This window comes from Prosopis cineraria, unplaced genomic scaffold (assembly GCF_029017545.1).
Source record: "Prosopis cineraria cultivar Desert tree isolate PC_DT_omini unplaced genomic scaffold, ASM2901754v1 PC11, whole genome shotgun sequence".
NCBI lineage: Eukaryota > Viridiplantae > Streptophyta > Magnoliopsida > Fabales > Fabaceae > Prosopis > Prosopis cineraria.
This window is the reverse complement of record NW_026555342.1, coordinates 27,946,075-28,018,163: the sequence shown is the minus strand read 5'-3', so window position 1 is coordinate 28,018,163 and position 72,089 is coordinate 27,946,075. Positions and strand designations below refer to the sequence as shown.

The window sequence follows — 72,089 nt, the reverse complement described above, 5'->3', positions numbered from 1 at the left end:
ATCATCAAACTCAACGCCTCCTGCAAGTTCCCTCTAGTCAATTTGGGTTACGCCACTTGCCTCCAAAAAAACCCGAAAGGACTTCATCGTCGCCACTGCAACATCATCTCTCATTGGCTGTGCCATAATAGGCATCTTCGCGAACTTGCCTTTGGCTTTCGCTCTAGCCATGGGTTTAATTTGCATATTATGTGGTAGGGTTTTCTTGCATGTGAGAGAAAGAAGGACGATTGAGGAAGGGTTGAGGAAAATGAAGTTCAAACACAAGGCAATTTTGACCTTCAACCCATTAAATTAATGCAGGATGGAGCTAGGATTTAACAGTAATGAGAGCCAAGCTTAAAAAACATATATACTACAAAGATTTTATAAATTTTAAGGGGTTGCAAATATACAACTTCTATAATACAAAAAAAATAAATTAAGAACTTGGAAAGCCATGGAGCCTGTCGGTCTCCCTTCCTCCGCCAAGCAACTATGGGGATATAGAAAAAAAAAAAAAAGTTTCTTCCAATGAAAAATAAAAGCACTAGCCTAACATCTATGCATATTAACATTTTCATTATGCACATGAATAAAAACGTTTGAACCCAAGAATGATTGGACCTGTTTGGCTAACTGTTTCTAGAACAGTTTTTTTGTTCTAAAAAACAAAAAAAAAAGTTAAAAGTTGTTATACAGAACGTTAAAACCAGAATATCTTTTAGATGTTTTGTCACCTTTTGTTCTGCAAAACCAGAGAAAAGATAGAAAATATCATGTTTTCAATCATGTTGATAAAATAAATTATTTTTTCACCTTTTATTTCACTAATTTAGATATGTTTTTCAAAATAATGATTCAAACAGATTTTTTTTCATTTCTTGTCTCCAAAACTTGTTCTGAAAAACTATTCTACATAATTGTTTTGAGAACATAAATACATAAAATAGAACCAAAAACAAGCCCTTTTTTTTTACTTGTTTTATGAATGTTGCTAACATATTGCAACATTGAATGTAAAAAAAGAAAAAAGCAATACAACATTCAGATATCATAAATCTCTTGTAGGTGAAGACTGGGGCATCCCGTGTATCCGAAGAAGAAGAAGAAGACAATGGCATTCCATGTTTTCCTGGTTCTCACCTAACGACAGACCCCAAGAAAAAAAGAAAAGAAAAAAGAAGCCAATAAAACATGCATGATAATAAAATATAAATTTAAAACACAAAACAGGACAACCACATTTAGTTCAGTATGCCAAAAGATTGAACACATGATTATCTTAGTTCACGAGATGGAGCAATATATGCTTCCAAATTTGTCCAAAGACAAAACAATTTCACCACAACTTCTAATTGTTATATATAAAGGCAAAAAAATAATTTAAGAAAATTGCAGCATAATGACATAATTTAAGTTTTTCCTGGGCATCATAATGCCCTCTTTTTTTTTTTTTTTAATAAACACGGCACATACATCATAACAAATTATTCAACCTAGTAATGAGTTTTGAAGAAAGGTAGAGTTTAGGCACAAATAAATTCTCAGTGAGGAGGGGATGAGTTTTGAAGAGAGAATAGAGGTTTTGAATGTTTCCGTGAAGTAATGACTTGTAATAATGGAGGCACTTGATCAGTTTTTTAAACGGTGCTGTATGGCGGTTGTTTATGAACAATCATTTCATATTTTTTTTATATTAATTTTTTTAAAAAAATTCTATATAACAATTTTTTAAAGTAATTGTTATATAGTCTCTAAAAAAATTTAAAAATAAAAGACTATATAACGATGATTCATCGTAACCACGATATGGACACAAAAACTATATAGTGATTATTTGAATAAACCACTATATAGTTTTTTAATCCAAATCCTGTTTCGTCGAGATAATAGTTTTTGAAATAATTGTTACATATAAACTCTTTTTAGTTGTGATCATTAGATGGAATCACATTAAAGAAGACAAGATCCCGCTGCACACTAAGTCCTGGCAGCTACATGAACAAGTTGAGCCAAGTCTTGGTATCATCACCGAAGAATCATCTCAAGAGAAGTGAAAGTGGCCATTGTGATTTGGTCTTAAGGTTTGGTCTCAAAGACTTGATTTTAGTTCCTATTGTGACACTCTGGATTTTAATCTCTAAGTTATAAATTAATTAAAGGAAATTTTGAGATATATCAGAATAATTTTAAGGCATAGGAAATTATTGAGCATTTGTGGAGAATTAGTAATTTAGCAATTAAATAAAATAATTTAAGAAAGAGAATTTACTCAAAAAAAGATAAAGTATACAAATTTAATTGGAACTAACAACAATAGCAGCAGTAGCAACAACAACAAAATAATCTTTACATACTGTTCGTAAAAATTATTCGTAAAAAACAATCAATTGGGCGATGTGTGGTGTCATGAAGTGTGCCAAAAATGTGGGGTCTCAAGAAGATGGAAGAACCTGACTTCTAATCAGGCAATTGTGGGTTCGAGTCCCACTAAGCGTGCCAATTGCCTCTCATTAGCTCATGCTTCACATTCTGCATGTGCAGCCACGTTTTTTGAATCGTAAGACTTAGGTCTATTTTTTTCAACATATTGATTCTTACATGTCTTAAGCATTTCTTTCACACGAGTCCCACTGGGTGTGCCAAAAATTATTCATAAAAATTGTTCGTAAAAAACAATCAATTAGGTGGGGCGTGGTGTCGCGAGTTGTGCTAGAGACGCGGGGTTTCAAGAGGATGGAAGAACCTAACTTCTAATCAAACGTGGCAAACCTGGGGTTCCTTACCACAGTTCACTCAGATGTGAGAATGCGAAGTGAAGAACACTAATAGAGATGTGAAAAAGTAGAGCACATTAATTAAAAAAAGAGGTGGCGGGCTATGCCCGCCATACAATAGAAAAATAAAGACTAAAACTACATGATAAAAAGAAAAATAAAATAAAGTAGCAGACACGGAGTCTGAGACTGATAGTTTGTTGATGCTGATGATGATCTTGTTGAGAGAGAGCTCCTCCATTTATAGATGATCCTAGCTTGGTGCCCAAGTCCCATGATGGCCAGTTTCTTTAAATTTAGAAAGCACTTCCTCTATCATGGCCACTCATCATCGGTGGAGTGCGGATAATTTTGACTTAGTGGCTAAGGCTCATAAATATTTTCTTTAATTATTTTAATTAAATCAAGTTGAGCATAGGCCTCCAAATTTACAATTTCCATGCAAACACATACATAGATATATAAAGTAGATTAAGGATTAAACTATATCTATATATCTATATAATATTTATATTTATGATATAATATACCATGTGAGTGCAAGATTTAGAGTTGGTAATTTGGGCTAAGCCTGACAGGCTAGCTCGAACTTACCTGAAAAAAGTAAGGGCCGAGCTTTGTTATATGAGCTTTTTTAAGATGATAGGATACTTTAAGCTCAATCTGAATAAGCTAGGCCCAAATTAAGCTTGACAACTAAAATTTTCAGCTTTATATGTATATGGAGTTGGCGATTTTGGCCAAGCGTAATGAGCTAGCCCGAACTTGGCTGAAAAAAGTTATAGCCGAACTTGATTATATGAGCTTTTTAAAGAGGATATGATACTTTAAGTTCAATTCGAATAAACCCAGCTCGAATTGACCCGACTTGAACAAGTTTAGCCCGCCTGAATTACTAGCTCGAGCAAGAGTAAAAGAAAACAAAACAGGTTTGGGGTGTGGGCCCAAGCCCACTGCCATCCCATTCAATAAACCAAAAGAAACATATGAACACACGGATACACTTTCACGTTTTCATTCAATGGGGCATAGAATGAGTGAGTGAGCGTTGCGCATGTGGAAGATAAAATTGATCATATCAGATATTTTAAGAGTAATTTTAGATTTTTTAAAAATCGTGTAAGTATTCTAAAATTTCTATTCTAGTTATTTATCTTCTTAGTTTTTAGATTTTTTTTTTTTGGTCGCCATGCTACTTGGCTAAGGTTATTTTTGGGTTGGAAAGGTTACGTGTTACAACTATCATCTTATTTTTGGCTACATGTATGTTCACTCCAAAAATCTAGTTACCTTATTTTCAGATTTAATTGTGATCTTTACTTACCTATTCTCCTTGTAATATTAATTTATATATACACACCACTAGCTGCTTGCAATCCCTAAATTCCCAATCCATTAAAACTTGAGAAAAGAAGAACGCATTATCTTCTATGTAAACATGTTGAAAATAGCAATGAGAGGGAGTCTGAATTCCCTCCAATTTTTTGGTGATAACTCATAGCCACAGCACTTTCCCCCTGTTCACAGAAATATTAGGACAGATACTCATTCAATGGTAGCAATGGAGCGGCAGTGGCAAATCTATGACCCGGGATCATGGGCCATAATTATTTTTGGTGAGACACGAATGATATAAACTCCACTGATAACAAAATTTATTTTTTCCCTTCTATTCGGTATGTGAATTGAATCATATGAACTAAGTTTCGTGCATGTGTAAGAGTTGATATTCAAACCCCAACTACTGGTTTACATTATAATAAGACCTATGCAACATATATCAACTCAAAAATTGAACAACAAATTGAATATATAAAGGTCAAAATTATTTAAAATTATATAAATGATTTTAGTCAAAATCTAGAAAAAAAATTAAAAAATGAAGTAAATGGTTCCAGAATTAAATAGTTTGAAATAAAAACCTCAATAAAAAAATAATCACTCAAAATACTTAAATTATTCTAAAATATCAATCCTCTCTTACTACATAATGTTACAAGTTTTAATGATCTTAGCATCAACTTCACTCCTTCCAATATCTTAAATCTAAAGTCCTAGATCCAATTAACATCAGATTATCTCTTACACCCCAATCTATCATCGAGACCAGGTGATTGTCATATTTCTCTCCCTCTTTCTTCCTCTTCCTCTTCCCTTTTGATTCTTTTTGTATTAGTGGGTTCAAAATCAACATATCAGTGAGGACAAATTTAAATCCAGTCCATATGTATATCGTATCACAAATTGTCCCCCTTCAAGTATATGTAGGTTCGTCGCTGAATGGAGGAAGACATTTATTGAGTAAATTGAGACAAAAAAGAAGAGGGCATTTAGGAATCTTCGAGAGACGTATTCCCCCTCCCCCCTCCCTTATCCTCTCAGATCCGTCTAGCTTGAATGAAAGTAGAGGAAGAATTTGTGTCTGGAAATTGGAAAGACAAAAAGGCTCATATTAAACAAATGAATTAATAAGAGGGATATGTATTTTAGTAATTAGAGAAGTATTAAAGAGGGAAAATTCATTTGTAGTACAATATTGAGGCTCAAACTTTAAATTTGATGGAAGAAATAATATAATTAAGATATATAAATGATGAATCAGACAAGGCTTTTACATATAAGTGACAGGGTTTCAGTCATCAAAGCAGAAATGGATTTGATTTTATACACGAATGCCCATAACTGAAAACATCTGTCCCTGAGTGATCTCTGCAAATAATTCCAATTGCTGCCATCACAATTTATTTTGAGTCTACCTATGGGAGGTGTATATGCATGCTACTTGTGAAACACGGTAGATATATCTTCTACCTGCACATTAGCCTCCCAGAATTCAGTCACAGCGTATCTAGCTTTGATAATCACATTGGTTGGGTTAGGATCAATCTGGCTGAAAATCTTGTCATTCCTTCTTCTTCATATAAGCTAGAATAGTATCCACCAAATATGTGCAATGTCAAAATTATTTTGGAAACTTATGTGTGGGCTTACATTAATTTTTTTTATTGGTTTTGTAAAACAGGTTAACAGGTAGTTCCTAAAATATTAAAGTCCAATTATGTTATGTGATCATATAGTTGATGGGCTAGACACGAGATCTGTAGAGTCTGATTAGTGACTAAAGTGTGAGCCATTAACCTCATTAAAACCTGTAGTGGCTGGGTCCAATAAAAATTTTTAATTAATGCTAACTCATTTTATGATCATATAACATAACTCATTTTCATTGTGTACTGCGCAAATTGCAAAACCCGTGCCTTTTAGAAGTTTTGATCTGCATGCTACCGAGTTATATGACTCAATTGGTTACATGGATTTGCTTTCTTGAACATTACTACATGTGTTTAATGTTTAATTGCTTTTCTTTAGTCACCCAATCTTCCATATCTATGGAACTCGTGTAGGATGTAATTTTAATTTATTGATTTGCTTCATCTGTGAATTTCAATCTAATTCGATGCACAGTGTTTTGCTTCCACGTGCGTAAATGAACATATTTAGTGTGTCTGATTTTGCATATATGAATTTTCAATCTAACTATATTGGCCAAACAAGGGGAAGATGAATCTTGGTTTTTTGATAACAAACTTTCTGCTCGTTTCTTTTTGAAATAAATGCCATGAACATGATAGAAATTCCCTCTTGATGATTAATATGCGTTTGACAAACACGGTTATTGACATTAGAAAATTATTAAAAAAAAAGGTTTAAGGTGAGTAATTTTATGAATGAAAAATTTTGTGTCAAGTTATACTCTCCATGAAACTATGTGATCACAAAGTTGAGGGGTTACTTTGATAAAACTAAAGCACTATAAGTATTTGCATAAGTTTTGAAGTTGAAATGAACTTTATTACGTTTCTTAGCATGAAATTTTGAAACATATTATCTGCCTACTATATTTTTATAAAGTTGTATTATTGGTATCTCATACAATGGGATGACATATCTATGTGAGTTTCTTGCAATTGAATTTAAGACACTTTATCAAATGAGGCAAATTGCAAATGTTTCCCTTTAAACGCCAAGTTTATTTATGTGTTATATATATTTAAGCATAAAAGTTTATCATGTAAGCCTTACATTTAAAAGTATATTATGATGAAATTAATTTGTATATTCCATCTATCACAACTTTGTGGATAAAGTATTTTAGAAAATATTATCAATTTATTATTTAGAGAGCAATTAGTACAGAAAATTTCTGTACTAATTGCTTATGAAATAACATTGGGCATCAGAGCCTTGGTTGTGAATATTAAATTTAAAGTATCTAGGGATATTATTAATACAATTTAGTTCAGTTGTCCATGAACTTTATAATAATTAATTTCCTTATAAGGGACCTAACTGTAATTCTCCTAGGTATCTATGTGAGTAATTGAATATAATTGCTTTTAATCTTGCATGCTCAATGTTCATGTATTCCATCAGTTCTCCTTTTCTTTTATTATTGAATTTGAGAATTGTTAACTGATTCCATTATCCTTTGCAAAGAATTTTATGCCTTTAAGTATTGCTGAAATCTCTCAAATTAGTTTAGGCATATGATTCTTTTTTTTTTTTTTAATGGACATATGTTGTTCTCCTCCTTTGTTACTGATCTCACCGTCATCTGAGTTCGCTGGAAACAAGTTCTGAATGGTCACCGTGAGTTATTGCCACAGCAAAATCCTCGCTCACCATGATTCAGGCTGTGATCTTTGTTGTCATCGGTGCTGACTGAGTCACCGTTGTCAATTATGTCGGAGGAGGTTGCTGCCATTGTATTGTCAGGAATTGGCGTCGTCAGATCACTGGAACTCTCTGCCAGAGGTTTTGATTCACAGTGTCTATCACTCAGTTGCATAGCATCATGTCTCCTGTTTCTTGTTGCTGTGTTCGCTATTCAGTCACCGGAAACATGATGTTGTTTCCCATCGAAAATGCTCCCTCCAAGCTGCTACAGACGCGTCTTCAAATGGAGGCCATTACTCCATCGTTGCCAGCGTCATCTCCCATGTTTCAGGTTCACTGCGCCGTCACAGTGACGTCCTCCCAAGGCCTCTGTTGTTTGCAAAAAGAAAAACAGTATAAATAATTTCTATTATTATCACACTTTTGCTAAAGGATATTTACCTTGCTCATTTTTCATTCCATTTGACAAACATTATTGCCCACTAGACATGAAACTAATTTGCTCTTGATACATGGCATGCCTTTTGGCTTAGAATTTACAATTTCAAAGAAGTTTTTGCTCATTTTAAGAGTTCAAGGTCATGATTCTATTCATTACTACAAAAAATATTTTTAGGAGCACCTATTTCAAAGCGCCTATGCAAAAAAGCGCTTCGAAACATGAGGGTGGCACATACAGGAGTGCTTTTCTAAAAAAGCGCTCCGATGAGTTAAACCTATAGGAGTGCTGCCTATTAGGTAACAAAACATAATAAAAATTAAAATAATAAAACCTATAGGAGTGCTTTATGTTAAAGCGCTCCTATAGGATTAGCAAAAAAATTGTCTTTTAATAAATATAACATATAGGAGCTCTTTATTAATAAGCGCTCCTATAAATTCCCAACAAAAAAAATTAAATATAAAAAAAATATAGGAGCACTTTATATTAAACCCTCCTATAACTTTAGACAAAATTAAATAATATTTTAAAAAAGGATAAGTTATAGGAGCACTTTTTAGAGAAGCGCTCTTATAAGTTTCTCAAAAAAAATTTATAAAATAAAACTTATAGGAGTGCTTTTTGTAAAAGCACTCTGCTAGGTTTATAAAAATAGAAAAATGAAACCTACGGGAGCACTTTTTATAGGTTACCAAAAACCAAAAAAAAAACATGAACATATACGGGAGCGCTTTCTATAAAAGCACTCCTATAGGTTTCAAAAGTTAACTTACCAGCGTGCTTTTTGTGAAAGCGATCCTGTATGATCCTTTAGTAGCACGTTTTTTACAAACACTCTTAAAGGCTGGCAATTTTTTTAAAAAAATCTGAAAAACTTAAATCTATTTTATAACTTACAAAAAGCAAGCCATATGTGCAAAACCTTTGATCTTTCAAAATCCTTTAAAACTCGTTCTCTCGCTTGGGCCATTTCTGTTGCCATTCTTCTGTCATCGATTGAGCATATTTCCCAGCATTCCAATCAAGTCAACCAAGTTGTTCCAGTCACGTTATCGAGCTGTACTTCTTGTTGTTCCAGTCGCGCTGAACCAGCAATTCTTCTGCCATTTCCAGTCACGTCGAACCAGCAATTCTTTCGCCATTCTAGTCATGCGACTGAGCAGTTCTTCCACCATTATAGTCACTATTTCAAGTTTTAGATCACCTGTTGTCGCTGATTCCAATTTCAATCTCGTTCCTGTCGCTAATTCTAGTTCTTTTGAGAAGTTTAATCGTTCCCTCCCTGTTTCAGATCACGTTCCGTCACAGTTTCAGATTGCGTTCTGTCCCTGTTCAACTGTCCTTGCCGCCATAGCTGTGTCGATTTTCACTGTCCTCATTCGGCCCCTATTTTGGGGTTAGTTTTAATTTTTTTTAAAATTATATAATTATATAGTAATTTTAATATTATTATATATATATATATATATATATTACTAATAATAATATATGTTTGATAATAATACTCTATGATTTTAGTTGTTATTTTGTTTTAGATGTTAGACTACTCTATTGTTAGTTAAAATTGAACTTGAAGTTGATTATAATTGTATATGATTGAGTTGTTATATAAATGAATTTTTTATGACTATAATTGTATTAAGTTAATAGTTAAACTTAAGATAAATAACAATGTTTTGATAGATTTTTGTTACATTATGCTACAATTTTGTTTTATGAATTGATATATTGAATTATTGGAGTTGATTATTTGGGATGTTCCACTTTTAGAGGGGACTCTGCTAAATTTTAAAAAAAAATATTCTAAAGCTTTATTTTTTATTTTTACGTGTATATTAGCGATATGGATTGTAAATAGATGTCGGCTAATCAATTGTCTAAAGAATATTGTGATGGGGTGGATGAGTTCATTGAGTTTGCATTTTCTCATGATCAAGATCCCCATGGAGTCATATGCCCTTGTTTAAAATGTTGCTATGGAGAATGAGTTAGACCAATAGAATTGAAAGATCATTTAGTATGTAATGGGATTGATCCAACTTACACCTATTGAATCATGCATGGAAAGACAAGGAATTATACTAGTGATTGGAGGGATAATGTGAGTTACGCTTCATTTGATCATGATAGTGGGATATATGACGTTGACCATCTTGACGAGATAATTGATATGGATGAAGAGGATCTTAAGGATTGTCTTAAGATGTTTGAGAGGTTGAAGAGTGATTCTAATAAACCATCATATCTCAGCTATAAAAAATTTCACAAAATTATCAGTTATTTTGAAATTGTACAACTTAAAAGCGGCTAATGGATGGAGCAATAAGAGTTTTATAGATTTGCTTGAACTTTTATATGAGATGTTGCCAGACCACAATGATCTTCCACCTAATACTTACAAAGCTAAAAAGGTGCTATGTTCTATTGGGATAAATTATGAGAAGATACATACATGTCCCAATGATTGTGTCCTCTTTTAAAATGTGTATTCAACTTTAGATAAGTGTCCAAAATGCGATGCACCATGATATAAGAGAAATAGGTGTAGTTTGGCGAATGCATTGTGGTATTTTCCAATTATACCAAGATTCAGACGCCTGTACAATATTACAGAAAATGCCAAGCACTTAACATGGCATTTTGATGAGAGAATTAAGGATGGCAAGCTATGACATCCTGCAGATTCTCCTTAATGGAAAAAGTTTGATCTTATGTATCCAAAGTTTGGACATGAAGATAGAAAGTTGTGTCTTGCATTAACCGCTGACGAAATGAACCCTCATGGCATACAAAGTAGTATTCATAGTACATGGCTGGTGATTTTTTGATGATCTATAACCTCTCTCCATGGTTGTGTATGAAATGCAAATTTATGATGTTATCATTGTTAATTTTTGGGCCTCAACAACTAAGAAATGATATAGATGTGTACCTACCTCTGTTAATTGAAGAATTGAAACTACTATAAGAGACAATTCATCCTATGAGCTACATTGTTTGGCACTATAAATGACTTTTCTGTCTATGAAAACCTATCAGGATATAGTATCAAAGGGCGAGATGCATGGCCTGTATGTGAAGAGCACACTTGTTTAGTGCAATTAGAACATTGTAGGAAGAACATCTTTATGAGTCATCATCAATTTTTGTCTCAAGCACATCATTATTGACTATTAAAAAAGCCTTCAATGGCTACTCAGAGCGAAGGGTAGAGTTCCTTTGCCTTTAACTGGTGAGCAGCTCTTTGAAAAGGTTATAGATTTAAATATTGAATTTAGAAAACCATTTGCAAGTAGGGTCGTTACAAATGACTGAAAAAAGAAGTCCATCTTTTTTGAACTGTCATACTGGAAGTCCCTAGATGTGAGGCGTTTCTTTAATGCAATGTATATTGAAAAGAATGTTTATGATAGTCTTATTGGCACATTGCTCCACATTTTAGGAAAAGCAAGGATGGATTTGGTTAGTATGGGATTAAGAGAAGAGTTGGCACTAGAGAGTAGGGGAAAATGTACTTTCCTACCTCTAGCAGTTCATACTCTATCTAGAAAGGAAAAATTGGCCTTCTGTGAATTCTTGCATGGAGTTAAAGTATCAGAAGGATATTCTTAAAATATTAGCAGCCTTGTATCTATGAAAGGCCTCAAAACATGTTTGTTATGTCTATAAAATGATTATTCAATTAATATTTTATATCTCTTATTCTGAATATGCTATTTTGGATTGGTGTAGAATTTTTGAAAAATTCTGAAACATCCACGTTATAGGGAAGGCGCTATCAGATTCTCTCGAAATTTGATCTGTAGATCATATCTTGATCTATAAAATGTTAATTAGCTCTATTTTGTCTCTAACATATTTGTATAATTACATCTTAATTTATTGTTTTAATAGGTACCTACACAAATAAAAAGCTAGGAGTATGGTTACTATGTGTTAAAGTTTACGAAAGAAATAATCACACAATATGAGTTGATCATTCCGTGAAATGTAAGTATTTCAAAATTACATTCATGTCTTACATATAACATAGAGAATTTACTATATGTTGATTTTTCTTGTAGTATTTTGTTGGAACAAGATCTTCACATTTCACTATGAAACAAATAGAAGATGTGATTAAAGAGTAGTCAGAATATATAATTAGTTGTTTGTGATAGGTAACATCTAATGTTAGAAAAATACTGAAATTTTTATTAGTTAATTAGCTAGAGATTAGATAAGTTAGAAATTTGATCTTAGTTTGTCTTAATTTCAAGTTCTTTAATTGTGTATAACTTTTAATGTTTAACTGCATTGTTATTGAATTCTTTTTTTTTTGATATTGTTATGGAATAGCTGTCATTTGCAATGAGCCGAACATGATAAAAAAACTATAAAAAAATAAAAAACATACGGGAGCGCTCATTAGGAGAGCGCTCTCGTAGAATATCATACAAGAGCGCTCTCTTAACACTCTTAAAAAGAGAGCTCTTGTAGGGCACAATATAGGAGCGCTCTCATAAAGAGCGCTCCTGTAAGGCACATATGAGAGAGCGCTCCTATATGATATTCTACGATACCACTCTTTCTGAGAGCGCTCCTGTATGATATTCTATGGGAGCACTCTCCTAATAAGCACTCTCATATGGTGTTATACGAGAGTGCTCATTCTTATTTTTTTCTTTCCTATCTACCAAATATATAGGAGCACTTTTAATTAGAGTGCTCCCATATGCTTGACCTATAAGAGCGTTGGATATGAGAGCGCTTTCTCCCATAAGGCAAAAATAAGTGTTCCCATAAAATATTTCTATAGTAGTGATTCGAGCAATAGTTTAGGGTCCAGAATGCTCATTAATCCCAAAATTTATATAGAATTTAAATTGAGGAAGTCTTATTGGACAAACTCTATAAGATAATTTTGTAGTTGAATGCCAATTTATTAACCATTATTTTCTACTTTTATATTTTATTCATTTTTTTTTGTAAATTTTTTGTGTAATATTATACATATATATACATATTTTTATTAATTGGGTTATTCATTTTGAACCTGCGTCATATAGTGAACATGCTTTCTTCTCTCATTATCGTTCCATGTATTATACAAATCCCCCACACATATATATGTTGCCTACATTCTCAATGATATTTTATCTTTTTCTTGACTCGCTTGTAATTTTCGTTTTTGTATTAATTTGTTATATTTGTTTTAAATGTATATGATCGATTTATATATTTATTTTAGCTTGTAGAAATTATTATTTTGTTATGAATGGGCATATTCCAGCAAAATTTTATTGCTGCAGCATCTTAAATTTCATTTAATTAAATATTCACAAGTAAAATATTACCTCAGAAATTAACCCTGACTAAAAATCTAAATCGGTATGATTGACATATGGCATGAAAGGATTGATTCTCATTACTTGGTTTTTACTTAAACTCAATCCCTTTAATATTATAAGTATTTCTTTTAAAGTATAACATTAAAAAAATATAAAACATTTTAAGATTTCAAATAAACAATTAATAATGTTTTTCCAAAAATACCCTTAATTAGTAGTTAATTGATGAGTTTTTTTAATTAGAACACCCTGTTAAATAATGATAAATATGAAAAGAATATGAAATTTTAAAAATAGTTAACTAAATCATTAGAGGTATAATTCAGTTAAAATTATAATAATAAAAAGAGTATCAAGTAACTACTAGCTAGAACTTAAAACTGCAGGCCCAACTCCATTTTTCAAAATATAAATTACATAAAACCTCTCCCATAAAACTTGATATAATTTAACAGGAAATTTATAAACTACTCATTCCGTTTAAAAGTATAAAGCATTTTTAATCTTTTGAGGTGTAATCATTGCCTTTTTTTTTTCAAAAGTGTCCCTATTGATAGTGACTTTATATTTATTATAGGGTGATTAATAGGGATAAATATAAAAGACAGAGTTAGTTCAAAAGTAGGTAACTACTTTATTGAGGGTGAGATTTGGTTGAAAATGACTTATATTTTTGAATGGAGGGAGTATATAATTAAATACCCTTGGATGTTCATGGCTCCCTTGGTGTGCATGCGCGTGTGCGAATCATATTGTCAATCTTGAGTGTCACTTTCAGGCTTAAAAACAATGAAAGTATTCACAAAATCACGTAATGGTGCTTCCAATGCGTTGCATTTACGTGAGGGAAGGGATATTGCAGCGGCTAAGGAAGACATGATAAGACAACCGAAAGAAAAATGTGTTCTAAATAAAATTTTCATAATCCAGTTTATAAGTTACTTTAAGTATATTATATTTTATCAAAACTAAATAAAATTTTATTGACTCTATCTCAAAATTTAATAAATTTTCACTTCTATCCCTAATCAAAAAAATCAAAATTATTTTTAATAATTTTTTCTAGTATTTAATAAGGACGTACAAAGTAAAGATGAATATATAAAAAATAAAAATAGTGAATTGCATTATAAATAAAACTTAAAATTAATATTTTCTCTCTCCTGTTATAAATAGGATAAGAGAGGTAGGTTACTTTTGGTATAAAGTTAATAACATTTATACAGAATTTAAACTGAATTGTTTTATAATTTTTCAAATACTAGGTTGTCTGATTGGACAAACTCTATGAGATAATTTTACAATGGAACGCCAATTTATTAATTATAGTTTTCTATTTTTATATTTTATTCATTTTTTTCTAATTTTTATTTATAATATTATACACACAAACACACATTTTTCTTTATTGGGTTATTCATTTTCGAACGTATACGATATGTGTCATAGTGAACGTGCCAAACTAACGTATAATTTGTATATGGACTAATTCCAGTTAAATTTTACCAAGACTTGAAGCAAAAATGGAAGATTGAGAGTGATAAGTTTACTTTCATATTTTCAATCGATAAGAGATGAGAAAAAAAATAAGAGAAGATATGAGAATAACAGAAGCACCAATAATAAAAACACAAAGAAAATGACAAAGTTGGAATATTTGAAATTATATTTCAAATAACTATAATATATAAGAAATTTTAAATTACAAAGAAGTTGTAATAACATATGGATTTGAATTTAGATTAAATCCATTTTTTTTTTATCTGCATAGGGATTTAGTTCAAATTCAAACTGCCCATGCATCCAAACGCATGACATTAGTACTCTAAGATTTCAATAAACAGAAGTCCTTATAGTGTCCAATAATTGTTGCTTTTGGCCAAAAGGGGGAAAATATTTCATTAAACCAGCAGCCATTAGTGTAGAAGAATTTAAATATTACATTTTTTCACATATATTAATGTCTTGTCATTCCAGCACCTTTGCAAAAGCTTAATCATCTTTTTTTTATTCTGAACGAGTAGTTAAGTGTGAGCTCACTAAACAATGGAACGAGCTCATGGAGAATGAGGTTTGAGGTGGAAATAACAACTTAATATGAATTTCACCTTTTTTGACTTTGTATCATCTGAATAACTTCCATTCAGCATAAAAATGTCATTTTGAGCCTATACTATTCGAAGATGCTTCTGAAGACTCATAATAAGAGTCAGTAAGCGATAGAGTTATTATCTTTGGGTTGCTTGTTAATTATCCGAGTTCTTGGACATATAATTCAATAGCTTAGACTTGTTTGGATCCAAATTATTACACCATGTTTCTGAAACTGTTTCAATCACGGAGCATATTTGTGCATCATAGTACACATATTATAATACAGCATCTTTGAGTCAATTACATATCCATGAAAAGTTTAAAATCAAAATAGAAGCCATCCACTTTGTTAACGTCATAGCTATTAACCTTTTCAGTTATGTAATTGTGGAATTTATTTAGTACCCCAAAGTACGTTGACATGAATCTTTCATCAATTTATTCAACGTGTTGACTTCTCATGGACTAAGATTTATATTTTCAAATAGTATTTTTAATATGCCCTTTTGATGAGCTTACACCATAGGAATTTTCCACCATGACATTAAAATATACTCTATTTATATTTGTTTTTTGGGAATGGAAAACAAAACTAAACCAAGCAATGTTGTGGGATCACGTGTTTTTTGCATTAGCAATTAAATAATAATATTATGCTGTGAGGAATTTTATTATTATTATTATTATTATTTTATAGGCTACGTGTAAATAGATTAACCTTTTAACCTTTAAGCAACGCTCAGAAGCTAATTGTTGCAAAGGTGTATAAGAGGCTACCTGGTTTTTAGTTGAATTTTTGTTTTATGGGTTAGTAGTTGAATTTTGACTACCTAATGGCTTACTAAGATCAAGATATGCCTCTGAGTTCAAACAGAGATATTTACATATCACCTACTAAAAAGGAATTTTGAATCCATGACCTTGTGAATTATGGTTTAAATCCTAACCAATTCATCCAACTTTTATTAACAACTAATATATTAATTAAATAGGGGCATGGTGTTATATTGAATAAATAGGCCATTTGTACCTTATTATTAAAAAATGAAAATTAATTAATTAATTAATTAAAAGTGGGTGGAATAGTGTGACGCAAGGGGACAGAAATGAAGATGAAGGGATATAGTGTGATGAAGGGAAGGGGTTGCTGATATTTGAGACGCTCATGCTTGTCAAGCTAGTGCCTCGCTCGCGGTGCTTTCATTCCTTCCCATGATGCATATATATAAAATAATCATATATATATATATTGTTGTGGCTGATCTTGACGAAGTGCTCTAAAATTTCCTCTCTGCTTCATTATGCTTTTTAAAGTTAAGGACCATGATCTCATTGTTATTTTGTTGTGTGTGCTGAAATTTGAGAAGCTAGGTTAATTCAAATATAGATATGGTAGAGTTGTTAGGATGAGATTTGAATAGAAGAGCTAAGTATTAAAATTATAATATTAGTGCCTACAAAATGTTCAATAAAATGTTTGTTAGGGGAAAGTCTTGTTTGTTTATGCATTTTATGAAATTTCAATAACTCTCATAAAACATATTTAGTTTGGATACTAATTATTTGTGAGTTTAATTTGAACATTACAAGCGATTTTGTCAATTATGGAGCTAGTGTGTTATTAGATGAATCCTTGAGAGTTGTGTGATTAGATAGAGAAGTGAGTATGTAAAGTATTGAAAGGATTGAAGAAATTGAGGTTTGGTTTTCTTTGAGCTTAAATTGGCTTTTAATAAGGAATTGAGTTATTGGGAAGCATGATAAATTCATATGTGGGTGCTTGGAAATATTTGAGCAAGAGATGACTTTTCAATCTATTGAGATAACCAAGTGCAATGAAGGTATCATAGATTACATGATAATATGACAGTTAATTATGTTATATGCTAAAGCTTGGAAAATCATCAAGGAGTTTGCCTAAAAGCTTATGGTAGGTTAGATGGAAAAATAAAAATGTAGATTTTAAATATGGTTGGTGGTTTAGGGACAAATCAAATTTTATCATGTCTTAGGTAAGAAATCGGGCTGCTGAATGATTGATGTAGATCTGTATGGTATAGTTATTGCTAAAGAAATTTATTTGTTATTCTTGTCTAGGTAATAGAATAGTTCAAGGATAATTGAGAGGTCTATAAGAACAAGCTATTATCTTGGGAGCTATCTGGTAAGTGGATAACGTCTCAATTAATTTATATATTTTCAAGTTTCCTCTTATCAAATATTATTTTCAACAGTTTACAATTATTAATATATGTTTCTCTAGTGCTGAATATTGTTGTTAATTAAACTTCTTTAGCCCTCGAAGTTGTCATGATATATACTTATAAGATTGACAAAAATAATTTTATAAATTCTAGTGCTCTTTTATTCAATAAAGACAATCATGAAAATTGGTGAAGAAGTTTATGAAACATTAGTTGTGAATTTTCATATTTCAAAGGATTGATGTTTTAAACAATTCATGTGAGTTTGATCTTGGTGAAGAGAAAATTTTATTTTGATAGTGATGATTTTCTCGCATGTTTAGAAATGAATTTGAAGGGACTTTATCAAAAACATTGGTTGCTAATAGTAGTTTTATTAGCCCTTGGCATGTCATAGTCAATGACTAGTTAGTTTGATTTTTGTGAGTTTTATTCTCACATTTGTTATTCGTGGGTCTTGTACTCACAATTGTTATTGTGGCTTCGAGCTACGTTTGGTTAGCATTACCCTCGTGGACTGTGTGACCATGTTTGTTTCATGACTTCAGTTGCCTTTGGTTACTTATCCTTGTGGACTGTATATCCATGTTTTCCTTCATGGCATGAGCCACATTTGGCTATGTGCCCTCGAAAACTGTGTGTTCACATTTGTTAATTATTTTGATAAGTCCCTATAATCATAAATTAGATTGTTTTGTGATTTTACATCTCATTGGTTTTTATTTAGTAATTTTTATATAATTATTTATTTTGTTTATTTGTTTTCTTGAAATCACGTGACAATCATATTTGATCAAATAATCTATTGGTTCAAAATTTTATTTAAAGTTATATAGTGCCATTTTATTATGAAATTTACTAAATTTTTATGAAAAATCATCATCTCTACCTTACATAATTGTTTCAAACTTTCTTTTTATTCATGTTTAAATGTTTATTTGTTGTAACATTATTTACTGAAAATATTTTTAGTCTCAGATAGCATAGCTAATGATCTACCTCCTGTTGATCTATGAGGGGCTCGTTGTTGAATTGATGAGGAAACCTTTTGAGGATGCCTTCCTTTTGATATAAATGTTTAATTATGTGTTATACTTTAAAATTATGATTAGATGCTCCACGTTAACTATAAATAGGATTCTGATATATTATCTATTTATCTGTCTGTTGTGTGGAGCAGAGCTTCACATTTTTGATTTGGATTGTACATTGACATTGTAAAGATTTTGAGAAGTCCTGTCTACAATGAAGGTTCTATCAAAATTTTTTTTACAAAAAAAAGTTTAAGAATCTTTTATTTATATAACAATGTTATAATGACTTTCCATCCTATTTTTAATTGAATTAAAATATTAGAGTAAAGTTTTCTTAATCAAGGCTTAAGGAATGTATGTTTGTGCATATATCTCATACTGGTCACGTACTATTTGGGGTTAATCTATGACTATAAAATATAGTGATAAGGAAAATATGGTCCTTGATGTGATAATGGACCACTTTCAGGGACAGTTTCTTGTCATCACTAACATAATTTTCTTTCTCTTTCATCGCATCAACTTCTTTTAGGCGATAAATTTTAATCTTTGAAAAGTCGAGAACACTATACGCATATACTTTTGAGGTGAATGATGAGTCAATTTTATTAAACAGGGTAGAATCACAATTAATTTTGTAAAATTCATAATTATTTTAAGTGTTTTAAGCTTTACTTTTCGTTTCTGAACTATTTATTTTGTTCCATTTATTACTTTAGTTTTAAGTCATTATATTAAATAAAGGTGATAAATATGGTGATATTTAAACTTTTATAAAGATGATAAATATGGTAATAAATTAATGACTGTTCTTCATAAGAATAGAGGAGTAATGAACGTATAAACATTTTATTTTATAATAGTACAACCATTAAAACATCACTACCTGTCCATTTTACAAACCGTTAAAAAATGTTGATCTTCTTTAGACAATCGACATTCTTTGCAAGTTTTTGGAGGTTAGAAATTATCATTTCAAAAAATTTGTAATCTTTATGTTATGTTGATGGCCAACACGTCACTCGAAATTTCTGTCCTAGGATTTTTCAAACCATACTTTTCTTTGTTTCAATGATAGTTTAGGCCTTTTTTTTTAAAAAAAAAGAACTACTAGACCTTATACCTGAACCCAAATTAATTAAAATAATAAATATTATTGAATAACCATACGGTCCTATAGTGTGTCATCAGAACCCAATCTGCCCACCTCCAAAAAAAAAATCATGCCGTTGATGTATTATTTTGAATGTTAATTAGTATAATTAATGACTCTTCTAATTATCTAAACAAGGAAAAAAAGTATGAATTGAAAGGGAGTGACTGGAATGAATTTTTTTGGCCAAAAGGATTGGAATATATGAATATGATTGTCTGCAAGGCTTCATTATATCTTATTTTTTACATCTGTCATTTATTTTGAATTTCCACCATGTTGAATTACACCTCATAATAAAAGGGACAAAGGTTCTTCTCATTAATGGAAAATTTATACAAGGCATAATTTTCTGTCCCTTCCATTACATCAACATCTTTTAGAGCACCACTTTTGAATGTTTGATAGTTATTTTTGTTTTATTATTCAACTCGCAAGTCAATCACGCTCTCAATGTATTAGAAAGTAAAGAATTTTCAAATTCATCTTATTTAGACAACTATGTTAGACCACACAAGAAAAAAAAGAATCTTCACATACATGAGCCTTTCACATCCCCTCATAAGTCAAGCTTAGGTGAGTTAATTACATAACCATCCATTCGATTCAAAATTATTAAAATAAAGGCCTAGAAAGATAAACATTTAGCATTTGAACACTCTGGTTATTTTTATAAAATGCAAAAAATTTCTATAATAAATATGATATCTTCATATTGGCCAAAAAAAATATGATATCTTCATAGTTAAGTAGTTAAACTCCGAGGCTGTTAAAAAAGATGTTATATATGACATGCGTCTAAATCCATATAAAGGATCTAAAAATCTATTAATGATTATTAAACCTCAGAAATAACAAGTTAGGGTTGATATATATCACATATAAATACGTGAACTCTCCATACGTATGAAGACTTTGGAAAACTAAGACTATGCCATTAAAAAATAACATAAAGAATAATACAATATTCAAATATATGATAAGGTAAATCCCGGCATATATATACACTCCTCCATATGAGTTGTATAAATTTGAGCATATTAGTGTAATGAGCCGTGTGCTATTAACTTATTTTATTTTATTGCTCGGTTTAAATGTGACACTTTTGTAAAAAAGGAAAAAGAAAAAAGAAAAGATCAATGTATTTGTATGTAGCATTTAGGTAGAAGCAGATATTTAGTTCTTTAATTTTACATAAGATTTTATTTTAGTTCTTTAATTTGATTAAGTATTTTTTAAATCCTCTAATCCTAAAATTGTTAGTTCTATGAACAAAAAAGGCTGACATTAAGCATTTTAAATATTGATAAAATGTTCTCAAACATTGACTCACCCTTCAGTATAGGATGCCAATTGCCAAATGCTCCCTAGGAAAAAGTTTAGGAGAAAAAATGGTCTTTAACCCTTTAATTTATTGTGTATATACCTTTCTTGTTTCAAGGCTATATTATTTAGGTTTATTTTAAAATCAATTAAGCAGTGTTTTTCTTTGAGCCAAGATATAATAATACCAAAACAAAATGTTCATAAGAGGAGATATTTAGGAGCAATTTCTTATTAAATGGTGTGACCTGAAGTACATACTCACAAGTTAAGCATGTCATCTAGCAACAAATGGGTGATGGAAAGATATAATACATCCAAACAAATTAAGACTAAAGACTTTTGCATATATTTTTGCGAAGGCAAAAAAAAATCCATACATGCTTATTTTCATTGGCATTCTTTTAGGGGTATTCTGTATGGCCTACAAGACTAACCATAAATGAAAATGTGCTCCAATGACAAAGTGACAAATATTCTTCTCATATGTAACGTACTTTTTGGGGTTACTCTATGGCCTATACATGACCTAAGGAAAATATGATCCTGGATGTGATAATGGATCGCTTTTACGGACAAAGTTTCTTTTCATCACTAGCATAGTTTTCTTTCTCTTTCATTGCATTAACTTATGTTAGGAGATAACTTTAATCTTTAAAAAGTCAAGAATACCATATGGCTACACTATTGAGGTGAACAGTGAGTACTTTTTATTAGAATGGGAAAAGAATTTTGTAATCAAAACTAGTCACATGGACTTATTATTTGCAATTAGTTTTGTAAGCTTCGTAATTATTTTAAGTGTTTTAAGATTTACTTTTCTTTTATAAAATATTTGTTTTGTTTGTTTAAATTTAAGTCATTATTTTAAATAATGGTGATAAATAGGGTGATATTAAACTCTTCTAGTGAGTGAATGGTTTCACTGCTAATGAGATGAGAGTGTGCCAATTAATTACCTCACGTTGAAATTGTTGGCCATAAAGAATCTCATGTTGAAATTAATGTTTGTTCTTCATAAGAATTGAGGAGTAACGAATTTATAAACAGATTATTTTTTTAAATATATTTTTATACACTATTCTATGATGATAGAAGTATTTTGTACATAAAAAGAATTATTTTAGGTGACGTTTAGATTAATTGATTTGGATTTATATTTTAGATTTAAGATCCATGAATTTAAAATAATTTGTTTGGACTGTGTAAAAAGTTTTAAAGGAAGAAGAAGGATGTGTTGAAGTTCAAAGCAAAAACAAAAAATTAAGAGTGTTAGGCTTACCTCTATTCTTTAATAGGTAATAGATGAGAACAAGTTGATGTGACTATAATTTCAAATAACTAGATATATAGGAAATTAAAATTTAAAAAAAAGTTATAATAAAAGATGGATCTGCATTTAGATTAAATCTAAATTTATTAATTTTTATGTATCTGGATGGGAGATTTGGTCCAAATTCCATCTTTTCATTTATCTAAACATGATTTTTTTTAATGATTATTCTACTTTGAAGAAGCATGGTAACGTCAATCTGATTGAATGTTGCAAACATATTTTGTAGATTTAGTCTACAAAAAATATATTTTTATCTTTAAAGAAAAATAATTATTGGGTAATGATAATATAGGTGTAATTGAAGGATATACCATTTCAATTTTTATATTAGATCAATGTAATTCTTTTCCCATAAAACCAATCAAATGTATATAAAGCCTAACTTCTTATGAAACTTGGGAAGTAACCTTGCCCAACTAAAGGTTTGTTTTGCTCAAAAAAAAAAAGGCCAAATAAAATTACGAGTTGTACTGCTCAAATGTTTCAGGCTAATATTCAAAAAATGACATCGCCCAAGTTAAATTCGGTATCAACTGTCAATCCCAAAGTAAATCGCTGACAGCAAACAAAGCTTATAGCTTTTAGTCTCATGATTGCTTCCTACAATTTAAATATATTAGTTTATGTAATAAAATTTTGAACGAAGTGTATTATTATTTACAAATTATGAATTTGTAGTGTAACCATTAAAACATGTCGAGCATCTCTTCTTCAGACCATCGACATTCTATGCAAGTTTTTGAAGGAAGTCATTTTTAACAAATTTGCAATCTTTTTGTTATTTTGACTCAAAATCTCCATTCTAAGATTTTCTTTTTTAACCAATCTTTCCTTTGTTACAATGTTAGGTTATCAGGCGGTTATTTATTTATTTATTTATTGTTTATAGAGATTTTCTAGGAATCACTAGACTTCACCAAAAGCCTGATTAACTAAAATAATAAATCTTGTTGAATAAAGGTTCTCTCCACTTCCTTTTCCATCATCTTCCCTTCTTTTCCTTTTTAAACCATTAGATCAAGAGTCGGATGGTTCAGATTTGATCTCCTATAAAATTATTATTAAAATATAAAATTATAAAAATCGAAAATAATAAAATTTAAATTGCTAAAATATAGTATGGATGATTAAAAAATACAGTAAAAACAAATTAAATTGAAATATTATATAAGAAATCAAATCTATATCATCTTAATCCTAATCTAATGGTTAGAAATTAGGAAGAGGGGAAGAGCTTGGGGAGCATGTCATCAGAATAAAGCCTCTCCAATCATATCGTTGGCATATTATCTTGAATGATAATTAATATAGTTAATGCCTAATAATTAATAAATCTGCCAATTATAAACCAGCCGAGAAATTATGAATTGAATTTCGCGTTATTCATATATTTTGGAAGGGAATGACTGAGATGAATATGATTGTGTATAAGCCTATAAGGCTTCATTATTAGTCTTTGACAGTTATTTTCGTTCTTCTTCAACTCACATGTCAAGCACTGTCACGTGCCTATGCTTTCAATGATTTAGAAAGTAAAGAATCTTCAATGGCATTTTATTTAGGCAATTTTGTCAGATTACCACACAAGTGAATGGATGAGGTTTTATTTTATTTTATTTTATTTGATTAAAGAAAAAGAAAATCGTAACAGTTGAGAGTCGTGACAAAAGTCCACTCATCTAGTCAATTAAGCTTCATTTAGTTAAATTTGAGCAAAATACTGTAATGAGCCTTGTGCTATTAACTTGTTTTATTTTTATACAATAAAATTTTAATCCCTAAGTTTGTCTTAATAATCGATTTAGTTCTTAAAATTTAATTGTCACCAATCAAGTCCTTAAAGTTTGATACCCAATTCTATATTTTTACTTCATCTCATTGAGCAAGCAAATATTTTGGACGAGCAATGAAGAGGTTGTGGTCCTTGATAAATTAAAATATTTATTTATAAATTAACATGGTTCTAACATTAGAAACAAAGTTCCAATTCATGCATTTTTCACACAAATTGGTATACTTTTCTGCTGCCCACAAGAATACATACTTTGAAAATCCTTCCATTAGTATTTTTGAAGGTCCCAACAGTACTGTAAAAGTGCAAATTCTTAACTTCTTTTCCTTATAGTAATAAATGTTTAAATAATAGATTGATCACATAGTGAATGTCTTATATAGCATTAATATTATGCAACTCTTCTACTTTTAGCAACAATTACACATAATGTATTGCTTTTGATTCTTTTAATGTTAATTATGAAATGCTTTACTTCACTTATATCTTTGTTGAATATACCTTTATTTTTTCAAGGCTCTACCAATATAAATAATCAATATATATATATAAGTTATATTATTTAGATGTATTTTTAACATCAATTAAGTGGTATTTTCTTTGAGCCAAATAAAATAGAAGCAGTTTTACAAGAGGAGATACTTATAAATAGTTTCTTATGAAATGAAGTGTATGTGACTTGCAATGGGTGATATATGTTTGTGTAGGTACACAACGTATCCAAACAAGCTTCTTCTCACCGGCATTCCTTTGGGGATATTCTCTATTAGTTTTTTATTTTTATTTTTAGACATTAGTAAATTATTTATAGTCATCACCAATTAAAAGTTGATTTGGGTATCATAATTGAATTGGGGATTAATTCATGAATATACTTGGCCTACAGTCCCTTGGGAAAAATACTGATTATTATTATTATTATTATTATTATTATTATTATTATTAGAATCTTAATTAATTTTATATCTTTTCTGCATATATATACCTACAGCTACTCCGGAAAAATACTTATTCAAGAATTTTGTTTTGACTTTGTTTTCTTATATTCTTGCTCCTTTTGCATGGAAATGGAGAGTGACTTTGATGCCTATTACTCACAAGTCAAGCATGGCATTTACCGATACCACATACCTACAAATCGATGATAGATATGCCTTCTCACAAGTCTTCCCAGTATTAACGTTCTTTTGAGGTGCCCTCTACATATGGCCTACCAAACTTGTAGTAAGTGCAATTATATTCATCATAAAGGGACACAACTTCTTCTTATCACTAACGTATGTTTTGGGTTGTTTTTGAAGTGATAACAAACCACTTTATGGGATTGGAGAAGTATAAAATGATGTGTGTTTTCCTACATACACAACTTGCAATCTTGACAAGTCTGAAATGTTAAACATGGGAAAACCTCCTTCCTTTGTTTTCCTTATCTCCTCATTCCATTGCTTCGTATCCTCCTTAGCTTTGATTGATACAGACATCACTACTGATAAATCTGCCCTTCTTGGCCTTAAATCTTTTATCACTTCAGATCCATATGATTACTTATCTACTTGGTCTATCTCTTCTTCTTCATGCAATTGGGTTGGTGTCACCTGCAATACTCGCCATGGAAGGGTCCATTCCTTAAATCTTGGCGGCATGGATCTTAAAGGCACCATATATCCACAATTGGGAAATCTCTCATTTCCAGTTGAACTTGATCTTAGTAGAAACAATTTTTATGGTCAAATACCAAGAGAGTTAGTTCAATTGCATAGATTGAAACTATTGAACTTGAGCTACAATGACTTTCAAGGACAAGTTCCAACAAGGATGGGAGATTTATCTATGCTGGAGCACTTAAATATTCAAAATAACAGTTTTGAAGGATTTATTCCACTATCTCTATTCAATCTATCAAGGTTGAAGACATTAGATTGGAATTCTAATTTAATTGAAGGAAGCATTCTTGTTGAGGTAGGAAGACTTGACCACTTGAAAGTTTTACAACTTTCGAGAAACAAGCTTTCAGGAATTATTTCTCAAGCAATTTCCAACTTATCTGCACTTGAGTTATTACATTGATCTTATAACACTTTGTTAGGTATGTTTTGGATTATTTTTTATGCCTATGCTTAATTTAATTTCACTCTAAGCTAGTCTATTTGTTTAGCATGATATATTCCCTTAAGGATCATGTGGAAGGATATAGGTTTGTCTCGACTATTTTATATTCTTTTCTTTTGGTATCTTTATGCATTTTTTAATCATTTTTCATTTTTTTAAAAATTTTTCTATCAATTTGTTTTCAATAAATCACATATCTACATGAAACTGAAGCAATAGGATATTTGTTTCTTTACTACAGTACATTCAAATAATAGCTAGCATGGGAATAATAGTCTATTCTATGAAGGGTTTTTTTTTCTTCTAAATGAGTAAAGCTTACGAGGACCTCGAACATTCAACTTTAAGTTGGATTATATTTATTATTAACTATTATTTCTTTAAAAAAGTTTATACTCAAATATTAATTTTTGTTATGTATATTATTTGCTAAAAAGAAAAATAGTAAAATTCAAACTTTAGATATAAAGAATTCATAGTTCGTACATGAAATGTATGAATTATCACATTTATAACATGATTTGGACTTGGAGGAAAGTGTAAGCTTCTTTTCTCTTGATTTTCATCTCTTTCTTTGGTTCTTGAAACAATGTTAGATGCGAACGTTGTTTTTCCTTAATGATAATTACTAAATCCATTATAATTACACAAACTGCCAACAACATGTGGCCTTGATTTTCATAATTGAAGTCAACTATTTAAAAAGTAAGGCGAGATAACATGGCACTCACTTTTTCATTAATAATACTACTGAATCCACTCAAAAAAAGTAATAATATTATTGAATAATTCAGTTCTAATATTGAAATTTTTGTGTTGATTTGTGTTATATCATTCTATAAAAAAAGGTATTTGTTTAAATTCTAAAGAATATGACATTTGGATTGAGACACTTCAAAGGAAGTAAGCCAATGACTTCAAGGATACACCCAAGACACATAAGACATGATAACAATGATAGCAATGAAACCCACTACAACTTTTTTATACTTTATATCAGTTAGAAAAAAATATTTATGTGAGTTAAGTCTTAATAATTGAGAACTTAAGATTTAGGATATGCTTTATAATTCCAAAAGTAATTTCACATATATTTACAGATTAATATCTACAAAGGATCTCACATCCATGACCTACTTTAAATATGTGTCTTTAGGAGATGTAAGTTATACTTTTATTAACTAGAAAAATAATCTTCATTCGCCTATGTATGTTGATACCCTATATGGGACTTAATTAGTTAGTAATAAATTCAATTTCTGAAAATAATTATATTTCTTAACATTATGAGCTTTATTTTCTAAGGATGAATATGATCATTCAGTATAAATTTTGTTTTTGAATCTTGTGTCAGTAAAAATGCATATAACTACCCCTCTTAATGTAAAACACATGCAACACTAGATCGAGAAAGTATTAATACTGTAAACATGCATAAAAAAATGCATACTTTAGAAAATTCTTCCTTATGCTTATTCTATATTGCTTCCAACAGTTTAAGCTGAAGATATTTTCATTCCTGAAATATAAGCTAGTTTGTCTAAACCATCAAATTAAATAAGTTAAATATTTTTCATTTTTTTAAGAAATTCCTTCATTTCTTTGGAACATGCCTTCTTTAAGAGAGGTTAACCTTAATGGGAATCATTTAAATGGCAATTTTCCCAAAAAAAAAAAAACGTGTCATCATCTCACTTTGCAGGAATTGTTGGTTGTTGATGATAATTATTTAGAGGGAAGCATTCCAAAATCAATAAGAAAATGCACATTTTTGAAAAAAATTATATTTGAGCAGCAACTCATTTACAAGTATGAACATTTGTGTGTGCATGTCTGTGTTTTTCCCAAAGTGATTATAAATAAAATGTCAATTAGCTTTACATTAGAATATTAGATTAATTATTTAATCCCAAAGCAATCATGGATAAAATGGCATATATGATATAAAGAATTATATTTGGGTGCTATTACATATATGTCCCTATCCGTATATGCACGTAGTTGGGCTGTTGAAGTAAATTATGTCTGTTTTTCTTCCTAATCTTTTGTATAGAAATAAATTTGAAATGAAATTATTTTGTTTACAAACACATTTTGACGACGCACACTCACACACAATGGCGAAATAAAAATTTTAAATCAGTTGCATTCGTGGAAACTTTTCCAAATGCAAAAAGTAACTATACATCTTTAAAAGGATTATAGTTTAAAGGATTTTATTACTTACAAGTGACAAAGATTTTAGGAATGTTTAATGTTGATTTGTAAAATCCACATTATTCGTTTTCACTATAATGATATAATTTGATAGGGATAATAGAAAAAAGGACCACCTACATTTTAATGCTTTTCTCTTGTCTTTTATTTTTCATTTTCCCTGCATTTTCTTTTTGTATGCAACTTTTCTTGGTTTTTTTTTTTACCAATAACTTTAATTATATTCATGATATGTCTACATACATGGATGAGTTTTAAATTTTTTTTTTCCTAATATCCAGGCCTTTACCAATATACTAAAACAAGCTTTTCTTGTTTTTGTTTTAAATTTCACTCTCACATTTCATGTTGTCAACTGCACTTTAAATATGCATGTACTCTGTCACTTGTATAGCTATAAAAATATTTATTTTTTATTCCATAAAAATATTTATTTTTTAACAAACAAAAAATCACATATACATATGAAAAGAAAAGAAAAAAAATGGTGATAGAATTATCTACGTATATTGCTTGATGTGACTTCATGTGAAATAATAAAAAATTTAATAAATATAATTCCAGATATACCATAACAAGATCGACACTTTACTATTTATCCATTACTTCCAATCTTATCTTATAAAAAATTACTTCTAATCTTATATCAATATTAATTATTGTATAAAAAACTTAAATTTTTTAAAAGTAAATCTTCTAACTAGAGTACTTCAATGCAAGCCCACATATCCCAAGCCCAATCATCACATCTTCCTGTCCAATAGTATTTGCCTTACATTTCAAGTCCTTATATCATTGAACATTTATTTCATTTTCTCCTGAGAATTGTATGTATTATTTAATTAATTAATTTTATTATTAAAACTTATAGTAGAGGAATTAAATAGACAAAAAATATATAAATAAATTTACAAAATAAATTTAAAATTATAATATAGGAATTGAATCAAAATTTTAAAAATAAAAAGAAATCTAGTTCAACCATACCTTGTGCAGTAAACAACTCTTCTTTTCCTAAAAACAAATTCATTTTTAATAATTTTCAAAACCTACATAGTCTGAAATTAAGAATAACAAAATAAAATGGTGCACAAACTTACATACTCCGTCTAACTTGGTTTTGAATAACAACCTATCCAATAACAATAAAGAAAACAAACACAAAAGTCTGCAATTAATAATAGGGCATATAAACAATATATTCGTAATACTCAACAAACAAATAAAATTCATCATTATAATTTATTTGGGTTTATAGAGGAATTGAGCTAAATTTTTAATTCCAAAATTATTCTTGGTGAAATTAAATAATACTTTTCAAATTAAATTTTTTTCTTATAATAATTATTTAATTTGAAATTAAAAATTTGAGAGATAAGAAATAGAACAAATACTGAAAAATAAGTCAAATAAATAAATGATGATGAGGAGAGAGAAAAATATAAAGTTAAAATGAATAGGAGAGAGTAGCAAAAATAATCATTTTCCAGTTTAAGTTGTGGGTAAGAAATTTTCAAGGGTGATTTCAATAAGAAATTCCAGCTTATTTTCATGAGTTATTTAAGTTGTCTTACAACAACTTGGATTATTTTTTAACATATATAATCGCTTTTGTTCTGAACTTGTGAATTTGGTTTGCTGAATATAATCCTTCAAGGATAATGTAGAGGAACATGAGTTTGTCTCAATTGTTTTCTTCTGCTTTTTATTTTTGATATGTTTATGCACTTTCTTCTTTTTACTTTGCAACATTTTTATCTATTTTTAGAAAATTTGTCATCCAATTTTCTGCTGTAATTATTAATTCAAACAGATCTGAAGGCTCATTTATCTTTGAACTTAATTACAATATTGTTTATATGTATTGTCCCAGAGGAATCTAGGTTTTTCTCAATTTCTGTTTTTTTCGTATTTATGTACATTTCTTTTTATGTTTTACCAGAATTTTCTCTTATCTGTTTTAAAAGAAAAAAATTGGCATCCAATTTTTGATAAATTAAGTTAATAAAGTCACACCATGGGAAAAATAATATACTGTTATAATGATAGTGAAAACAAATCTAAAATCAATGATTAAAAATAAATGTTTATTATTTTTTCTTAAAAAACTTTTTGAATGGTCTGTTTTTCATTTAAAAAAAATGAGTAACCCTTACAGGGCACAAATTTGGAACATTTAATTTTGAATTGGATAATCTAAATTATATTTTAATTTTAATTTCTAAAATAATTGTAGTTGTGTGCTCAATCATTTGGAATATATTTGTGTTATTTTCCCAATATATATGTTTTTATTTTATAAAAATATAAAATTGTAACTTACATGCTCTTTTTTCTCCCTCCTAATATTTCAAGGAGACATTCCTACTGAGATTGGTAATCTTTCACAACTAAAGACGTTGTATCTTGGAGCGAATTAACTTATTGGTTCTATACCATCTTCATTATTTAATAGTTCAATGTTCCAACACATTGAACTTGGTATAAACCAATTATCAGGGAGTCTCCCAACAAATGTGTGTCTTGGGCTTCCAAAACCTGAATTATTTTTGTAGATAGAAATGATTTGTCTAGCAAAATACCTTCTATTTGGCATCAATGCAAAGAATTAGTAGAGTTACAATTATGTGATAACATGTTCAACTCAGGAATCATTCCAAGTGACATTGGAAATTTGACAAACCTCCAATCACTATATCTTACCAACAACAAATTGGAAGGTAAGAGTTTTAATTATAAGATTATCTTAAATTCTATTCCACATTTTGATAAGACACTAATGAATATTGATAATCTGCTAGATTACTTTTAAAGGCATGGAATATGATGCTTTATATGTCAGTTAGCTCTGGATTAGATTAACTAATCGCAAAGTGAATATGAATAAAGTGACATATATGATATATAGAAGTGTAAAAGTGAGGTGAAAGTGAAGAAAGAATTTTTAATTGGGATGGAAACATTCCAAAATCTATAACCTAAGTGTGCAAATTTGTTCACAGGTATACCCATATCCATATGGGTGTGTAACATCTCATGGAAATAAATTTGAGACAATAGTTTTTCATCATTTCATTTGTTGTCCATTTTTTTATCATGAGATTTATATGTGTGTGTTCACGACACACTTATTATGATGAAATAAAATTTTAATTCAATTATATTTGTAGAAAACATCAAGTGATTGCACATCTTTAAAAGATTTGTAATATCTAGATTTGTTTCCACTATAATGATATTATTTGATAATATAAAAAAAATATAATGGACAATTTGGATTTTGATTCTTCCCTCTTGCCTCTTATTTTTCATTCTTTTCCCCACATTTTCTTTTCAAAGCAAGTTTTCTTTTCTTTTTCTTTTTTTTTAACAAATATAGAAAGCAACTTGAACGGTATTGACTTTAATTATATCCATGATATGTCTATATACATGAATGTGTTTTGAATTTTTGGCTCTAATATATAGGTTTCTAGCAATATATACTAAGAATACATTTTCTATGTTTCTATTCTTATTTTTTCTGTGACTTTTTATATTTCCAAATTCACTTTAACATATATTTTGTCTCTTCTGTTGCTAGAAAAATGGTGATAGTAGTGTTTAATATATTAATTCTTGATGTAATGAGAATTAATATAAATTTAGTAAATATAATGACAATTATATCATAACAAGATTGACACTTTACTTTTTTTTTTTTGATAAGCTGACACTTCACTATTTTTATCATTACTTCTAATCTTATATCAATAACTATTGTATAAAAACTTAAATTTTTTTATTAGCCAATCTTCAATGAAATTTGTTTTTTTGGGCCGGATTCTTTAGAATTTGTTTAAAGCAAATCTTCTAAACCATAGCATTTCAATGTAAGCCCACATATCACAAGCCCAATTATCACATCTTTTGACACATTAGTTTTTTCCTCACATATAGATTAGTTCTTAGTTTTGTTTTTTTTTCATTAATTTCATAAGTTTCCAAGAATTGTATATTATAAGTATTTCATTAAAAATTATTTTTATTTTTTAAAACTTATAACAGAGGAGTTAAAAAATTTATAATAGACAAAGATATATAAACAAACAAAATGGTAAACAAACCTACATATAGCACAACCTATCCTATAACAATAAAGAAAACAAACACAAAACTCTGAAATTAATTACAAAGTACATAAATGATATATTCTCAATACTCAAAAAAATAAAATACATCATTTTAATTCATTTGAATTTAGAGAGGAACGGCCCTAAATGTTTAATTCTAAAATTATACTTTGTGAAATTAAATAATGCATTTCAAATTAAAAAGAAGTTAAATAGGACAAATATTGAAAATGAAGTTAAATAAATAAAGAATGATAAGTAGAGAGAAAAATATAAAGTTTTAAATGAACAGGAGAGAAAAGGAAAAAAAAAGATATATCATTTTATAAGTTAAGTTGTGGGGAACAAATTTTCAGGAGTGATTTCAACAAAAATTTTCTAATCTCTTCGGTAGAAATAAATTTGAAATGAGATCATTTTGTTTTCACAAACATATATTTTGACGGCACATACTCATCTAATGGTTAAATAAAATTTTAAATCAGTTATATTTGTGAAAACTTTTCCAAATGCAAAAAGTAAATACACATCTTGAAAAGAATTATATTTTAAAGGATTTTATTACTTACAGGTGACAATAAACTTTCAGAAATGTTGAATTTTGATGATTAAGATCACTTGAATTTTGATGCTTTTCTCTTGCCTTTTATTTCTCATTTTCCCTGCATTTTTTTCCAAAGGCAAGTTTTTTTTTTGTTTTTGTTTTAACACAAGTAGAAAACAACTTGGAATGAATTAACTTTAATTATACCCATGATATGTCAACAGACCTATAGAAAACAACTTGGAAGGCTTTTATTGTTTGTTTTTAACTTTGCTATCACATTTCATGTTATCAAATGCATTTTAAATATGTATGTACTTTATCACTTGTATTGCTAGTAAAATATTTAATTTAAAAAACAAAAAAATCTTGTATACATAATAAAATAAAATAAAATGGTTATAGTATTATTTACATATATTGCTTGGTGTGAGAAATAATATAAATTTAATAAATATAATTCCAATTATGTCATAACAAGTATTTCTAATCTTATATCAATAATTACTGTAAAACTTAAACTGTTTAAAAATAAATCTTCTAATTAGAGCCCTTCAATGTAAGGCGATATATCCTTAGCCCAAAAATCACATCTTCTGTCCCATTAGTCCTTGCCTCATACTTCGAGTCCATATATAATCAATAAACATTTATTTCATTTTTTTATCATAGTTAATTGAAGGAACTTAGAATCTAATTTCTTGAATGAGTCGAATACCTCTTAGAAGATATCTAGGAATTTGGCAAAAATAATTAATACGCCAAATCTGAAAAGATAAGAGCAATAAATTTAAATTAAATTATTCTAACTTCATATATTCTTCGACATGAAACAAAATCAATTACAATTATTTCATTAAAACTTTTTTATCTTTAAAACATAAAATAGATTAATTAAAAAATTAATAATGGACAAAGATATATAAATAACTATAGAAAATCAATTACATATTATATTATAGGAATTGAATCAAAATTTTAAATACAACTAAAAAAAACCAGTTCAATCATTTCTTGGGCTCAAAAATTACGAATAATTCCCCCTCTAAAAAAATAGACAGCAATCATTGAAATTAAAATTAAAATAAAGAAAAAAAAACGGTAAACTGACTAGCTATATCACAACCTATCCTATAATAGTAAAGAAAACAAACATATAACTTTGTGAAATTAAATGACAAAGTACATTTTATTAGCGAGATATTCTCAATAAAATGTATCATTTAATTTATTTGGGTTTAGAGTGGAACTGTGCTACATGTTTAATTTCAAAATTATGCTCTGAAATTAAATAGTGCTTTTCAAGTTAAATTTTTTCATATTCTTATTAGTTAATAAATTCCTAATTTGAAATTAAAAATTTGGGAGATAAAAAATAGGATAAATACTGAAAAAGAAGTTAACTAAATAAAGAATAATGAAGAGAGAGAAAAATATAACGTTAAAATGAATAGGGGAGAAAGTAAAAAAAAAAAATCATCTTTTAAGTTAAGTTGTGGGCAACAAATTTTCATTAATGATTTCAACAATAATTTTCAACATATCTTCACTCCAGTTATTGAAATTGTCTCATAACAATTTGTCAAAAGAGATATTTTAGAACGTGTTTTAGATTCTTTAAATATCTATAATTGTCTTTGTTTTAAGCTAATCTATTTGGTTTGCTAGATATAATCCTTCAAGGATGATGTAGAGGAATCTAGGTTTACTTTATAATGGAAGACTATTGTGGCAAAGTAATTTTGATAATACATCCAGTTCTCAAATAAAAAAGATATTTTTTTTTATTCTCTCTACTACATTCGCATCATATTTGTTTTGAACTCTTGGAGTATTGCAAGCGAATTGATATGATTTCAAAAAGCTTTTCATATTTCATTCTACTATTATATCTTATTTTTATTCTTTTTATGACACCAATACCTGTTTTGTATTAGAGAATTGTGACAGCTTCTAACTACATGCTCACTTTAATGTAAAATACAAGTGAAATTCTATCATTTTCCTTCAACAGTTCTTCTGCAATAGAAATTGATAGCAAAGAACAATGTATGGCTAATGCACTCTTCCCTTAATTTTGTGCTTTCGAGGAAATTTTGTGTATTATTTTTATAGCTTTGTGCGGGTGATAAACATAGCGCTTATTCTATGTCATCAACTCCTTGAAAGAGTTATATTTGACCATCATCTCATTTACAGGTATGTAGTTGTGTGATTGCATTTTTCTATGACACACTCATGTTATGGCAGGGGCACAATTTTTCTTTTCATCGTTTCGTTCATTTTGTATGTTCATATAATTTTTTTTTACAGCACACACTCATGTAATGGTGAGGGCACAATTTTTTAAAGGAAAAGAAATCTTGAAATAGTGAAGCAAAATATTGAATCAATTTGTGAAAAACATTCGATTCAACTAAGTGACTAGATATCTTTAAAAGATTATATTTTTGAAAAGATTTTATAGCATAAGTGTGATAAGCTTCTAAGAATGATTAACTTTGGTTATTTGTTTTCTCTATAACAATCTAATCTGAATATCTTATAGAGATTATAGAAAAGATCAACTCATGGGCTTTGATGCTTTTATTTCTCATTTTCGGTCCACTGCATTTTCATTTTAAAAGGGAGTTTTCTTTCCTTTTTAATATACAAATATAGACAATTGATCTAAATTTCTCAATGAATCACATTAAAAGACACGCTCACATCCCATACATGAAAACTAATTTATTCTGTGGTTATTGGTCCTGCCAATTGGGGATCGTCGCTGTTAAAAGGTAATTGGTGTTCTATATCATCAGTTAATTAGATTATTAGTGTTATTTCTCACTGTGAGCAAGACTTCAATGATGTTCTAAAAAATATAAATTTATTTGATATCCTCCTAAAAAAATTGTGTGTTTTGGGCATCCAAATTTTGAATTATTTAATGTGTATAAAAATGATTTGTCGGGTAAATTTATGGCTTCAATAGAGCATATATACCAAGTGATAATTAGAATGTCTTTTTACTTTTTTTATCAAATGAAATGTTTTAAGTTTAATTGTATCCATGATATGTTCATACACATTCATGAATATTAAAATATTTTTTAATATACATTCACTATTAATATTCTAAGATAGAATTTTTAATTTTGCCATCAAACTATTTAGATGTTGCCCAACACTTTTCATCTGCGTGTGTAGTTTTTATGAATTAGTTAATTCCTTACAAATACGAAAAAACAAAGACACACATATGGTAATATTTTCATGACAAACATTATTATTTGATTTAACCTCATATCCAACATAATGGACAGTACCAATTATATATTACAATATTGACTTTTTATTATTTATTTTTACTTATGACAATCAATATATTATAATAAACAAGAAAAAATCTTCTGTGTGTTATCTTTTTTTGGCGATGGGTGCAAACTCTGTTGATAGAAATAATCTAATTGGGAAAAGGCCTGGTGGAAATATTTATGTATGTGCGCGTGTTTATTATATTTATCATTGTTAGATTAAGTTTTTGACTCCCAAATAATGGCCATCGATTAATATAATTTCATATAACTTGTTTCATTCTATCATTATCTTGCTTTTATTCTCTCCAAGAACAATTTAGTGTTAAATGATTAATCAGAGTCTTGTAACTATTAAATCCTACTTTACTGTAACTTTAGTTGTTCACTTTTAAATTATTACAGGTGAAATTCCATTGTCTCTCTTTAGCATTTCTTCTCTAAGAATTGTGAATTTGACAAAAAAACAATTTGAATGGTAATCTTCCAATACTAGTCCTGTAACTATTATTGTTATGCTTGTTATTCTATATTGTTAGCAAAAAAATTTTAATGAAGCCACTTTAAGAGTAAAAATTATAGTATACTTGATACGTTTTAGTGCAATTAATTTTTCTTAACCGCTAGCTTTGAATAAGTCAAGAAAAGTTGTTGCACACATGGCTCTTACAAGAATCCATTTAATTTTTACGTGAGGGAGTTGCTAAAAAGGGTTATTGTATATTTTTCTATCACAGTTAATCCTCTAATTAACAAATTTCCATATATGCATTATGTATATCACTTTGTGAGAATTTGGGAATTGCCAGTCTTATGTGCACTAACAACAAACAAACATTTTGCACCTTGTTTAGGTGGAATTCCTTCATTTACTTGGAACAGGTCTTCTCTGAGAGTGGTTGACTTTGGCATGAATCATTTAAATGGTAATTCGCCAGAAGAATTGTGCCATCAACTCCCTTTACTTGAAATCTTTGATGCTGAGGATAATTCCAAAATCAATAAGTAATTGCTCATCTTTAAAGGAATTGTATTTGGATGGTAACTTATTTATAGGCAGTGGTGGAGCTACATACACTTGGGAGGGGGCAAATGCATCCTCTCAACTTGGAAGAAATTACAAATAAAAAGTAGATATTTTGCTATTTTATCTTTTCTAGCCACAAAATTTTGAATCCCTTGAAATCTAGGCCCTTTTTTGTGAATGTTTTAACTTAAGCCCAATTATGAATTCACTAAGTTCAAAACTCTAATATGACTTTTAGAAAAGAATATTCTTATTTATTTAAGTTTTTTTAAATCTCTAGTTAATTATTATATATTTTTATATATAAATAATATCATAAATTAGTGAACTATATGAAAGAAATATTTTTAATAGCATTTGACAATAAGTAGAGGACAATTATAAAATGTATGATTATTTTAAAAATTATTAAATAATTCTTTTTAAATTATTATTTTTAAAATTAATCTGCACCCCTTGACACAAGGTCCTGGCTCCACCACTGTTTACAGGTATGTATAATGTACTTATATTTATGTTTCATTTTTTTAATCTCTTTTGAATGGAGTAAATCTAAAACAGGATTTTGTTTTTCATCACGTCATTCATAATTTCTTGCTGTTCATTCATATTGAAATGGAGTAAATCTAAAATTACGTTACTTTTGTTCCAAAATTTTATGCGTCTCGTAATAACTTTATTTTATATTTTTTCTCCCCTTATTTAAGAAGACATTCTTTATCTGTTTTAACTTATTTCTTTTTTAATTCAATTTTTTAATCTTGCAAATTCATTAATCTTCTGTAGTTGAAACGAGTACTACTTAAAATTATTTTGTCATAATCAACGTAAGTTTTAGATTTGCTGTTAAACATACTACTAGATTTAGTAATATTTGATAATTTTTGTGTGATAAAGTAAATTTTATATCAAAATAACATTAAAATACAGACAAGTTTGGAATTTTATTTTTCTTATTCATTATACATAAAAAATATTTAAATATGTAAAAGAAATCAATTACAAATAATAATAGTGAAAGTCAATAAACAATTTAAATGCCACCCAAAGACACTAGTTCAACCATATTTGAGCTAAAAGCCTAAAATTAGTGAGCCCGAATACGAGATATTTTCAATAGTCAGACAAATAATTAGATTGCTTCATCTTCTTGTTTTTTTTTTTTTTTTTTTTTGTGGGGTGGGATGAAAGAGTAGCACTGTGCCTGTCAAAAGAGATTGCTTCATTTTAATTCATTTAGTTTAAAGAGGAACTGTTCCACACGTTTTCAATTCTCTGCAAAATTAATAAAAACTATTCAAATTAAAATTTTTCTTGTTATAATTTGTGAACAATTATTTAATTTGAAATTAAAAGAAATTGTAAAATACATATATTGACATAGTGAAATTTTTAGTCCCTCGAGTTTGTTTTAGTTATCAATTTGGTTCTTCAAATTTAATTTCTATCAATTTGCTCCTTTAAGTTTGCCTTAGACATTAATTTAGTCCTTATTTATTATTTAAAGAGGAGATAAAACTGTTAACTTCTTATTGGCATAGATAATAGAGTATTGATGACAACCATGTAGATTAATGAAAAGAAGTATGATTATTTATGAAAGAAAAAATAAACACAAAAATGTTCAAAAAAACAAAATAAAAATGCAGCATAAATGACTAAGTTGATAAAAATTAAACTCATTCAAGGGCTATTTTTTTCATTTGATTCTATACATGCCAAGCCATCAACATATATTACATATTGAATTAATTTAAGAGTTTATTTGTATTTTAAAACTTAAATGACTAACATAATAATTTAAGAAAATATATATATATATATATAAGTTTGTCCTAAATGAAGAAAGAAAATATATATTTTTTTGATTTTATTTATAAGTCACTTGCAACATGTTTCACTGGAGTCAAGGAAAATCTTAAACCTCATTAATTTTGTCTAAAAATTTAATAAATTATCAATTTTGTTCCTATTTGAAATATACATATTTCAACAACATGATTTCTCTCTTCAACATTCAATAGAGGATAAAGGAGAAAATTTGCAATCAAAATTTAATGATGTGACTTATAAATATGACAAAAAAAAAATATTCTCTCTCCACTCTAGAAATAGGATCAAATGGAGTATAAGAGACTAAATTGACAAAAATTAAATTTAAGGGACCAATCATAACTGATGCAAATTTGAAGGATCAAAAGTTTTATTATTCTCAAACCAAACGTGTGGACTTGGCATATATGATGTGGAACCTTTTTCTTTTAATTTCTCACTTCAACTGTACCCAAAAAAAAAATCACCGAAAAGTAGTTTAATTGGCAATGCACAAAAAACCTTTATTTGAGAGTACATCCTCTCCTGTTTAATTTAAATTTTTCAAAAATAGTTTCTGTTTTATTTTAAAAATTAATTAATTTACTACTAAATAGTTATTCAACGATTACAACATGAAAACTTTAATTTGTAAATACATCTTCTATTTATGACGATAGCATCTCAAAGATAGTTTATCATTTCTCTAATTTTTATTTTAAAAACTAATATTTATGCAAGATTAATTGCATAACACAAACATTTAGGTTTTTAGATTACTAAGATATGTGTTGTTTTTTATGTTATAATACATATATACATACATATATGTGTGTGTGTGTGTTTGCCAAATATATATACACACACACTTTTTTTTTGGGGGGGATAAACACACACACACACACACACACACACGTTATGCAAGCAACATTGAAAAGGATGATTCAACCATGGACCTTTTTGAGTAGCAGCACCGTAAAGGTCCAGAAGATGGCGCTACAACTTTTTGTGCCTCATCTTGTCTAGCCTCGTTCAGTTCGTTTTGCATCTTTTATCGTATGTGTCTTCTTTATACTTGTATTTCATAGCTTTTTTCATCTTATTTGTGAGCTCACAAGCATGGTTTTTCTGTATCCAAAGCCTTGGCTTTGGTTTTACAAATTCTATGGGATATTTCTCAACCAACTGATTTCCAGATTCTTTGGAAGTCAAGGTTACCATTGACTCGTCGCTCCTTTCTACCAGTTTATTGGGCCTTTCTTTGGGAAGGTTACTTATTTCTTTTTAACGAGCCTTAAAATTATGCCATACCTGTTAGCTCAAGAATATTTCGATGTATGCTATGTCCTAGTGTTTCAGTGTGTTTCTTTTTTTCCTTTTGTCTGTCTCTTTTGTCTTCGTTGGACTTTGCTTTTTTGTACTTTTAATTGTCTTTCGCAGCCAGACTTTGTGCTTAGGCTCTAGAATCTGTTCTGAGGGCCTTTTAATCTTGTAATGGTTTTACTTAATGTTAATATATTGACTTATTATTAAAAAAAGGAAATTTTATTACCTGTCTTTTTCTTTTTCCATTTCCAATTTCATGTCTATGCATATATACTTATATTTACAGATTTTATCTTTAATTAACTCTGAATCTGTATTTTCCCCACTATTAAAGAGCACATCCTTTCCCTGCTTAATTTTCATTTTCAAATTTTTCAATATTTTTTGTTTTATTTCACAAATTTATTGATTTCCTGTTAAATAATTAGTCAATAGTTACAACATAATACTTCAATTTTAAAATAAATCTTCTCTATATAACCATGGCATCTCAAAGATAGTTCATGATTTCCCTAATTTTTTATTTTAAAAACATATTAATTATGCAAGATTAATTAGCATAACAAAATATAATTGTTTCACAAGTTTTTTGATTACTAACATATATGTAGTTTTTTATGTTATAATACATATTATATTTTTTTGGCCATATATATATATATATATATATTATGCAAGCAACATTGACTAGGAAATGATCTTAACTTCATTTTTTTTTTTTGGGAGTTTCCAGGTTTTATACCCAAGGAAATGGGCCATCTTGTTAAACTTGAATTGTTCTCTTTGCAAGGAAACAATTTGATTGGACCCATTCCTTTCAACATATTCAACATTTCAACATTGACATACTTAGGCCTTGCTGCTAATTCTTTGTCTGGCCTTCTCCCATCGAATTTAGGAATTGGCCTTCCCAACTTGAAAAAATTATGGCTGCTTGGGAATGACTAACTGGACAAATTCCAAACAGCATATCAAATGCTTCTAAGCTCATTTTGTTAGATTTGTCGTTGAAAGAATTTTGTTTTGTATGATAAATGAGTTATGGCTATAATCAAATATTTTCTATATATCAAGGCTTTAGGGATATAAATTTTACATATATCCCATGCCGGTCACACCTTAAAGTTTGGGGTATGACAATATTTTTCTGCCAAATTTTCTTTTTAAATATATAATATATAAAATGATTATAATTATAGTGCAATGTTAGAGAAGTCAAACTTATCAATTAAACACTGTCTTCTAAACTTTGGCACTGGGTTGATGATGCAATCAACTCGAAACACGTACATCGAAGATGAAGGAACAAGAGGAGTATCTTGCCAAGAGAGACGTCAAGTGTCCATCGGCATCAACATCATCCATGGACCATCCCTTTTATTTCTCGATGAGCCCACTTCTGATGTAGACTCCACCAGCACTCACAATGTCATCGAGAATGTCCACAACATCGCTCGCGATGTCATCACCGTCATCCTCACCATCCACTAGCCTTCCTTTAGAATCCAGCTCCTTCTCGACCACCCCATCATCCTCGACTTGGCTGGAGGTTGCTGTACCTTAGAGATGACGAACAACGATCGATGATGGGCAAAGAACGAGCACACACCAGAGAGAGCACATGGGAGATTGTTGTTGCTGGCTGCAGTCGAAGATGGCGAACGGTGAGGATGATGATAGATCTGAGGTTTGGTTTGAGATGGAGAGCATGAGTTAGCAAGACAGGGGAAACGAAAAACATAAACGTGAGGTTGGTCCAAAACAAGAGGATGAGAATATTGTAATGGTGACAATTGATTTTAGAAGCTTAATAAGGCAACTTAGTGAAATAATCATTTTTTCTCTCAATGATCAATTACCACAAGAAACAGGTGTTTGGGTCATTTTGTGGAAAATCAATTTTTTCACTCAAAAATCGATCATTTATGGTAATCCAAACACGCAGTATAATGATGTTAGGTGAATTGGTTTTTCATTTCCAAATTGGAAAAGCGACTCTCCGAACATAAGAAAGGGATTTTAACAGTTTGGTCTCAAAAAAACAAATTAATGATGGTTAGGCCCTTGATATTTTTTTTTTACAAAGTAAATTATAAATATCAATTTAAGTAGTTACAAATAGAAATTTATGTTATAATCTAAGAATTACATTTGTATTTAAATATTGACTTGCAATTGAAGCTCCTAAATTTATAATAATCTGGATTGATATTCTTAACTTATTTTTCAAAAAAAATTTGTCAGGGATTTAACTATCATTAATTAGTATTTTGAGATCTAACTATCATTCTTCCCATATGAAACTGGCCAAGTTCATGACCAAAAAAACCAAAAGAAAAAGAAACTAGCCAAGTTAAGCCAAAAACTATAACACTAGCGACTATCATCTTGTTAAAGTAGAAAATTTAAGAAAAATTACATTTAAGTCTCACAAAAAAAAGATTTTATTATCAAAAGGTCCCATAAAATGCATGGATTAATGTTAAATCTCAAATTCTATATATTTACAACTTGGCAGAAGACATTTATAATTGGGTTGCCAAGTTATAAATATATAGGATCTGAGATTTGGGAGTATTTTGTACATTTTATCGAACTTCTTATAATAAAATCTCTTCTGTGGGACTTATGTATAATTTTCCCACCCCATTTCTAGGGAGAGAATTTCTGGCTTCCGATTTTGTTTACATAGTATTTGATATTTTTTTTACTTTTTTTAATCTTAACATTTCACAGCACTAGTTTTTGTTTAATAATCATTTTATTATCTCTCTTCCACAAATTTCTATAGATGGAGACCCCACTATTTTCATTTCAGAGACATTGAAAGGATGTCAAAATAGCTGTCATGGTTATTCAAGTGTATAAATACACGGATGAATTAGACCCTAGTCAAATAAGCTATCTGAACTACATTCTGAAGGACAAACATGCATGGTTTAGCATGAAATTAATTAATCCTATTAATTTTTTAGGCATTGACATTTTAGATTACTCAATATGTTAAAAGAGATATATTTGTACAGCTATAATTCAATTTTTCCCAATTATGGAGCTTAATGGCCTATTTAACAACTTGTTCTGGCAACAGTTTTTTATCCTCTAAAATAAAATAATAAAAACAATCTATTTAGTAATGTGTTTTTAAAAAGTGTTTTGAAGAATAAAAAAATAAAATATTGTTTTGGAGAATAAAAAACAGAAACATATTTTAGATGTTATGGGATTATTGTTTTGTAGAATAAGAGAGAATAAGAAAAACACTCATTTTTATTATTTTTTCTCAGAACATGTTATATGAAATAATAGTTTTCAGAATAATAAAATAAAAATAGTTTCAAACAGACCCTAAATTTCATAAAATTCCAAATGAACGTGCATGAGGGAAGACATTGTTTTTTTTTATTTCAAGAATTTTGTTTTGGTTGAAAATGACTCATCATTCAGGCCTTGCCAATGCCAACATCAGTTTCTTATAAACTTTCATGCCGATCGACACAGACATAGTAATGTGTGAAGGAATGTTAATGAAGAAATTCTGAGCTCTCTGGCAAAAATCCAAGAAATGTAAATTTAGTTTTGATGAGTTAAATCGGTTTTCATGTTCCAGTTCGAATTACTGATGTTATTGGGCTCTATGATGGTTGAAAGAAGTATACTATATATGACATGACTGAATTGAAATCGATGATGTCCTCCCCTAATATTTTTCCTGAACGATTTTAGGTTGATCCCCGTACAATGCACGGATTTTACATGAGACAATTGAGAGAAGTAATGGATTGATCAGTACTCAGAATATTTCAATCAAAATATTAATGTTCCTTTGTTAAATGAATTCATGAACATTAAGATTAGTAAAGGAAAAAAAAAAACATATCTGGAAAATGGAAATAATGTCTTTTATTTGGTATTTGTAATACATTCACAATTCTATTTATTAATTTGTCTTCATGTTTATAGTAAATGTTCAGGAAATTTAACTCTCAAATGTCTTTCCAGAAAATGGCATATAATTAAATGTAGTAGAATTTAAATGTGTGTATAGTATATTAAGTGCACATTAACATTCTCATCTACGAGATAATATTTAAAACATACATCCTACCTTTTGTAAATTCCATTTAGATTACTGTTCATTGTACAGTTTAAAAACTGTTTTTATACAGTATATAGAAATATTTAATTAATATTTTTTTAGATTTTTTTGATAATGTAACACAAAAATCCTTTCTAATGTAAGTGGGTGAGGTCTGCGTATAGTTTTATATTTTTATATTATCGTATTCTTAAAATTAATTTTTTATCATATTATATTATTATATTTTAATTTTTTTTACAGATAATAAATTGTATGTTTTATTGTTCACAAGCATCCTTCTATTAGTTATACTTCTTTTTTTTTACTTACATTATAGTTTAATATTATGACTTATTAATCAAGATTTTTCTTTTTTTAAAAAAATAATTAAAAATTTTAAAATAATTTTTTTGAATTAAAGAAAAAGAGAAATATAAGGATAAAATTTATTATTATGTTAGTTTCACATAAATGACTTTTATTTCTTTTTTTTCTAATTAATTCATCCTATATTATATTAACGCATTTAAATTTAGTGTTGGATAAAGTATATTTTAGCCCTTTAACCTTATTAATTTCATCAATAAAATTACAAATATCTTTTTGTGGCAAAAAAATACAAAAATATACTCTATTGTTATTATTCAACGATTATAATAATATTTTATGCAATCTAAAATTGGTGAATTTTGCTAAAGAAATAAAAAATGAAATAATTATAATATATTAATATGTTATGGCCTACTAAAAATAGACCATATATTAAATACATTATAAGAACGTCATATTTGATATGAAAATACAAGAAATAGTAGGAAAACAAGATCAAATAGATACTAACTTTGCATTATTCAGGAGTTAGTCAATTATAGGAAATCAAATGAATGAAAGTTTTTAATCATTTGAATGAAGGAAATTAGCCCCCTTCTGCTAGAACTAACTCTTGTTGGTTAACAGTTCTTCTCTTTAATTAAACAAATACTCTCGTATGGATATAAACAAAATAAGATCATATTATTCACACACACAAAACTGCACCATTCTATTTATAAATTATAGCAATCCATTTAAAATAAAATTTGGATTCTTTAATGAGTGACTTTAATAATAAGAGTCATTTATAGTTTTGGATTTGTTCTCATTTTTCATTTGAATCAATTGAATCAATCTAACTGGATGAGAATTGAGAAGCTCCTCCAATGAATACATTTATTTTGAACAAAATTGACTAAAATGCAATTTAGTTTTAGCTGATCTGGACTGGATGGCTGGATTGTCAAAAGAATTGTTCACAAATATTAATATAAAAAAAAGCTTATGTTCAATTTTAACTACGAAGACAATTCATTGACAATAACTATGTGTCTCTTCAGAGGAATGAGTAGATCAAGTCTGGGAAAATTACAATATCGGAGTGGTAAATATAATATGTTTGTGTGTCCTATATACATTGATCACATTAATTAATTAATTTAATTGTTTACAATACTAATTTGGTATAATTGTGTCTTAATTGATCAATGCTGTCCCAGTTTAAAATAATATGAAAGTAAATTTCATCAGTTATTCCACGTTCATTCATCCAAACATCACCCAATGTGCCAGCCTTGATATTTCCGTTGAATTGCTTTTGTGCTTCCTACCTGCTTCAAATAATCAGGCACAAAAATTTAAGAAAATGTGTTTAATTATGATTTTGAGGCCATAAATGAGGAATAAAAGTGAAGAAAATGTGGAGTCGTTGTATTTAATTATGATTTTGAACGAAAATCAAGTCAGAATTGCCATTCAAACACTCTCATTGTTGTTTCAACTCAGATCCCATTTTCAAAGTCTGACGCTTGAGTAAAAAGCAACGCGCGCAGACTACTCTCTCAGTCCCTATATAAAAGATATATTTAACTAAATACCACGTATCAATAAATTAAAATTTTGTTGTTTAATTGAAATAACATTAACTTACAATAATTTTTTAATTTTGCTCTTAGTAATGTCAATTAATATCATGGCGATGGTAAGTAAAGCACCCAATTAATATATCTTTTTTTTAAAACAAATAAAATTGCTTACTGATTTAAAAATATTATGATGCTTCGTATATTTAGGTATAAAATAAATATCTAAAAAAATATACTATATATAAAAACAGGGGAGTAATCAATACCATAATCTCGCTTCGCAAACACGAAAATTCGAGTTGACCACCATAAAATATAGTGCGGGTTCGAGTTCTATGTTCTCCACTCGTTCCATGACAAAATTCTCTTTAAAAATTACATTCACAATGTAATTAAATATTATTCCCTCCACAAATTTATAGGCATATCATGATATTAATAAAATTCATTAAATACACTTTATAATTTTATTTTTAAGATAAAAATACAAACTGTTAAAAATGTCTTTCGTGCAATACTTTATTTGTGAAATAATGTTAAAGATAGACAATCTAATGTGGAGGATAATGTTAAAAAGACATCATCAATGATATCTTATATTTTGAAATGATGAACTCTAAAAGTGTCTTATAATTTATGATTGAGGGACAATAAAATTCATCAACAGTTTAGCATAGCAAAATGACAACTAAAATTATAGTCATTTTGGCTATGTTAGGTTGTCATTTTCTGGTTAAAAAAAAAAGGTTGTCATTTGTTAATGAATATTGTGATATTTAACTGAGAACTTAAATGTAATTCTTCAAATTTTTTTAAATTTAAATTCTTAACCTTATATGTTTAAGATGCTTATTTCCAATATACTCCCTTTGGTCCTATTTATAAAGTAGAAAGAGAATTTTTTTTGTTCTATTTATAAGTCACCTTATAAAATTTTCCCATTTGACTTCCATTGGATATTGGAATAAGAAAATATATTATTAATATATATATATTTAATAAGGGTAAAATTAAAAAATTATTAAATTTATAGATCAATTTAATAAGTTTTAAGGTTTTATTTAGTTCCGATGAAACATATTGGAAGTACTTTATAAATAGAATCAGAAGAGTAATCAAAACATGAGTTTTTTTTTATACATAATAAACTTTTATTATTAATATTATTAACACTTTAAAATCTATTTACTTTTATTTGATTGGGTTAAAGTATGTTAAAAAATTTTATAATATTTATATATTTTATTTTTAATAACTATAAAAATTAAAAAATTATATCAAACCTGGACCATCTAGATTAAATCTAAATGGTTCAAAGGGAGGGGCGAATGCAAAGGGAAGCCATCTCACACTTCTGATAGGACTATATATATATATATATATATATAACACATAACATATGATTTTTAATTTTTTTTTACCATCATGTGATTTTTAGTTTAATGATATACGTGATTACTTATATATATAATAATTAAATCAACTCATTGCAAAATAAAAATGAGCATTGAATTTCTGAAAGAAAAAAATGAGTATTAGTATTTTAAAAACTAGGGTTGAATGCATTTTTATTCTTGAATTTTTTTAGGAGCGCTAGATATTTTGTATTGATAAGTGGATCAATTTTCTCTTTGAACTATTTTTTCAAGGAGAGAAAAATCTCTTCTATTAATCTGCTATTAACTTTGTCATTTTTTGCTTATATGATGGCATATTTATTGGGCTCAAGCACAGTGATAAGTAGGATTCTAAGCATGTCCTTTAGTATTAATTTATGCCTAAACTCTTTTTTCAAAAATACTAGCCACCTTTTAGTAGTGTTGAGTACCTTGAAGTTTTATTAAAATAAAATTTAATAAATATTAAATATTTTCATATTTAATAATGATAAATATTCTTCCAAAATTTGTAAATTATTTTTTAAATATTAACAGCTCAAACTAGTTTTTCACAAATGTATAGGTGACTAACTTGTAATTTTTATATGTCAATCATATTTTTAACATTTATTAAGTTTTTTTAATTTTTATGTCATTTTCTGCAATTTTTTTGGTCTACCAATGATCTTCCCCCCAAAATATTGCATAATCTAAATTTAATACCATCTATATACTACAGTGTTGGGGGTACGATCATAACTCTAACAGATCAAGAACAATATGCCAACAAATATGCTTATTTAGAAGATATTGTATGTCCTATTAACGTGTTACAAAAAAGCTACTTAACAAGAAAATAATGGAGAGATGCAGGGGAAAATCCCTTTATTAATTTAGAAATTCATTCCCTTAGTTGTTAATACAAAATTACAAAATATCAAAACATTATAATATTAAATTGGTTGTTGTAATATTTTGTTGGAAGATTGTTAGCTAATAAACAATATTATAGATAAGGACCTACAAAATTTAAGAACTTAATCGATATTAAATATATGACTGATATATAAAAAATTACAAGTTATCTATAAATTTTTAAAAAACTGGTTTGACCTGTCAATATTTAAAAAATAATTTATAAATTTTGGATAAATATTTATAAATAATAATATTTAAATTACTAATTTTACCAAAAAATATTTAAATTATTAAATATTAAAATATTTAATATTTTAAGGATATTTATTAAATTTTATTTTAACAAGACTTTAAGGTATCTAATGCTCCTAGAAAAAGATTCATGATGTTCGGCATTTCCAGAAAAAGAGTTCAAGTACAAATTAACATTAAAGAACATGATAAAAATCTTATTTGTTACTATGCATGGGCCCAATGGACATGTCATGTCAGTAGAAAATGACAAAGTTAATAGCTAATTAATAAAAAGGGTATTTTGCTCTTTAGAAATATGGTTTAGGAAAAAAAATTACCCCATTTATCAATATAGGGTGCTCAATGCTCCTCCAAAAAAAAAATCTAAGAGTAAAAGTACATCTTAATCTTACATTATATGCATGAATAAAAAGCTCAAAGAAACTTGTAATTATAATCTTTATTTTTAATACAAAACATCATTGGATGAAAACAAAAACCCCCATCATCCATAAATAATAAACTAAAACAAAAAAAAATACTTTTTTTCAGTCCTATTGATAAGATGGAGAAAAAAAAAATTTTTTGTGTTATGTATAATTTATGTCATTAAATTTTTATCCCAATTTTTTTTTACTCTTTATTAAATGTTGGTGAGAGAAAATATATTATTAAAATATATATTCGTTTCATTCAATATTATAAAATACTTTTAACTAAATTACACCTTCAATAAGTTAGTTAATTATTTTTAAAATTACACACTTTCTTTATATTTAGTCCTATTTAATAATGTATCTCCATTAAAAAACCTTATTAATTATCCCCCTAATTAAGAGTATCTTTTAGAAAAATAATATTAATTACATCTTGAAATACTTAAAATATCTTATATTTTTTAATATCTTACCTCATAAAAAATTTCTTATGGTTTTTTAATAGAATGATTATATTTAATAGAAATAAAATTAAAAGTTTATTACAATTTTGGAGATAGACAATGAGTTTTAAAATTTTTCTTAGTTTTGGTGAAAGTAAATTATATTGGAAATAACTTATATATCGGATAAGGGAAGTACCTTGCTATTAATTTTTAGGTGAATTAAATTGGGGCTTATCAGGACATGTTTTCAGGGTTAAATAGCACTAGTAGAGGTATATCTATCTACCAAAAAGTTCAACACATTGTCAGGGACTTGATCTCTAATTGTGTGAGTTACTCTTTTGAACCTATTTATAGGACAAAGAGTATTTATTTTAATTACAGGATACCTCAATAATCATTTGATATATCTTTATCTTTTTCCTCTTATTAATTACTAGAAAAGTTATTAAATGATAGAATATTTTTCAATATAAAATTTTCCTTAATTTCAATAAAAAATACTAGGAGAGTAAGGTATAATTACAACAACAACAACAAAAAATATGTACTAAACTTTTAGCACCTAAACCAACTTCCCCGTGAATTCCAAAGTAGAGGATAGATATTACTAAAAAAAAAAAAGAATAAAGAATAGAAACCCGCATTGCACCTGGTTGCCAACTGTTGCATTCCTAACTAGGCGTATTTGTAATACAAATCTTAGAAGAACACAAAGTCAAAAGGCCAGAGCATTTTCCCTGATTGGCTGAACAAGATGTCATGTCACTTGCTGGTCGTCCTTCTACTTTCATTTGATTTGATTCATGTTTTTCCATTTTAGTCTTGTACTTTCTTGTTGGTCTCAGGGTTCAAATCTGCCCCAGAAACTAATCAAAGCAGAGAAATTCAACAACCCAGTTTAGGTGCTCATTATTATAATGACATCTGAATTATTCAAATTTTAATATGGATAGTCCAGATTCAAATCATAATTATATATTATATTTTTAAAAAAAATTTATAAGAATTATAAAATAATTTTAATAATTTTTTTATTTTTAATATGGTCTAGATTTAATTTAGACGGTCCAATTTGATATTAAAATTTTTATCTGGATTGTGCAAAATACATCTGAATAGTCAATATGTATCTATTATAAAAATTTTAATATTAAATTAGACCCCTCAAATTAAATCTAGACTATATTAAAAATAAAAATTTTATTAAAATTATTTTATAATTTTTATAAATTTTTGTTTTAAAAAATATAATATATAATAACGGTTGATCTGGATAGTACAAATATCATCATAATAATGAGAACCCAAACCAAACTCAAAATTCAATGACCCATTCAAAGTCTTAGTCTGATTTTGCATGGAAATTTCCTTCTCGTGCTTCAAGCGGACCCGTCCTATAAGAATAACAGGGTATCATGCTACCACGAAAATCAAATTAGCAAAACAACGTCTTTGAGAAATTGTAAGTACTTTTGCTCTGCGTGTTTCAGCTTTGATTTTAATGCTCAGGTTTAGATCTTTGAACCTTCATTAATTATACATGCCTTTTGGCAAAGTGTAAATCATTTCTCTCATCTTCTTCTGTCCCTTCACTTCCAAAGAGAACTCTTCTTGGTTCCCTTTATCCCTAGAAGGTGACGTTTATGCTTTGAGCTTGAGCGCTATATTTATTTATTAATATGTTTTGAAGTTAATCCTATTTGCTTTTGTCATTCCTTTAGCTAACAACATGAGCAACGGTTTGATCCCAAGGACTTACATGTCACAGCTATAGAGGTAATGCAAGACAGAGGACTTAATGCAGAGGATGATTGTTATGGAGGAGTTATAGTTAACGTGGAAGAGCCAATGGATTCCATGGTCTTTTCTTCTCTGCTAAAATCATCAATGTCAAATTGGCAGGAACAGGTAGATCGTCAGGTTTTTTTAACTATAATACCTCTTTTTGGTTGAATAGATATGATTGCTTGTTAGCCGTAGATAAACAATCAAAATGGCTTTAACAGGGAAAGAAGGGAGTGTGGATCAAGTTGTTACTGCATCAAGACAATGTTTGGTATACTGAAAAGTGTTTTCTAAGGAGGAAATGAGATAGGTGCATTTCACTTTTTTCCCCCAGAAAACACTTATCTACCTATACAACAATATTGCACAATGGTCTGGGCTAATCTCAAGATGTTGGCCTGCAAATTATTTGGGTCAAGCTGAGATTTTATTCTGATCTTTTTTTGCAGGCTGGATTTAGGTACCACCATGCTGAACCGGATTACTTGATGCTTGTGCATTGGATTCCCAACACTGCTGATACTCTTCCTGCAAATGCTTCACATCGTGTGGGGATCGGTGCATTTGTCATGAATGACAATAGAGAGGTATTCCTTTCTGTGTTTCCAGTTTCCATTGGGTCAACATTTTGCCTTGCTTAACACTAGCTAACGAGATCATGTTGTGCACATGGTATAAACTTTTCTGTCAAGAAAACTGAAGGGAAAAAAATACAAAGCTTAGCTTTGAATTTTCTTTTTATTTTTTTTTTTTTTAACTTGTAGTGAGTACTTTGAGCCTGTTAACTGTATATGAACATGAATTCCTGCATGGTACTTGTTTTCTCACAAAAAAAAAAAAAGAACAAGTGAATTGTAAAGGCAGTGGCTTAATACATGTTCTTTTAAACATCTTCAGCTTTAATGTAATTGTGCACATATAATGATGAATGTGGGAAAATATTATCAGTTAGAATCCTAGACTCACTAAGCCTTTAACTTTGGGATTGGCAGCGATTCATTGGCAACTGAGGAAAAACAATACATTTGCTTTATCCAGCAGAGCAATCTGGTTTTTTTAAGTTTTCTTATATTAATTGCCTAAGGACTTGTACATAGAGAAAAAAAACTTATTTTCCACAAAGAAGATCAAATCTTTTCCCTTTCCAAGTACCTGGGTCAGCCTTCATTTTCTGATTATCCAACTTGTTTTTTGGGCAGGAAATTTCTATTTAGTGGTTTCAGAGTATATTCTTGTGATTTATTTGAAGTACCATAGTAATGAAATTGTTTTGTTTCATGTCATAGGTGCTTGTGGTTCAGGAGAGCAATGGTTGGTTCAAAGGTAAAGGTATATGGAAGTTACCTACTGGGACTGTTGAGGAGATAGGTATTTTAAAGTCCAATGTTGATGAATTATTTAATTTGTTTTTATCTTTTTCTGTACATAATTTGGATTGCACTTACAGGGTGAGGATATTTCTACTGCTGCTATTAGAGAAGTTAAAGAAGAAACAGCAGTAACCAAACGTACCTAGACAATCTATTAGCTTTTAAAATCTGTATTTTTGGACTCGTTTGAAGCCTAAGACCCCTCTGCTTTAATTCTTCTCACAGATAGAGACAGAATTTGTTGAAGTTTTAGCTTTCAGGTAGGACTAAATCGTCTATTTAATTAGTAAATTTACATGTTAATCAATAATAATCAGTTGTCAAGGCACAAAGGTTGAATTATTTTTCTCTTTTTTATCTCTCTTGCGTCAGGCAAAGCCATGAGGCTTTCTTCCAGAAATCAGATTTGTTCTTTGTTTGCATGCTACGACCACGTTCCTTCAATATTCAGACTCAAGCCTCTGAAATTGCTGCAGCTCGGGTATGCTCTGTGCCCTATTAATCTATGAAAAAATTTTCAACTCCTATTCATTTTCTTTTAAATTCATGAAAATGTTCAAAAGATTTCAACTTTTATTCACTTGTCTGATTTCATACCTATTGCAGTCTTGTTTCTAGTCAATAAAGGATGTATGCTTGTAAATTCATCAACTCTACTTGTGTTTTCATCATGAGAGATCATTGACAGACACATCTCATTTTTTCATCTGAGGATGAGAAATGTCACTCATATCCCAATATGACAAAAAAGTGACAAGTAGTTATAAATAATGATAACAAGGACATAATAGACATTGCATCTGGTAGATCATGTTAATTAGAGTCTGATGTAATTGCCCTTTTGATTCATGCAGTGGATGCCAGTCGAGGATTATGCAGCCCTACCCTTTGAGAAACAAAACTTAGGCTTCGACTCGATTACGAAAATATGCTTAGAGAAGTTGGATAGGAACTATACTGGCTTCTCTCCTCTACCCACAATTTCATCTTCTGGCGAAAAAACCTTCCTGTATTTCAACAAACACCACGCTAACCACTTGTTTGCTTCCAAAAAATCACCAAGCTTGACGTGTAATTGCTGGTGCTATGACTATGAGACCTTCGTGGATTATTAAGTTCTTGCTTGCATTATATAGCTATCTATATCTTCTTATGTTTCCTCATTCTGTTTCATTTTCTTTCTCTAACCATCTAATAATGGACTCTGTTTACTTATTGTTCTATTTTCTAATCTCTATAGATGTAATTCTTTCTCATTGTGGTGATCAAATGTGTTAGTGTGATTTCATTTTATATACTTTCAATTCTTCAATACTTATGCAAACTTTATATTATATGTGCTTTTCCTTCTCAACATCTCAATTAAATCCTTGCTCCGCTCCTAGTGGTTTAATATTAATTTTAGTGTTTTAGGTGATTAATTGATGAACCTCCTAGAACACAACATGATCACATTGTTGCTTTTCCTCATCCTTAGTCTAAGGCAAACTTAATCAACTTTGTGCTTATAAAAAAATGAGAGTTCTATCCTTATATTATTAAATAAATATGTAACTTTTCAATTTTGTCATTTGCAATTTATAATCATACTAAATTGTATAATATTCCAAACTATAATAAATACACAGGGGATAAATTAGAAAAAAAATTAATTGCGCCTATGATAAAAAATTTTAAAAATTTCTTTCTTAATATAAAATATCATTAAATTGGAAAGATTTCATCTTCGCATAAGCATTAAATAATTTAATGCATCATTTGGATCTAAAGTTCTGTTCAATCTAAAAAACTTATTACTTGCTTGCTGAATTTATCATATATAATAATAAAAATAAAATTAAATCTATATATATCACTTACATAACGTAAATATTTTAGCGTATATATTTATATTTAATTTTACACACACACACACATAAAAAAATAAAATAAATATATACCTCTATCAATTTTCACGGCATAAGAATAATTAATTGTGTTTATGATAAAATTTTTAAAAATTTCCTTCTACATATAAAGCATCATTAAATTGGCGAAGATTTCATCTTCCTCATAAGCATTGAATAATTTAAATTCATCAATTGAATTTAAAATTCTGCTCAATTTAAAAAACTCTATTACTTATTTACTGAATTTATTATTTAATTATTTTAATTGATCATTATAGTAAATAAACACATAACACGATAATAATGCTCAATTGTTACAAATTCTTTATGTTGATGATATCCAAGATATCATAATAAAAATTATTGATATATTCAATTTCAATTTATTGTGTATATACCTTTCTTGTTTCAAGGCTATATTATTTAGGTGTATTTTAAAATCAATTAAGCAGTGTTTTTCTTTGAGCCAAGATATAATACTACCAAAACAAAATGTTCATAAGAGGAGATATTTAGGAGCAATTTCTTATTAAATGGTGTGACCTGAAGTATATACTCACAAGTTAAGCATGTCATCTACCAACAAATGGGTGATGGAAAGATATAATACATCCAAACAAATTAAAAATAAAGACTTTTGCATATATGTTTGCGAAGGCAAAAAAAATCCATACATGCTCATTTTCATTGGCATTCTGTTAGGGGTATTCTGTATGGCCTACAAGACTAGCCATAAATGAAAATGTGCTCCAATGATAAAGTGACAAATATTCTTCTCATATGTAACGTACTTTTTGGGGTTACTCTATGGCCTATACATGACCTAAGGAAAATATGATCCTGGATGTGATAATGGATCGCTTTTACGGACAAAGTTTCTTTTCATCACTAGCATAGTTTTCTTTCTCTTTCATTGCATTAACTTATGTTAGGAGATAACTTTAATCTTTAAAAAGTCAAGAATACCATATGGCTACACTATTGAGGTGAATAGTGAGTACTTTTTATTAGAATGGGAAAAGAATTTTGTAATCAAAACTAGTCACATGGACTTATTATTTGCAATTAGTTTTGTAAGCTTTGTAATTATTTTAAGTTTCTTAAGATTTACTCTTCTTTTATAAAATATTTGTTTTGTTTGTTTTAATTTAAGTCATTATTTTAAATAAAGGTGATAAATAGGACGATATTAAACCCTTCTAGTGAGTGAATGGTTTCACTAATGAGATGAGAGTGTACCAATTAATTACCTCACGTTGAAATTGTTGGCCATAAAGAATCTCATGTTGAAATTAATGTTTGTTCTTCATAAGAATTGAGGAGTAACGAATATATAAACAGATTTTTTTAAATATATTTTTATAAACTATTCTATAATGATAGAAGTATTTTGTACATAAAAAGAATTACTTTAGGTGACGTTTAGATTAATTGATTTGGATTTATATTTTAGATTTCAGATCCATGAATTTAAAATAATTAGTTTGGACTGTGTAAAAAGTTTTAAAGGAAGAAGAGGGATGTGTTGAAGTTCAAAGTAAAAAAAAAAGAAAAAAATTAAGAGTGTTAGGCTTACCTCTATTCTTTAATAGGTAATAGATGAGAACAAGTTGATGTGACTATAATTTCAAATAACTAGATATATAGGAAATTTAAATTAAAAAAAAGTTATAATAAAAGATGGATCTGGATTTAGATTAAATCTAAATTTATTAATTTTTATGTATCTGGATGGAAGATTTGGTTCAAATTCCATCTTTTCATTTATCTAAACATGATTTTTTTAATGATTACTCTACTTTGAAGAAGCATGGTAACGTCAAGCTGATCGAATGTTGCAAACATATTTTGTAGATTTAGTCTACAAAAAATATATTTTTATCTTTAAATAAAAATAATTATTGGGCAATGATAATATAGGTGTAATTGAAGGATATACCATTTCAATTTTTATATTAGATAAATGTAATTCTTTTCCCATAAAACCAATCAAATGTATATAAAGCCTAACTTCTTATGAAACTTGGGAAGTAACCTTGCCCAACTAAAGGTTTGTTTTGCTTAAAAAAAATGGCCAAATAAAATTACGAGTTGTACTACTCAAATGTTTCAGGCTAATATTCGAAAAATAACATTGCCCAAGTTAAATTCGGTATCAACTGTCAATCCCAAAGTAAATCGTTGACAGCGAACAAAGTTTATAGCTTTTAGTCTCATGATTGCTTCCTACAATTTAAATATATTAGTTCATGTAATAAAATTTTGAGCGAAGTGCATTATTATTTACAAATTATGAATTTGTAGTGTAACCATTAAAACATGTCGAGCATCTCTTCTTCAGACCATCGACATTCTATGCAAGTTTTTGAAGGAAGTCATTTTTAACAAATTTGCAATCTTTTTGTTATTTTGACTCAAAAACTCCATTCTAAGATTTTCTTTTTTAACCAATCTTTCGTTTGTTTCAATGATAGGTTATCAGGCGGTTATTTATTTATTTATTTATTGTTTATAGAGATTTTCTAGGAATCACTAGACTTCACCAAAAGCCTGATTAACTAAAATAATAAATCTTGTTGAATAAAGGTTCTCTCCACTTCCTTTTCCATCATCTTCCCTTCTTTTCCTTTTTAAACCATTAGATCAAGAGTTGGATGGTTCGGATTTGATCTCCTATAAAATTATTACTAAAATATAAAATTATAAAAATCCAAAATAATAAAATTTAAATTGCTAAAATATAGTATGGATGATTAAAAAATACAGTAAAAACAAATTAAATTGAAATGTTATATAAGAAATCAAATCTATATCATCTTAATCCTAATCTAATGGTTAGAAATTAGGAAAAGGGGATGAGCTTGGGGAGCATGTCATCAGAACAAAGCCTCGCCAATCATATCGTTGGCATATTATCTTGAATGATAATTAATGCCTAATAATTAATAAATCTGCCAATTATAAACCAGCCAAGAAATTATGAATTGAATTTTGCGTTATTCATATATTTTGGAAGGGAATGACTGAGATGAATATGATTGTGTATAAGCCTATAAGGCTTCATTATTAGTCTTTGACAGTTATTTTCGTTCTTCTTCAACTCACATGTCAAGCACTGTCACGTGCCTATGCTTTCAATGATTTAGAAAGTAAAGAATCTTCAATGGCATTTTCTTTGGGCAATTTTGTCAGATTACCACACAAGTGAATGGATGAGGTTTTATTTTGTTTTATTTTATTTTATTTGGTTAAAATAAAAGAAAATATTAACAGTTGAGAGTCGTGACAAAAGTCCACTCATATAGTCAATTAAGCTTCATTTAGTTAAATTTGAGCACATTACTGTAATGAGCCTTGTGCTATTAACTTGTTTTATTTTTATACAATAAAATTTTAATCCCTAAGTTTGTCTTAATAATCGATTTAGTTCTTAAAATTTAATTGTCATCAATCAAGTCCTTAAAGTTTGATACCCAATTTTACATTTTTACTTCATCTCATTGAGCAAGCAAATATTTTGGACGAGCAATGAAGAGGTTGTGATCCTTGATAAATTAAAATATTTATTTATAAATCAACATGGTTCTAACATTAAAAACAAAGTCCCAATTCATGCATTTTTCACACAAATTGGTATACTTTTCTGCTGCACACAAGAATACATACTTTGAAAATCCTTCCATTAGTATTTTTGAAGGGTCCCAACAATACTGTAAAAGTGCAAATTCTTAACTTCTTTTCATTATAGTAATAAATGTTTAAATAATAGATTGATCACATAGTGAATGTCTTATATAGCATTAATATTATGCAACTCTTCTACTTTTAGCAACAATTACACATAACGTATTCTTTTGATTCTTTTCATGTTAATTATGAAATGCTTTACTTCACTTATATCTTTGTTGAATATACCTTTCTTTTTTCAAGGCTCTACCAATATACATAATCATATATATATATATATATATAAGTTATATTATTTAGATGTATTTTTAACATCAATTAAGTGGTATTTTCTTTGAGCCAAATAAAATAGAAGCAGTTTTACAAGAGGAGATACTTATAAATAATTTCTTATGAAATGAATTGTATGTGACTTGCAATGGGTGATATATATTTGTGCAGGTACACAACGTATTCAAACAAGCTTCTTCTCACCGGCATTCCTTTGGGGATATTCTCTATGGCCTACAAAACTGACATAAATGAAATAACGCAATGAAAATGAAAATGTGGTCCTAATGTGAATTTATATTTCAAAAGCGACAAAGCTTCTTCTCATATGTAATGTACTATTTGGGACTATTCTATGGCCTATAAAATATAGTGATAAAGAAAATATGGTCATTGATGTGATAATGGACCCCTTTTAGGGATAAAGTTTCTTCTTATGATTAACGTAATTTTCTTTTTCTTTCTTGGCATCAACTTCTTTTAGGAGATAAATTTTAATCTTTGAATAGTCAAGAACACTACATGCCCACACATTCAAGGTGAATGGATGAGTCCTTTTTGTTAAAAGGGGAAAAGGAATTTCACTATTTTCACTAGTACACAATACAATTTCAATGATACAGTTTTCGTGACAGTTATAAAAATAACTGTGGTGATAATAGATTTAATGGAAAATATATAAATATATGAAAGAAGAGAGTCATTATTGCCACAGTTATAATTTATAACTGTCGCAATAATATATTTTATATTTATTATTTTTGACAAAATATTATTTTGTAATTAACATTAATAAATTTAGAATTCTTTTTCAATTTTAATATTATTTCTTATTTTATATCCAAAACATTTAAAATATTTATTCTAATCAAGATTTTATATTACATGTATTAAAATTTATGTTAAATAATAAATAATTTATATAATCTTTTCTAATGAATTGATATTATAAAACAATTTTAAATTTTCTATTTTTTATAATTAATTATTACGACAGATCATTGAAAATTTGTCGACATAATGCCCATAATATTTATAACGACAGGTCCCAATTGGGCCTGTTGTGATGTTACTTATTAGAATCATCTCATCTCCATAGAGAGCCACTTGTTAGTTTTGTTTTGTTTTCTTAAAACCCTATTAAATCCGGCCGTTCTTCCTCCTCGTATCACAACAATTCCTCTCTCGAGGCTGGCCATTTTTATCCCAAGCCAAACTTCCTTGTTCCCTTCAAAGGTTAGGGTTTCATTTGATTGAGTTGGCAAATATCAATTGTTGCAAGCTTGTGTGTTGTCGCTCGTCGCCTCTTCCCAAGCTCGCATTAGTATTGAAGATCGTGCTCCATTGCTGCTCCTCCAGCTATGCAACAATAGCATCGTCCTCTTGTTTTTGATTGCCATTCCAGGAGCTAAAGATCGTGCTTTGTTTCATTTTTTGTTTGCCTTCGTCTTCTCTTCTTCACGCTTCACATTAATGTATTTGCATGAAAAATACGAAACTGAAGCATGGAGAAAAGGTTTCTGGTAAAAAAAAAAAAAGCATGTTGAAAAGGTAGATTTCTCCTATTAATATTCAAGTTGCTGGATTTTCTATTAATTTGTACTTGATTTCGTTTATTTCTTCTCACAATTTCGTTTCTATTTTCTGTTAATTTGCTTTCCTTGTACTATGGATTTTTTTGTCAAATTCGGCACTAGTCCTCTTCTCCTTTTTTTTTTTTTTTGCGTTTTTGAACTTGGGTGCTGCTTCGATTCTTTAACTCCATACTTTTGCTTTGGTTCTTGTCAAATTTGCATAATGATGGGGTGTGAGATATACTGGTTCATCGCTTTTGATTTGTTTTAGTTTGGTTCTCATATATTATTGATAGTTTTGCTGCTAAAACTTTGCCAATGAGTTCTGCTATGAAAAGTAAGGACTAACAATGCCCATTATGTATGTATGCAATGAAGGCTGAAAATATGTGGCTTGGTGAGGATAGCTTAACCCAGTAAAGTTTATTCCCTTTAAACCATCATGTTTTTTGACCTCCACTGTAAAATATGTATGATATGGCAGATTCAAAAGAGATTCTATAGGCTGATTATATTTTTATTATTAAATTTCCAAATGTTCCTCCTCTGTTCTTCCCTCGCTCTCATTCCTCCCTGGCGATACTAGAGTAATGCGATATGATTGATACTGACATATAGATAATAATTTGTCCCCCAGCAGAGTATGATGAATTGTTGGTTAATCAATTGATTCATTTCTGCTATCATTAATTTGGATGAACTCAACAAAAATATAAGATAAAGGAGGCTGCAAGAAAATAAAGAAATAATGAATGATAGTGAAAAGCTCTGAAATTGATTCTTAGTATCATAACTCTCTTTTCTTAAAATGTTCTTTTTCTTCACTTGGTCTAACATAGAAGCACACAAAGTCCTGGAAGCCCATAGTTATGCTGTTCATATGATGAATTATAGGACCATGTATAAATTCTCTATGATTCTGATATTTACATATATGATTTTTTTATTGTTGATTATATTATTTGAGTTTATTAAAAGTCGTGTTTTCACTAGTTTAATTGGTGCACGTGTAGGTCAAAATATGTAATAATAACTTATATTAGGATGACCTTGCCAATTTCATTTAGTTATTTATGTTTGTGTGTGTGTCTCTGTGTCTATATATGTAGGAATGGAGTGATTAAGTGGTTGGGAATGCATCAATCCCCAAACTTGGTGCACCAATTTTATCAGGTTTCAAGTTTCTTAAGTTGACTAGATGGCAATGGAGTGAATGATGACAATGACAACTATGCAAGTAAGTTCAACAGGCCGTGCGTGTATAATTCACGTTTAATACACGCACATAAAAAAACCATTATCATTATTGTTCATTCCAAACTATATCTAGATTATAGAATAATTATCACTAAAAACATGTATAAAAATTTTCCCAATGTCAAAGATGCATAGAACCCAAATGCCCTGAGGTCAATATTGAGGTATTGGGATTAGATTTTTTCATTTTCATAAATTTTTTATTTACATATATACCATCATGAACTTCATCTCTGCATTTGCTTCAATGGAGTAGTGGGAGTGTTTTTAATTCTGAAATGGTTGACATACGGGGCTGTGTATTTATTATTATATGCTGAATTTATGTTTCAATATTGATAATTATAGCTGTATATTGAGAGGAATATTCTTGAAAACATATAGTAAGTATGGAGACTACTGACATGTGAAATAAACAAGCAAACTTTGGTAGAACAAATGTCAAAGGGCTAATATAATACAATATTAATATTAAGTATATATGAAATAGTGGCTGCTTAATTGGCTAAACATTGTCACTCCATATGATACTATAATTAACTTTAGAGCTTAAGTTTTTAAAAAAATGAAAATAACTTGTTGATTCAGCTGTGGCACTGATATAGTATATGATTCAAGTACGAGGTTGATTAGATTACCAGAAGGAAGTATCGCTTAAAGTGAAGGTATGTATATTCCTACTCTAATTTAAAAATGTCTGCAAAATTTTTTAAAGTACCCATTATTCTAGCATGTTTTTAAATCTTCTTATAATAAGCTTATGTGTTTTTTTGTCATAGTTCTTCTAGCGGATCAAGTTTCCCATCCAGATATTCTCACTGGGCAAACACAAGTGTGATTCAAAGAGCCTGTGCTTGCAAATAATAGGTGTAACTTGACTTCCTTTTTTCTTTGCTTTTTCCTATGCATATGTTTAAAGTAGATGAATACTGAAGGATTGAATTGTTAGTTTAGCTGATTGTATTCAATCCTTTGAACCGTTAATTTATATATACGTTGTATCCTTTGCATATAATACATGTTTTATTTTTTGTATTACATGTTTTTTCTAGCCTAAATGTACTACTGGGTTTGGTTTATTTGAAATGAGGGATGAATTATAGAAGATAATAAAAAAAAAAAAAGCAATTGTGGTGATAGTTATCTACCATAACTGCTTTTTTAAATTATCTAGTGCAACAACAGTTCATAGGAGAACTGTCATTGTAAGTGAGGCCTTTTCGCGACAGTTATTATTATAACTGTTTTTGTAACTCAGACCCTTTCATGAAAGTTTACTGATTAACTATCGTGAAAAGTCTCCTCTTTCTACTACACTTGTCTCCATTACAATGCCTCTTGTGTCGTGCAAATGGCTTTTTAACTGTCGCAAAAAATAATTTTTGCCCTAGTGATTTAATCTTCATGTTATTTTGATGGCCAATGTTACTCAAAATTTCCATCCGAGGATTTTTTTTTAAACCAAACTTTTCTTTGTTTCAATGGTAGTTTAGGTGGTTTTTTCGCTTATAAGAGTTTTTCTAGGAATTACTAGACTTTGTACCAAAAGCTGAAATATTATTGAATATCCATGCACTCGTATGTGTCACCAGAACCCAATCTGCCCCCTCCAAAAAAGAAAATCATATTCTTGACATTAATATAATTAATGACTCTTCTAATTGTATAAAGAAGCAAAGAAATCATGAATTGAAAGGGAGTGACTGGAATGAATATTTTTTCCACCAAAAGGACTGCAAGGAGTATGATTGTAAGGCTTCATTATATCTTATTTGTACCTGTCATCCTTTTGAATTTCCGCCATGTTGAATTATACCACACAATAAAGGGACAAAGGTTCTTCTCACTAATGGAAAAAATTATACAGCACATAATTTTCTATCTCTTTCATCCCATCAACTTCTTTTTAGAGGACCACTTCTAATTTTTGATAGCTATTTTTGTCCTTATTCAAATGACAAGTCAAACACGTGATGTACTATACTTTCAAATATAAATTAATGATTATTAAATCTCAAATAATTTTAGCAATTTCTTTATCTTCAGAAAAATGAACACAGACCACCCCAATAATAAAATGTTTGTTATATTCTTTATCTACTCCTAGACATTTGTTGAATATGAGATAGATATCTCAATAATTTCACAAGATAATTTCTAAAATCTTTAAATAATACTTTCTCTGGGAATAGAAATAAGGCGACAAAGATATTCCTTTCGAAGTTCCAGTAAAATTCAAATCTGTTTTGTTACATATAGTAAAAATTTTGACGTAGTAAAAATTAAAGCTTTTTGGCCAATTTCATTTGTGTTTCCTGTTTGTTTTGTTGTTAATTAACCTTACAACCAAAAGCCTACAAGGCCACAACTCTTGAAATCAAAGATGTTATTTATATATCGACCACAGAAATAATTTTTGCATTTTTTATCACCAGAAAATGAAAAATAATTATAAGTCATAATAAAATATAGTTATATACTTTGGGAAAACATGCCTGATGTTTGCTGAATAGAAATAGGAAAATAAGAAAACAAAAACTTAATAACCTCTCTTAACTCATTGAATTAATTATTCCGTTTTGGTTGGATGGAATAGTTTTTATAGGAATAGAAATAAGAAAACAAAGAATACTCATTTCGTTATTCAACAAGACATGTTAACCATCATATTTCTATTTCGTTACCAACCACTTCACATGTTCCTGAGGGTGCATGAGTGTTTTTAGTTTTGCTTTTATCCTTTAAAATATTTATTGTTTTATAATCATTATTTATAATTTCAAAAGTTTGATAGTTTAAGGTCTGCATTATATTGAAATTCAGTGATGGAATGATGACAAACTTGCAAAGATCTTTATTAGTTTTTTAGTAAATTATTTATAGTCATCACCAATTAAAAGGTGATTCGGGTATCATAATTGAATTGGGGATTAATTCATGAATATAGTTGGCCTTTTGCATGGAAATGGAGAGTGACTTTGATGCCTATTACTCACAAGTCAAGCATGGCATTTACCGATACCACATACCTACAAATCGATGATAGATATGCCGTCTCATAAGTCTTCCCAGTATTAACGTTCTTTTGAGGTGCCCTCTACATATGGCCTACCAAACTTGTAGTAAGTGCAATTATATTCATCATAAAGGGACACAACTTCTTCTTATCACTAACGTATGTTTTGGGTTGTTTTTGAAGTGATAACAAACCACTTTATGGGATTGGAGAAGTATAAAATGATGTGTGTTTTCCTACATACACAACTCGCAATGTTGACAAGTCTAAAATGTTAAACATGGGAAAACTTCCTTCCTTTGTTTTCCTTATCTTCTCATTCCATTGCTTCAAATCCTCCTTAGCTTTGATTGATACAAACATCTCTACTAATAAATCTGCCCTTCTTGGCCTTAAATCTTTTATCACTTCAGATCCATATGATTACTTATCTACTTGGTCTATCTCTTCTTTTCCATGCAATTGGGTTGGTGTCACCTGCAGTAATCGCCATGGAAGGGTCCATTCCTTAAATCTTGGTGGCATGGATCTTAAAGGCACCATATATCCACAATTGGGAAATCTCTCATTTCTAGTTGAACTTGACCTTAGTAGCAACAATTTTTATGGTAAAATATCAAGAGAGTTAGTTCAATTGCATAGATTGAAACTATTGAACTTGAGCCACAATGACTTTCAAGGACAAGTTCCAACAAGGATAGGGGATTTATCTATGCTGGAGCACTTAAATATTCGAAATAACAATTTTGAAGGATTTATTCCACTATCTCTATTCAATCTATCAAGGTTGAAGACATTAGATTGGAATTCTAATTTAATTGAAGGAAGCATTCTTGTCGAGGTAGGAAGACTTGACCACTTGAATGTTTTACAACTTTTGAGAAACAAGCTTTTAGGAATCATTCCTCAAACAATTTCCAACTAATCTTCACTTGAGTTATTATATTGATCTTATAACACTTTGTTAGGTATGTTTTGAATTATTTTTCATGCCTATGTTTAATTTAATTTCACTCTAAGCTAGTCAATTTGTTTAGCATGATATATTCCCTTAAGGATCATGTGGATAGGTTTGTCTTGACTATTTTAAATTCTTTTCTTTTGGTATCTTTATGCATTTTTTAATCATTTTTCATTTTTTTAAAAATATGTCTATCAATTTGTTTTCAATAAATCACATATCTACATGAAACGGAAGCAATAGGTATTTGTTTCTTTACTACAGTACATTCAAATAATAGCTAGCATGGGAATAATAGTCTATTCTATCATTGAAAACATTTTGAAGGGTTTTTTTTTTCCTAAATGAGTAAAGCTTACGAGGACCTCGAACATTCAATTTTAAGTTGGATAATATTTATTATTAAGTATTATATCTTTAAAAAAGTTTATAGTCAAATATTAATTTTTGTTATGTATATTATTTTCTAAAAAGAAAAATAGTAAAATTCAAACGTTAGATATAAAGAATTTATACTTAGTTCGTACGTGAAATGTATAAATTATCACATTAATAACATGATTTGGACTTGGAGGAAAGTGTAAGCTTCTTTTCACTTGATTTTCATCTCTTTCTTTGGTTCTTAAACCAATGTTAGATGCGAACGTTGTTTTTCCTTAATGATAATTACTAAATCCATTATAATTACACAAACTGCCAACAATATGTGGCCTTGATTTTCATAATTGAAGTTAACTATTTAAAAAGTAAGGCGAGATAACATGGCACTCACTTTTTCATTAATGATACTACTGAATTCACTCAAAAAAAGTAATAATATTATTGAATAACTCAGTTCTAATATTGAAATTTTTGTGTTGATTTGTGTTATATCATTCTATAAAAAAAGGTATTTGTTTAAATTCTAAAGAATGTGACATTTGGATTGAGACACTTCAAAGGAAGTAAGCCAATGACTTCAAGGATACACCCAAGACACATAAGACATGATAACAATGATAGCAATGAAACCCACTACAACTTTTTTATACTTTATATCAGTTAGAAAAAAATATTTATGTGAGTTAAGTCTTAATAATTGAGAACTTAAGATTTAGGATATGCTTTATAACTCCAAAAGTAATTTCACATATATTTACATATTAATATCTACAAAGGATCTCACATCCATGACCTACTTTAAATATGTGTCTTTAGGAGATGTAAGTTATACTTTTATTAACTAGAAAAATAATCTTCATTCGCCTATGTATGTTGATACCCTATATGGGACTTAATTAGTTAGTAATAAATTCAATTTCTGAAAATAATTATATTTCTTAACATTATGAGCTTTATTTTCTAAGGACGAATATGATCATTCAGTATAAATTTTGTTTTTGAATCTTGTGTCAGTAAAAATGCATATAACTACCCCTCTTATCTTTATGTAAAACACATGCAACACTAGATCGAGAAAGTATTAATACTGTAAACATGCACAAAAAAATGCATACTTTAGAAAATTCTTCCTTATGCTTATTCTATATTGCTTCCAACAGTTTAAGCTGAAGATATTTTCATTCCTGAAATATAAGCTAGTTTGTCTAAACCATCAAATTAAATAAGTTAAATATTTTTCATTTTTTTAAGAAATTCCTTCATTTCTTTGGAACATGCCTCCTTTAAGAGAGGTTAACCTTAAAGGGAATCATTTAAATGGCAATTTTCCCAAAAAAAAAATGTGTCATCATCTCACTTTGCAGGAATTGTTGGTTGTTGATGATAATTATTTAGAGGGAAGCATTCCAAAATCAATAAGAAAATGCACATTTTTGAAAAAAATTATATTTGAGCAGCAACTCATTTACAAGTATGAACATTTGTGTGTGCATGTCTGTGTTTTTCCCAAAGTGATTATAAATAAAATGTCAATTAGCTTTACATTAGAATATTAGATTAATTATTTAATCCCAAAGCAATTATGGATAAAATGGCATATATGATATAAAGAATTATATTTGGGTGCTATTACATATATGTCCCTATCCGTATATGCACGTAGTTGGGCTGTTGAAGTAAATTATGTCTGTTTTTTTTCCTAATCTTTTGTATAGAAATAAATTTGAAATGAAATTATTTTGTTTACACACACATATTTTGACGACGCACACTCACATACAATGGCGAAATAAAAATTTTAAATCAGTTGTATTCGTGTAAACTTTTCCAAATGCAAAAAGTAACTATACATCTTTCAAAGGGTTATAGTTTAAAGGATTTTATTACTTACAGGTGACAAAGATTTTAGGAATGTTTAATGTTGATGATTTGTAAAATCCACATTATTCGTTTTCACTATAATGATATAATTTGATAGGGATAATAGAAAAAAGGACCACCTAGATTTTTATGCTTTTCTCTTGTCTTTTATTTTTCATTTTCCCTGCATTTTCTTTTTGTATGCAACTTTTCTTGGTTTTTTTTACCAATAACTTTAATTATATTCATGATATGTCTACATACATGGATGAGTTTTAAATTTTTTTTTTCTAATATCCAGGCCTTTACCAATATACTAAAACAAGCTTTTCTTGTTTTTGTTTTAATTTCACTCTCACATTTCATGTTGTCAACTGCACTTTAAATATGCATGCACTCTGTCACTTGTATAGCTATAAAAATATTTATTTTTTATTCCATAAAAATATTTATTTTTTAACAAACAAAAAATCACATATACATATGAAAAGAAAATAAAAATGGTGATAGTATTATCTACGTATATTGCTTGATGTGACTTCATGTGAAATAATAAAAAATTTAATAAATATAATTCCAGATATACCATAACAAGATCGACACTTTACTATTTATCCATTACTTCCAATCTCATCTTATAAAAAATTACTTCTAATCTTATATCAATATTAATTATTGTATAAAAAACTTAAATTTTTTAAAAGTAAATCTTCTAACTAGAGTACTTCAATGCAAGCCCACATATCCCAAGCCCAATCATCACATCTTCCTGTCCATTAGTATTTGCCTTACATTTCAAGTCCTTATATCATTGAACATTTATTTCATTTTCTCCTGAGAATTGTATGTATTATTTAATTAATTAATTTTATTATTAAAACTTATAGTAGAGGAATTAAATAGAAAAAAATATATAAATAAATTTACAAAATAAATTTAAAATTATAATATAGGAATTGAATCGAAATTTTAAAAATAAAAAGAAATCTAGTTCAACCATACCTTGTGCAGTAAACAACTCTTCTTTTCCTAAAAACAAATTCATTTTTAATAATTTTCAAAACCTACATAGTCTGAAATTAAGAATAACAAAATAAAATGGTGCACGAACTTACATACTCCGTCTAACTTGGTTTTGAATAACAAGCTATCCAATAACAATAAAGAAAACAAACACAAAACTCTGCAATTAATAATAGGGAACAATATATTCGTAATACTCAACAAACAAATAAAATTCATCATTATAATTTATTTGGGTTTATAGAGGAATTGAGCTAAATTTTTAATTCCAAAATTAATCTTGGTGAAATTAAATAATACTTTTCAAATTAAATTTTTTTCTTATAAGAATTATTTAATTTGAAATTAAAAATTTGAGAGATAAGAAATAGAACAAATACTGAAAATAAGTCAAATAAATAAATGATGATGAGGAGAGAGAAAAATATAAAGTTAAAATGAATAGGAGAGAGTAGCAAAAATAATCATTTTCCAGTTTAAGTTGTGGGTAAGAAATTTTCAAGGGTGATTTCAATAAGAAATTCCAGCTTATTTTCATTTGAGTTATTTAAGTTGTCTTACAACAACTTGGATTATTTTTTAACATATATAATCGCTTTTGTTCTGAACTTGTGAATTTGGTTTGCTGAATATAATCTTCAAGGATAATGTAGAGGAACATGAGTTTGTCTCAATTGTTTTCTTCTGCTTTTTATTTTTGATATGTTTATGCACTTTCTTCTTTTTACTTTGCAACATTTTTATCTATTTTTAGAAAATTTGTCATCCAATTTTCTGCTGTAATTATTAATTCAAACAGATCTGAAGGCTGATTTATCTTTGAACTTAATTACAATATTGTTTATATGTATTGTCCCAGAGGAATCTAGGTTTTTCTCAATTTCTGTTTTTTTTCGTATTTATGTACATTTCTTTTTATGTTTTACCAGAATTTTTTCTTATCTATTTTAAAAGAAAAAAATTGGCATCCAATTTTTGATAAATTAAGTTAATAAAGTCACACCATGGGAAAAATAATATACTGTTATAATGATAGTGAAAACAAATCTAAAATCAATGATTAAAAATAAATGTTTATTATTTTTTCTTAAAAAACTTTTTGAATGGTCTGTTTTTCATTTAAAAAAAATGAGTAACCCTTACAGGGCACAAATTTGGAACATTTAATTTTGAATTGGATAATCTAAATTATATTTTAATTTTAATTTCTAAAATAATTGTAGTTGTGTGCTCAATCATTTGGAATGTATTTGTGTTATTTTCCCACACTATATATGTTTTTATTTTATAAAAATATAAAATTGTAACTTACATGCTCTTTTTTCTCCCTCCTAATATTTCAAGGAGACATTCCTAATGAGATTGGTAATCTTTCACAACTAAAGACGTTGTATCTTGGAGCGAATTAACTTATTGGTTCTATATCATCTTCATTATTTAATAGTTCAATGTTACAACACATTGAACTTGGTATAAACCAATTATCAGGGAGTCTCCCAACAAATGTGTGTCTTGGGCTTCCAATACTTGAATTATTTTTGTAGATAGAAATGACTTGTCTAGCAAAATACCTTCTATTTGGCATTAATGCAAAGAATTAGTAGAGTTACAATTATGTGATAACATGTTCAACTTAGGAATCATTCCAAGTGACATTGGAAATTTGACCAACCTCCAATCACTATATCTTACCAACAACAACTTGCAAGGTAAGAGTTTTAATTATAAGTTTGTCTTAAATTCTATTCCACATTTTGATAAGACACTAATGAATATTGATAATCTGTAGATTACTTTTAAAGGCATGAAATATGATGCTTTATATGTCAGTTAGCTCTGGATTAGATTAACTAATCTCAAAGTGAATATGAATAAAGTGACATATATGATATATAGAAGTGTAAAAGTGAGGTGAAAGTGAAGAAAAAAATTTTAATTGGGATGGAAACATTCCAAAATCTATAACCTAAGTGTGCAAATTTGTTCACAGGTATACCCATATCCATATGGGTGTGTAACATCTCATGGAAATAAATTTGAGACAATATATCCTTTAGTTTTTCATCATTTCATTTGTTGTCCATATTTTTATCATGATATTTATATGTGTGTGTTCACGACACACTTATTATGGTGAAATAAAATTTTAATTCAATTATATTTGTAGAAAACATCAAGGTAATTGCACATCTTTAAAAGATTTGTAATATCTATATTTGTTTCCACTATAATGATATTATTTGATAATATAAAAATAATATAATGGACAATTTGGATTTTGATCCTTCCCTCTTGCCTCTTATTTTTCATTTTTTCCCCCACATTTTCTTTTCAAAGCAAGTTTTCTTTTCTTTTTCTTTTTTTTAGAAAATATAGAAAACAACTTGAAAGGTATTAACTTTAATTATATCCATGATATGTCTATATACATGAATGTGTTTTGAATTTTTGGCTCTAATATATAGGTTTCTAGCAATATATACTTAAAATACATTTTCTATGTTTCTATTCTTATTTTTTCTGTGAAGTTTTATATTGCCAAATTCACTTGAACATATATTTTGTCTCTTGTGTTGCTAGAAAAATGGTGATAGTAGTGTTTAATATATTAATTCTTGATGTAATGAGAATTAATATAAATTTAATAAATATAATGACAATTATATCATAACAAGATTGACACTTTACTTTTTTTTTTTTGATAAGCTGACACTTCACTATTTTTATCATTACTTCTAATCTTATATCAATAACTATTGTATAAAAACTTAAATTTTTTTATTAGCCAATCTTCAATGAAATTTTTTTTTTTGGGCCGGATTCTTTAGAATTTGTTTAAAGCAAATCTTCTAAACCATAGCATTTCAATGTAAGCCCACATATCACAAGCCCAATTATCACATCTTTTGACACATTAGTTTTTCCCTCACATATGGATTAGTTTATAGTTTTGTTTTTTTTTCATTAATTTCATAAGTTTCCAAGAATTGTATATTATAAGTATTTCATTAAAAATTATTTTTATTTTTT

The 72,089-nt window shown here is 28.6% G+C and overlaps 3 protein-coding genes across 3 annotated transcripts; all 3 read left to right on the top strand.

Annotated features, from left to right (window-relative positions):
- The first annotated feature begins 25,542 nt into the window (after window positions 1–25,542).
- LOC129286422 (probable LRR receptor-like serine/threonine-protein kinase At3g47570) lies at window positions 25,543–26,211 on the top strand. Its single transcript, XM_054922382.1, has one exon. The coding sequence runs from the start codon at window positions 25,543–25,545 to the stop codon at window positions 26,209–26,211; it is 669 nt and encodes a 222-aa protein (XP_054778357.1).
- A 16,033-nt stretch (window positions 26,212–42,244) lies between these two features.
- On the top strand, window positions 42,245–54,256 carry LOC129286420 (nudix hydrolase 7-like). Its single transcript, XM_054922381.1, has 9 exons — window positions 42,245–42,302; window positions 51,755–51,894; window positions 51,993–52,037; window positions 52,191–52,358; window positions 53,058–53,156; window positions 53,219–53,269; window positions 53,367–53,401; window positions 53,514–53,622; window positions 53,996–54,256. The coding sequence occupies exons 1-9, from the start codon at window positions 42,245–42,247 to the stop codon at window positions 54,254–54,256; spliced, it is 966 nt and encodes a 321-aa protein (XP_054778356.1).
- Window positions 54,257–65,114: 10,858 nt separating this feature from the next.
- Window positions 65,115–65,759, top strand: LOC129286419 (receptor-like protein 43). The gene has a single exon (XM_054922380.1). The coding sequence runs from the start codon at window positions 65,115–65,117 to the stop codon at window positions 65,757–65,759; it is 645 nt and encodes a 214-aa protein (XP_054778355.1).
- The last annotated feature ends 6,330 nt before the right edge of the window (window positions 65,760–72,089 follow it).

Coding starts and splice junctions, on each gene's coding strand:
- LOC129286422 (XM_054922382.1), top strand. CDS start 25,543: ATGGGAAAACCTCCTTCCTTTGTTTTCCTTATCTCCTCATTCCATTGC.
- LOC129286420 (XM_054922381.1), top strand. CDS start 42,245: ATGGCGAACGGTGAGGATGATGATAGATCTGAGGTTTGGTTTGAGATG. Junction 42,303..51,754: donor GTTTGAGATGGAGAGCATGA/GTTAGCAAGACA, acceptor TACATGTCACAG/CTATAGAGGTAATGCAAGAC. Junction 53,402..53,513: donor GTTGAAGTTTTAGCTTTCAG/GTAGGACTAAAT, acceptor CTCTTGCGTCAG/GCAAAGCCATGAGGCTTTCT.
- LOC129286419 (XM_054922380.1), top strand. CDS start 65,115: ATGGGAAAACTTCCTTCCTTTGTTTTCCTTATCTTCTCATTCCATTGC.